At 43.2% G+C, this 72089-nt stretch overlaps 2 protein-coding genes across 2 annotated transcripts in view; both read left to right on the forward strand.

The window, feature by feature from the left end:
• Positions 1-4818: 4818 nt before the first annotated feature.
• Positions 4819-42798, forward strand: pou2f2b (POU class 2 homeobox 2b). The gene is made up of 15 exons (XM_062421779.1): positions 4819-4921; positions 34454-34519; positions 34678-34712; positions 35439-35489; positions 36208-36324; positions 36542-36886; positions 37268-37373; positions 37494-37585; positions 37730-37879; positions 37968-38109; positions 38265-38413; positions 38569-38766; positions 38916-39112; positions 40544-40617; positions 42322-42798. The coding sequence occupies exons 1-15, from the start codon at positions 4819-4821 to the stop codon at positions 42648-42650; spliced, it is 2154 nt and encodes a 717-aa protein (XP_062277763.1). The 3' UTR covers positions 42651-42798.
• A 22344-nt stretch (positions 42799-65142) lies between these two features.
• Positions 65143-72089, forward strand: part of erfl3 (Ets2 repressor factor like 3) — a 50077-nt gene continuing 43130 nt past the window's right edge. Inside the window, exon 1 of the mRNA XM_062421776.1 lies at positions 65143-65767. Coding sequence (XP_062277760.1) covers positions 65746-65767 — 22 coding nt within the window. The 5' untranslated portion in view covers positions 65143-65745. The remainder of the gene's footprint in view (positions 65768-72089) is intronic.

Below are 72089 nucleotides of genomic sequence, written 5' to 3' on the forward strand. Positions count from 1 at the left end.
ACAAAGAGTACAATAAACTATAAGTCTAATGCATGGCCCACATTATGACTAATGTATAGCCTAAGGATGCTTCTGGCTCTTTCTGATTGGATAAATATTTCATGCCACATAACCTACAGCACATGACATGGAAAACGTACTGAGAAATTGAGCAAATTGCTTTCTATGAATATATTTGTTTGTTATGGCGTATGAGAGGAATAGCACGTAACTAAACCACCATTCACAATTGGTACTTTTTAACAACAGGGCAACAAACATGTAATCAGAATTATACGACCATCTTACAAATCTCACAGGAAATTTAAACCACAATAACAATACCTAATTTTTTTAATAGGGCTAATTTAAAACATTAGAATTGACATTTGATCATTACTGAATAACAACCTAAAATAAATAGTTTATAAATGTTTCCATATGAATAGAAAAGCATAGAACGATTACATCATTTTATTTACTCTATTTTGAGGAGTTACATTTATTATTATAAATTGGTAGGAATTGTAATAAATGGCCTGATTACGAATAGGATTTCTTTATATTAAGAAAAGGAAAACTGACTTTAAAAAAAGTTTTCCATGATGAACAAAATCATAAATAATATATTTTAAACTCTAACTCTAAAGTTTTAAAATTTTGCAGAAGATGCAAGATTTATGATTTGTGCCAAAGGCATCTGTACTGCAAAGAGTGCAGTGTAAATACAATGTAGAAAGAACTAGAAATACAATATGATATGACTTTATTAATTTCAATAATCCAAACAGTGTGACAGTTCTTATTTAGAGAGAAAATACAGATTTAGAAAGGGCAATCCCATAGAAATGTAATTTCTGTGATTACAAATAATATATATGGTTCACCTGATGTACAATAATCATCCTTAATCCCCAAACTTTGCAGCGAGTATCCAACATCCAATATTACATCCATTACAGTATTTCTCTATCTGAAAAAATACAGGGCAAAGAAAGAAAGAGAGAGAGAGACAATTTTGGAAGAGCATTTTTCAATACAGCAGGGGCAAGATACAGCCTAGAAAACAATGAAACCAGCTATATATTTCTGTATGGATTGGGAGGCTTGATAGGGAGGGAGGTGGACAATCAAGACCGTGTGGGCCCCCGAGGAGAACAGTCCAGCAGGGGTTATTGGCTGGAGCGGCCCCCCAGGGGAGTTCTCTCTCTCTCTCTTTCCTTCTTTCTCTGTATCTCTCTCTGTCTCTCTCTCTAGGCTGTGGGTCTCACAGGTTCCCTGGGGACTGAAACTGTAGAGACCGACTCGCTGCAGGGGCCCTATAGGCACCAAGCAAAAAGCACACTAAGGGGGGCAGTCCGCTGAATTTAGGTGGTCGCACCCAGACTGAATCAGAGACAGACAGATGGACAGAATCAAAGATAAACATGATAGATGTCATTGCCGGGAATCATAGCCTTTGTATTTTGGATGTGTGTGTGTGAGTGTGTGTGTGTGTGTGTGTTTTACTTGTCAAACAGTGGAGCATCTTTGTGGAACACAGTGGTGGAAAATCTGCTTTAATTGGGTTGCAGATCAAAATTCAGCGCATGGCTTTATTTGTGTGAAATAGACAGTGAGAGAAAGAACAAGAGAGTTTGTTTCTACCTTAGAACTTTTTAAAAATGTCTGTTACAGGATAATGTCATCCATGCATCACCTGCCTGGTTCTGAATTCATCAGAATGTCATGCACAATTGTGTGTTTTTGGCGGTAGTGTGTTTTTACACGTGTGAATACCTAGCTGATGGTTTTCTGTTATGTTGTCTTTTGCGGTCCTGTAAGATAGAGGAAAAAAAGAAGAGTTTGGTGAGAAGAGTGCGTGGAGGACGAAGGGGTGGATGCTGTAGGTGTTAGCATCCCTCCTCCTCATCCCCCCCCCCCCACATACACACACACACACACACCATCCTCCTCTTCCCCTCCAACACCATCTTATTTTCCCCTCCTTCAATCTCACACACCCTCCCTCCATCCCTCTCTTCCACACACACGCACAACCACACTACATTCTACAAGAAATAATTGCTTTTGTCTGGAAGGAGTGTAGGGAGGAGGGAAAGGGGGCGCGCATGGCTCCCTCTATGGAGAGAAGGGGGTCTTTGAAGGACAACTAGTCACTTCTCGCTTCCCTCCTTCTTTCTCCTCTCTCCTCTTTTTGCCTCTCCTTCCTTCCTCCCCATCTTTCTCAGTGCTTTCCCACCTTACTCCTCTCCTTACTCTTCCTCCTTCTGCTTTCCTTCTTTCCTCTTCTTCCTCCCTTCCCTTCATCTCTGTCTCTCTTCCTTCCTTCTCCTCTTCCTCACTTCTCTCTCCTCCTCTTGCTCCATTCCCCTCCTCTTCCTCATTGGACCTGCGGATGTCATCTGTCATACGTGAAGCGGAGGGAGAAGGACAATAAAACCTGGTTGTCTACTACAGGGGAAGACACATTTTTCATAATTAAGAATATGCCAGTTTAGTGTGCAGCACACATTGTCTGACAATATGGCTGTCTGTTGATGACTGAGAAAATGACAAATCTGGTGATGATAGGAAAATCGTTTATTTTATTTTCAGTTTCCATTAAAACGAGCCTAATCACCCGCAGCATTAAGTGAGCAGGTATAAACAGTCCTGCGGGATGGGGCTCTCAGGCCCTATAGTTGCAAGAGCTCGCTCATTCCTATTGATTTGCCCGTATTGACTGCGATGTTTAAGGTATAGATTTTTCTATTTAAAAATCTATATCGACAATAATCTGGTGTGTAAGCGCCCGGCGTTGACTGATGCTGGCCTGTAATTGACAGCGTGTAACATGTTGGTGCCGAGGAGGGAGAGGGCAGGAGACGAGGGGAGGCATGCTGGGGGAGGCCGGCATGCGTTGCCGGGACGGAGGGAATAAGATCCGGGAGCAGGGGGGAGGAGAGGAGAGTGGTGATCACCTCCATCATGAAGGAGCTCATCCCTTGACACCTTTACTCTCTCGCATATTTTCTATTTTTGCACGTTTTGTGCATTTTAATCAGTTATTTAAATGTCCAATCTAAAAAATCTTCATGCACAAGGCACATGTGTCCTGGAGATACATGAGCCAAGAGTTTAAATATACAACTAAATGTATTTCTCATGCTTAGAACAGCAGTGGTCGCTCTCGTCTTCCTAGATGTGAATAACCTAATGATACAGCCTCGTCCGCTCAGTAGGCTTATTAAAAGCAGTAACTTAATTGTGTGCATGCCCGGTATCCTGGTAAGTATTAGCGTTAAGCACCTATAGGTATCCATGGATTCTCTTATCAGGTCTTCATCCCTTCCCAAGCAGGCCGGCAGTAATGCACTGATCACCATTGGCATCATTATAGCCGGTATTATTAAGAGGAGGGAAAAAATCCAGAAATCAATACAGGATACCTTTTGCAGCGGTAGTGAAAATGAGGGAGATGGGGGTGGGTGGGAGGAAGGAGGGAGAGAGGGAGGCGAGGGAGAGAGGGATGGAGGGAGGGGAGGTGCGGGGGTGGGGTGGTGATGTGTGAGTAGTAGCGGGTCCTCTCTCGCCTCAATGTTGCGGCCAGCCTAGTGGCAGATCGCTACAATCCTGGAGGGAGCCGGGTCGAATGAGCTATTGGGGTTCCCAAATAATAACGGGGACAAACAGACAGACAAAAAAGACACACAGGCGGATGGACGGAGATAGGCAAGTGTTCCGATAAAACGCGAGACCATAACCGGAGTGTATACGCTTTCTTATTTCCGTTGTTGTGTTTTTTTAAAATTATTTATTTATTCCCTTATTTATTTATTTATTTATTTATCTATCGATTGATTGCGTTTTAATTACTGCCTTGTGACAGAGAGCGAGGGAGGAGGAGCGTCAGGGCCAATAAGCGCGCGCGTTGTTTGTGTGTGTGTCCGTGAAGCCTTTTCCACCACTTGTTTATTTATTTGTTGACGATCGCCTTTAATGAGGCTCTTTTAAATGTGCTCGAGACGCGATCCGCTGCTTCGCGCGAGCGTGTGAATGTCTTATATATAGCCTTCATGCAAAGGAGAGGGGATGAGGGACGCGTGCAGCTAGAGACCAAATACAATAGATCAAACCAAATAGTACCAGAGAAATCCAAATAAGACTTTCTAACTCCGCTGGCCTTTTACGCTGTCTTGTCTGTTTCTATGTATCATCATTTATCGTGGTGTTAAAAGCGAATACCAAAGCTAACCCCGGCCGGTGATGCTACAGGAGTATAGGCTAGCGACTGTTCTCATGCCTTTTCACACCTATAGGAAACATTACTGGTGAAGAGTGAGAGGATAAAAGAAGCTCCGGGGGCCTCTATGTTTACTCAAGGAGAACGCTTTAGCAGTGCAAAGGTAACAGATAGACGCAGGTGCATCCACGAAAAGCAGGTGACACACAGCCTTTGATAATAAAGCTACTACAATAGGCCCGTAATTGTAACACAACTTTTCCTGTTGCCTATATAAGTGAGGTCTGATCTCCTCCATCCGCCTGTGTGTTAGTCTGGACTGTAAGATAACTGCTGCACTCAAGGGACCACCCTACATATATGTTCTATGCACATTTACACCAAATCTAATGCCGGCCACCAGTCGACATCCACAAATGTAAATACAAGTGCGCAGCTGGGATACATGTGTACACACCTAACGGCGAATGTTGTGAGCTCTCCATACCAAATATTTCCCCAAAGCTGTCTACCAAGAAGACGGACGAAGATACCGAAGACTCACAAGAGGACAGAGCTCATTACAGTACTTCTGTTAGATTATTTGCATCAAAACAAGAAGCCGGAGGAAGATCATGTTTGTTCCCTTGCCGGTGCCGTTCGTGTTTCAGAGAACTGCCCCTGACCTCAACAACGCCTGGCGTCTCAAGTCCCCTCTGGCTCTCCGCTCCAGCTCCGGTAAGATATTTTTCTCTTCTCCCTGCTACACCTCCTCCATGTCGGCCAGACACAGCCATGCAGACCCGCCCCGCCTTGCTCGGTCTCGATGCACTTGCAGCGGGGAGAGCGGTCGGAGCACACACCCACCTACACACACTCACACACTCCTCCGGCTCCTTTTGACGGCTTAAACAGAGTCCTTTACACTCGTGGGACGGTTGTTAAAAACGAAAGAAGCTTTTCCGAGCGCGCTGGAATTTCCGGATTGGTTGAAAATTAATTGCGTAAAATGTCCTTTTTTTTGCTGTCCAGTCTGTGGAGCGATGCGCCACTGTTCCACCCGTGTGTTGGTTAATTTCCACGCCGCCTGTACGTTCCCTTCTGCGAGTATTTTTCTCTCCTGCCTCCGTCCTTCCCCTCTCCTCCACTGCCTGCGCCTGAGCCTCAGCCTCCGTCTCTCCCCAACTAGACTCTCGGCAGGCAGGGAATATTCATGCCAACTTATCGATCCTGCGGAGATCGATTCTTGGGCCGGTGGAAGCAGGGAGAGGGGGAGATAGAAGGAGAGAGTAGGTGCTCGGAGTAGTACGAACGAACGAGAAGAGAGAGAGAGAAAACACCACTATTTCCTCTTTACATTTCATACTGTTATGGGGTTGTGTTTTATTCATCTAAATATTTGTCAGTGACTCGCCTAAGAGCTTTTTCCGAGCCTCTGTAATTTGTCTCGGTGGCTGCTTTTGCTCTGACTTGCGTGCCTGTTAGGGGACACGACTAGCATCTTTGTAAACACCACTGGAAATAGACTTTCAGTTACTACATCTCTCTGTCCCGTTGCTGCTTGCATGCTGCACGGTTGAGAGCGGAGGAGCAGAGGGAGTGGGAGGGGGGAGGGTGCCGGCTGGGGCGCCGTCTGCGTTTCATCTGTACTGAAGCGGAATAAAAGGACGCATGGTGGGGAGCAGCCAGGCCGGCTTCAGCGTGTCACTGACTGTCGTTGTGAGAGCGCTCAGTCCAGCTTCGACTGTTTCTCAGACATGCAACAGCTGCTCAGCCCCTTGAAGAGGGAAGATCAGCTGGCTCTAACAGTTGTTCTGCCCTACATGCCCGTATGCTCACTGAAAGAGTGCGGCGTATGAGGAGGTGATGGAAAATGCCACTTGAGGTCAACAGGCAGTTATTTATGGCGTATTTCAGTATTAAAGTTATTCAGTAATGTACATACAGGAACTTGCGTATCAGTGCGTAATGGTGCATATATGTGGCCAGTGTGCACCTTAGCCAGTGGATGGGCTCTTAAAGGGCCAGGAACCCCCCCCCCCCCCCCCAAGTGCACTGCTCCCCTCTCATTTCCAAATCAGTTCAAGTCCATTTGATTTCAGAGATGCCAGGCTTCACCTTCACTCCACATACTCAGTCAGCAGTGCACAGCGTGTGACAGTGAAGGGATAGGTGAAAGAGGGGGAGGGGGGGAAAAAAAGAGTGTAAAGGGACGAGGGGGACTTGTTACCCACTATATCTCTAGAGATATACACACAGAAGAGAGGGGAGAGGGATGGAGAGCGGAGAGGACGAGGCGAAGGAGCGGGGACTGGGGAGGAGGAGTTTTCGCTCTGTACGCTGAAAAATGGCGAATGTCAAAATGAGATTAAAAAAATGTGGAAAGAGAAAAAGGGAGAGAGAGAGAAGCGGGTGAGAGTAAGAGTAGATGACAGAGTGAAAAACGAGGAGGGAAAGGAAAACCCAGTTTGAGCTTGAGAGGTGAGAGTAAACCACGGATGAGCCATTATGTTGCAGCGTCCTGGGCCAGGGCCAGCATCTGAATAAGCAGGCAAACTGATGGGATGTGTACACAGGCTGCTGGATTCCCTAGATGGTGGGATAACAGTGGTTCACAATGCTATGCTGATTTTATTCCATTTGATAACAGGGTACAAGTTGCTGTCCTTTTCAAACTCAGAGGGTTTGTCACTAAAAGGGGGCAGGGTTGGTTCAGCATCTCAGGACTGAAACAAGACTGCTGTTGGTTCTACAAGAGTTGTGCATCAGCAAACAGCAAGGGACAGCATCACATGGACGTTTTTACTCAGAAATATTGAGATAGAGTCAACATACCACAGAGGGGTTTTCAGTAACTTGTTGTCTAGTTTAGGCACTGTGCCCATGAGCTCTTATCTAATCTGTCCGTCCCGTGTCCCCCCCCCCCCCCCCCCCCCCCCCGTCCCCCGTCCCCCGTCCCCCCCGTCCCCACACACACACACACACTCACGCAGGTTTGCTGGGTTGTTGTAGGGCTCTTGACTCAAGCTCTCAGTTAACTTGTCTCTTTGACTGGTAGCAACTCCTTGACTCTTTTGAGTTGGAGCTCTATGCGGGGTCAGAAGTCGCAGCAGGAGTGTTTGACTCAGCCACACCTGACCCTTCTCTGCGCCCTGTGTTTTCATTCTCTTTCATGTTACAACAGGCCTCAAGCACTCATGCACAACCCCTGTGGGGGCTCACACACACTCATACTAGCACACACACACACATTGTCATGAAAGAGACGGACCATCATATAGCATAAAACAAGCATGTTAGACAGTTTTCCACCCGGATAGCAAACTGCTCTAACTGATCCAGGTTTTGTTCTATTTTTAATGGCATTGTGTCTGTGAAGGTACAGGTCAGGGCCACTGTTATGTGAACTATTTGTGTGTGTATGTGGTGTGTGGTTTGAGAAGCCATCAGCATTAACTGGTGTATGAAAGTTTAATGGGACATAGAGGAGAAACCACAGGTTTCCCACACAGCACAGGGATAGATATGATATGATATGATTTGATGGGACATCAAGGAGACTGGATACTACTTTTTTCTCTCTCGCTCTCTCCTTCTGTCTCTCTCTCACACACTTACACACACACCTACATTCAGTTCATCTCTGCTATGCACCTTCTGTCACACACCATTAACCACCATCTCCGACCATATAGCGGCTAAATCTCTCTCACATACACACATTCACTTATACTCAAACACACCTCAGATTGTAGAGTCTCATAATGTGCTTTATTTTGTCTCTGCCATTCAGAAAGAGAAACATTTAACCATACAGATATTGATATACTTTGTCTTCCTAACCACATTTCCTGATCACAAAGGGCCAATCTGATGTGTTTATTTCACATAGTGTATCATAGTAAAATGTTCAGTCTTTATCTATTAATCACCAGCTCTACAGTTCTGTGGCTGTGCTTCCTGGCTACCTTCAAGACATTTCTACATGTGTACAGGGCACTGCTACATGTCTTCGATTTCTACATGATGTGAGACCATGCATGTGCTTACCCATTTGTTCTGTCTGTGTGTGTATGTGTGCACCAGCATGAGCACACGTGCAAACTGTGTGTGTAGGTATAGATCGGTTTGTGGAGGGGAGCGTGCAAGTCGCAGTGTTAACATGATTGCAAATGACAAAATGTCAACCTGGGTTTGTTAGCAACATAATGGGGAATCAATAGACACGAGAAAGATGTCAATACTACATTCTTTATTGCATTAAGCTACCTCTCTCCTTCTCTGTAGCTCTCTCTCTCCTCTTCTTCTCCCTTTCCCTCCCACTCCCACCCGCTCTCTGTCACAATACAATTCTCTCTCTCCTCTCCTCTCCCTGTGGTAGTAGAATTAGATTGCAGTATATGAGCCAGCCACAGGGTCCTGAATACAGCAGTCTGATGGCAGTATGCTTCAGGAGCTAATGGGCTATCGGTCCGGCTATTTACGTATATTAGGATCACGTAGATGCCCCCCGACACAGTTTGACAATGTGACGAGGCCCAAAGGAGCCCTAGCAGTGACGTCTTGTGTTTAACTGATGTGTTTATGTAATAAGACTAACAGCATTTGAAAATCTGCTCCAGAGACCTGCTGCAAGAAAATGATTGAAAGTCATCATCTGGCAACAGAAAAGGCTTGTTTATGACGATTCTAGCATAATTTCTCCTAATTATGCACTTAACGTGACAACATTTTCTTTGAAATTGATATGTAGCATTTTGAAATTAAATCTGTTATGTGGTTCTGGATTAATCCAAACAAATCCAGACTGTAAGTGTGTAATAATAACATTAGTACTGCTGTGCTATTTGTGTTACAGCTGGGTTTGAAAATTCCTTTTAATCCTATTAACTGTTTACCTTTTTATGGATTTGCACAGGTGGGCATATGCGTCAGTAGCTTGTATTTATATATAGTATATGGTTATGGTGTGTGTGTGTGTGTGTGTGTGTGTGTGTGTGTGTGTGTGTGTGTGTGTGTGTGTGTGTGTGTGTGTGTGTGCAGGGATATGTGTGTTGGTTGAGACTAATGTAGTATTAATGCTGATGAGGTCCCACAGCTCATTAGCAGCAGTGAGTGGTATTGAGTTTCTCCCGGGGAACAGGACAGACCATGACACAAACACATACACACACACACATACACACACATACACTACATCCTCATCAACCATTAGCGTATTAATAACCATTACCACACACACACACACATACATATATATACAATCTCACACAGGCCCCCAAACAATGACCTTTACACAAATGTTTTTTAATATGAATGTGCCAACAAAGACACTTACAGCACACACAGCAAAAAAAAATCAAATTGTGCAAACATATTCATCTAAAGAGCAGAATGAGTAGCATTTACAGGCTGTCCAATTTTTCCTGCACACTATGTCATTGGATTAACACACACACGTACTCCCACTCAGGAATAATTTTTTTCAGTTGGTCGCTGTGTCCAATGAAATACAGCCCAGCATTAGTCCTAATCAGAGGCCGGGTGAGCGGGCCACTTAATCAGACCTATCACCTGGAGAACACACACAGAGAGGGATAAATGGCAGTGTGTGCATATGTGGATGTGTGTGAGTGTGTGTGTGGATGTGTGTGTGTGTGTCTGCGGGCAGTTAATCAACACATCAGCAGGAATAAACACATATAGACCACCTGACTCCACTCTGGGTATCGATTTATACCTTTCTTTCTGTGTTTCTTGTCGCCTCTCCCTTTTTCTCCTTCAGTAACATATAGATGATGTACATACAAGGAACTGAAGCATACTTGACCTCCACATGGGGGACATCCTGTTGTACTCTTGAGTGTATGTGGACACTCAGTCACTGGTGGCCTGGCTGTGATCAGGATTGGAGTGGGCTTCGCCACATGCCACCAATCACCCACATCAAACAACGCAGTCAAAACAAGACTTTGAACTCCTGCTGACCATATTGAACACTTGATTAGCTGATTTAGTGCCATTTTTCTCCCAAGATTGCCTGATTTATTCTTACATCAGTGCAAAAGCTCATGAGCATTCCCCTGGTCAGAGGACCCAAAGCTTTGTGCATTTCTTCATAGCAAAAGTATGCAAGGTCTGGTGAGTCTATTTGCCAAGATGACTGTGGTCTCGTAAACAGGCCAACAATGTGTTTTCACCAGCAGCTGTCTTTTTTTGTTGTTGATTGCTGCAGGCTGTCACCTCTGCCACCCCGCTCATGTACCAGTACATTTAGATAATAAAAAAGAGCAATAAAATCCAGGGGTTTGATTGGGTGTCTCCCCTTAGCCCGGCAGAGCGGACAACTAAATCAGGGGTCCTTCTCTCCATTTCATTTAGCTGATAAGATTTATGGTAATGAAGGGGTCCTATTAACCTTTGGGGTTCCACTGCTGTCCTTCAGAGGGAGGGTGGATGAGAGTGCTTACCGATCGGGTTTTGAGGCGGAGGCAGCCAACATGTCTGGTGTAAGCAATGTCACATCAACGCAAATGCACCCTCTGGACTGCACACGCATACACACATACAGCTCACACACACACACACAAAGAGCGGAGACTCTCCAAAACCAGCTCAGCCCTTTGAGAGAGTTGAATGCATGTTTAATCTCCCTCCTCTCTTTCTCTTCTCGGCATTTTCCCTTTTCTTTATCCCCTCTATCCTTCCTGCTCTCCATCCTTCTCTCGGCAGGAGCGCTCTGTTCTTTGTACTCCACCACCTCTTCTCCCTCTCATTCCCTTGTGCAATCTCTCTTACTCTGCCGTTCTTTTATAAGTGCATACTCCCAGTCTTTTTCTCGTTGCTTATAAAAGCAAGTGGCAGGATATTAAAAATACTTCAGTTAACAAAGAATTACTCGTGTGATACTGACGTCCTGCCGCAGTTATTGATTTTAGATTTGTAAAACATTCCATTTGATTTTTTTCCCTGTCAAATTCCTGGTGTGTTCCTGTCAAATTAGCATTGTTTTGTCTTTGTCTTTTAGCTGATACACCTCCAGTAACACACTGGAGTTGTATCAGCTAAAAGACTTTGATGAAAAATGCAAATTTTCTTCAAACTTTCTTCTACCTGCATGTATCCATACAACCATATTCCCTGATTGTCTGTGGGGGCCGAGGAAACGGGGGAATGACAGAGGGCGTAAACCCCTCCCTCATCTGTACAAGGGCTGTACCCCTCTGTCCCTTTGTCTGCTTGTAAAGGGGACAAGGGAGGAGGTGCAGAGTAGGGGGTGCCGAAGGAGTGACTAAGTGACCTCTCTCTCCCCTTTCTTTTGACGCTCCCATGTTCTGTCCATTTTGTTGTGTACATCCCTCTCCCTCCCTCCTCTTTCATCCTCTTTCGTTCCCCCTTTTTTCAGCCTGGTTAAGTCGCCATGGCTGTTGGCCTCATATGTCCTGTTCTCTCTCTCTCCCTCACCCTCCCTCCCTCCCTCCCTCCCTTCCTTCTTTCCTCTGTCTCTCTCCTTGCATCTTTGGCAGCAGCAGCCTGGTTGCCAAAGTGTCTGTAGGACACATTAAGTCCCATAAAAGCTTCGTCTGCGGTCGCACTCTTAACCACCAGTCAGAGGTAGTGTACAAAAGTGACTCTAAATGAGTCTGTGATTACCCTGGAACATGGAGAGACACTGAAGTGGCCAAGAGAGTGTAAGACAAGGCCATAGCATCGGAGATAGGGGAAGAAAGAGCCGCTTCTTGATGTTTCTCCAGTCTTTTAAGGAAAATTGAACAAAAACGAATATTTGTTTCTATCACAGCTAAGAGATAAAAAGGCTACCTGAGTGGAACAAGCGACTCAAAGTTGTAACCCAAATTTCCTGCCGCCTACCCCCCTCCTCATCGCAACCTGCTCGCCCCTCCCCTCACCATCACCCCTTCTCCTAATTGGCCACATGCTGCCTTGAGTGACAAGTGTAATCATCAGTCAAATTATGATGGGGGAAGGAGGGGGAGGCCAGGAGAGGTGGAGGAGGAAGAGAGGAACAGCAGAAGGTGGTTGGGGGCGGGTGGGGTTTTTTGAAAGGAAGTGCTTTGATCAGTGATAGAGAGGGGGTGAGCGGGCAAACAGACAGAACTACACGGAAACCTGCTGTCCACACACCTGCTGCTTCATAGATGGGCAACATTAGCACCCTCAGACCTCAGTGTGCTACTATAGAACATCACAGATGAGCTTTCCAACACCCCTCCGTAACCCCAGTTAACGGGAAAATGTGTATTGATTGTTGTTACAATGTAAATAGTATTGAACTTGGACTGGTAGCTTTTCCCTTGCTTTTCATTTCAACCTGAATAGCTACAAACCTCCTCTGCTGTCATTACAATTGCAACACAGACCAGAACAATGAAATCACTGGGTGTGGTAGCAGCACAGTCTCTGATTCTCACTTGAACACACCAGGCTAGGTCCGTGTTATATCTGGATGTACTTTGTTAGCGAGAGCAGATGTTAGCTCTCCAGCCAGCTAACGAGGTTTACAGTAATTAGGAGTGCTGATGAAGCGCTTTGATTCTCCGGCTGTGGCGGCCCTCTCATTAGCGGCTAGCTAGCTAGCGCTGCAGCAGGCGCTCCAGTCACATCCTATTAGGCGGCTCGATGTACACTCTGAATTAGGAGCGGGAGATTAAGTGGAGATGAAAACTGTCTGCGTACACACACGGATACAAGCACACGTTCACATTCATGCACATGAATACACACACACACATATGCACATACACTAAATTCAGACTGTTAAAAAAAAAAAAAGAAGTCCAACAAAGTCTATACACTCGCTGTTTTAATGAGGTTAGTAAAAAAAAATTCCTCCTTTGGCTCCAGCCAAAAAAATTAAAAGATACTAATTAGAGTCGGTGTTGCAATGAACATGAAGTATCCCTCATACTTATACATGTGCCAAGAAAAGTACTTTAACATTTTAAAAAGCAGTTTTAGTTTGTGGAAAAGTGTTTATCAGAAGAAAGGACACATGCAATAAAGAGAAATAGAGAACAGGGATAATGGGTTTTAAGTTTTAGGCTATGTTTGTTCTTGTGTGTTTATTCGTGAATAAACCGGTCCTTAATCCACGCTATGGAATATTTCCCTGTGTTTCATACAAATGAAACAGAACCAAAACACAACCTTGAAAATACTCCGACACCCTGTTTTCCCTTCTTTTCTGCTCCTCGCAATTCATCAATACATGCTCTTCTCCGCTCTTTCCCTCTCTCTCTCTTTCTCTCGTCTTCTTTTGTGTGATGGAGTGATTATTGAGGACGTGGCTCCTGTGTTTAACGCTGGTTGATGAAGTCTGCCTTTGTCTGTCTGCGCTAACCTGTCGCAACCGGGACACCGCTTATAGCAAAATCAATACACAGAGTAGAAGAGAGAAAGGCCGGGCAAGGGACATAGAGAAAAGAAAGGAGGAGGGGGGGTTGAAGGTAGATAAATGCAACAAGACAGAGGAGCAAGAGCGAGGATGGAGCAGGAAGTCATTGGAAAGAAGAAGGAAGGAAATTTAAATACTCGACTGAGCTGCTGTTGAAATGCAGTAATGTTGAATGGGGCGCGCAGGTGGTCGAGTGGTTAGAGCGCATGTCATATACGCAGCCGACCCCGGATCGAATCCCGGCCGGAGGTCCTGTGCTGCATCTCACACCCCCCTGTTTCATGTCTGTCTACTGCGAAAATAAAGGCGTCTATGCCGGAAAAAAACTTAAAAAAAAAAAAAAGGTTGAATGGTTTGGTTTCATTCATTGTGCCTTGGTATGTGTTTCTGTAAATCAGAACATCTATATGTAGATGTTTGTTTTGTTGCCTATGCGTTGCCTTGACCGAAGGGTGGTTATATCACTTTTGGTGTGTGTGCAATATGATTGTTTAAGAGCGTGCACACCAGCAGAATGGGACAGCCCCTATCTGTGTGTGACAATCAGCTCTGTGTGTGTGTGGGAGCTCCGTTTGGTACCTCTCCCCAGAGTCAAAGCCGGTTTGAAGAGGAGAGGAGAGCGACAGAGGGACGTGGAGAAGGACGGAGGAAGAGAGAAGGATAGGACAGGGGAAAAGAGAGGTGTAGGGGGTGAGGGGAGCAGTTGTGTGAGAGAGGCACAGCTGGGAAATGAGAAATGCAAACCCCCCCCCCCCCCCCCCCCCCCCCCTTCTCCTGCCTTCTTCTCCGTACTGCCACCTTACACTCACACATACAACACACATACACACACACACATACAATCCCCATCTCTTTATCCTCCCCTCAGGAAAGAAGGGGTGGAGGTAGTGGTGGTGGTGGAGGGAGGGTGAAGGGAAGAGAGAAGCAGGGGGGATAGGAAGAGATGGAGAAGGGGACAGATAGGGGCATTAAAATTCATGGCCTTTTTTTATTTTCCCTGCTGAAAATCAATAGTGTTTACTATGAATGAGTGGAACAGTGGACAACAGACAACAGTGGTGCCGGGGGGACAGAGAGAGACAGAGAGGAGGAGGTGGTGGAAGAAAAGAGGGAGGGTGAGAGAGAGAGAGAGGGAGGGAGGGAGAGGTAAAGAGGAGGAGGGGTGACTTTATTGCGATAGGCAGAAGCACCAGAGGCCAAGGTTAAAGACCAGCAGGGGCAGTGAGACAGAGAGAGGAGAAGCACTAAGTAAATTCAGTTGTCTTCTAAAACAGACATACTGCCCTGTAAATGTATATATTCCCTATCATAATAATGTAATGTAATGTAAATCATAATATCCCCTGCTGTAACATCTACTGGGCAGCTGTCTTTACTTTTCTAACTCTCTATTCCTCATTTGTTGCTTCAGCTGACTCTACCTCTCAAAAAAGCTGCACATGTGTGCGTGTGTGTGTGTGTGTGTGTGTGTGTGTGTGTGTGTGTGTGTGTGTGTGTGTGTGTGTGTGTGTGTGTGTGTGTGTGTGTGTGTGTTAATTGGCAGCCCACAGACACCGCTGACATGGTCTCTCGCAAAGAAACAGCAGACCCACACCCATGCACACGCAAGCACTCACGCATGCACACACACAAACTCCAGACCAGTTCACACTGAGTTGTTCAGCAACCCTGACCCTTTTTCCTGCTGCTGAAAGCCTAGAAGTTCAGGATGGCTTACCAGTGTTTTGATTAAGCACTGCCTGTGTGTCTCACACTGCTCGATCAAAGAAGACAAACTGTGTTTTTATCTGGTTTTTTTCTTCCTTTTTGGGTTTTTTTTACTGGATGTAGCTCCCTACATGTTTCATAGCAATCAAAGCTTTTAAAGGAGTTATGTCGTTTTCTGCCTGCGAAATTCTGACAGTAAATAGAAAATAGATCATTGAAGGTTGCCAAATGTTACTTCTAAATTACAGCAAAGTTTTGTTTTTCTTATAGCTTTCTTTCTTTTTTCCTGAGACAAAATAGGCATTTTTTTTCTTGCTGTATTTCTTTATTTTCTACATGTAAGGTATCAGATTCTCACCATGGAATCTGTGTCTTTAGGTTGTTTTGTGTTCAGCTATGTTGGACTATGTGCCAGCATGTAGGTGTGCGTAACTGTCTTGTGTGTATGCGCACTCTATCCTTGTGCACACACCGGTGTGATCATTCATTGTTGTGCATGTGGATGTGTGTGTGTGAGTGAGCCATTGCAGGGGGTGATATACAGTATATTCAGGCAGCTCATGCATTATGGAGAGTGCAGGTGAGAGCATCTAAATGTGAACTGCTGGTATGTGGAGGGTTCAGGGCCAATCTCACCGAAGCCTTTTGTATTAGCATAGCATCTCCATTTCAAATCGGCCTGTCAAAAGCCAGCAGCATGTTTTATTCAGTAATAGATATTGATCACGTATTATGCATCCATACCAAATCCATACTGCATGCCAAAACTAAGCCTTTGATATGTATATGATGCTGCTTCGCAAATATGCTGCATGCAAAATATAGGTGTTTGTTATGTGCATAAACTCTGCAATGCTTTGTTGATGCAAAACATATATTTTTGGTTTTGTTGCAGCTTCAGTTATTTGATGTGTTGATAGTATGCAGTAATGTCGATCAGGCTTTGAAGTTGGGAGCTGGGAATGACTGGTTTCCTGGTCAGAGGAGAAGACAGAGGCAGGCAAAGTGCAGCCATTCAGCCACTGTGTGTGCGCGTGTGTGTGTGTGTGTGTGTGTGTGTGTGTGTGTGTGTGTGTGTGTGTGTGTGTGTGTGTGTGTGTGGACGAGTGTGGACATTGCATCGTCTACAGGGATGAGGAGAGTTTGCCGAGGTCAGAATGGCACAGAAGATCTTTCCTGTGGGTGCAGGCATGTGTGTTTGTTACTCTGATGCCTCAGAAGACCAAAGTGGATGTTGTGTATTAACTTCAGTTTCTCATTCCACTTACTGAGCTTCTAGCTTCTTGTTCTAAAATGACCCCCAAGAACCCATATACATTAACAGCCAACATTTCACTAGACCAGCTTCTCTTTGTCCATCAACATGTTTTTCCATCAACATTCTCTATGTGTTAAACTGGAGACTTGAGGCCACCTCTACCTCTCTATCATGTGCTGGTTTTTACCATCATGCTGCATCGGTGCTGCACTAAATCTCTCCTCTCTAAATGACTGGAGTGGATGAGAGGTCACAGTATATGGGGGAGGAGGACAATGCAGGCTTTAGCCATGATGGAGCTTGCTTTTTTACCCTTTATGAGCAGAGGTGGCCCATTTCTGAACGGGACATGAGGAAGGAAAACGCTGGTTTGTTGGGGGATGAACATTTTTTTCTGATCACATGACTTTGCTTTGTTTTCTTCCTTTTTCTTACTGTTCACTGTTTCTTTAGCTGTCTGTCTTATAGCTCTTGAATTTTTTTCAACCATCTTGTCCACCCCTCTCTCTCTCTCTCTCTCTCTCTCTCTCTCTCTCTCTCTCTCTCTCTCTCTCTCTCTCTCTCTCTCTCTCCCTCTCTCTCAGTACTCTGTTCCCTTAGCGACCGTTTCCAAGGTGCCCAGTCCCAAGGGCTGGAGGAGGGGTCCAGTGATGTCATGCATGCATAACTCTACACCTGTAATTCATGTCCTGCTCTCCCTCCCGCTCAGTCTTTGTCACATATTTCTTTCCTTCCTGCTTACTCCTAGTTTGTTCTTTTTTCAGTTTTTATATGTTTCTCCTTTTTTTCTATTTCAACCCCATCTCAAACCATTTTTTACACCCTCTGTGGCTTTATTACAAAGCTGAAACTGCTTTTCCACTGTTTTCCCGCAAGTATAAAATTCACTTCCTATCTAGGAATCACTTTGGTTTGTTTCAGATTTTGATTTAAACTTGTAGTAATGTGAGTGTTTTTATTTTAACAATATGGAACAGTGACGCTTATCTTTTCACTAGCTGTTAAGAGACAGACAGTTGAGCTGCCCTCTGTCCACAGTGTACATGACTCTCTACATCTGCTCCATGTTTAAAAGGTCATTTGTCAAACCTGACATTTTCTGCCCTTACCAAAGGTTTCCTCAATATCCAGCCCGGCTCCCCCATTCAGAGTTTATGTTTTTTTCATTTATTTGTTTGCTTTTGTATAAACCTTTTCTGACAATACGTTCCTCTTTGGTGTCAAAAGACATCGGGAGAGTAGGAGGCTGAATTCTATCATCGTGTAATGTTCAATAAACTAAGGAATGACAGATGCGGTCCCCTGTGTGTGTGTGTGTGTGTGTGTGTGTGTGTGTGTGTGTGTGTGTGTGTGTGTGTGTGTGTGTGTGTGTGTGTGTGTGTGTGTGTGTGTGTGTGTGTGTGTGTGTGTGTGTGTGTGGTGAGTGGTGTGAGTTCAGGTTGCCTGGGTAATGGGGCCAAGGAGTCCAAGAAATGTAAGTTTCAACCGGAAGTGTAGTGAGTGGGTACTCGCACACACACTCAGTGGGGCCTGATTAGGGATTAATGCGTGTGCGTGTCGGAGTGTGTATCCGCACGCGCATGTGTGTGCCAGCAGGATGTTTTTACTCAGCACAGGTTGTCACTCTCCTGTTTCCCCCCGTGTGCCTTTTGTTCCACCCTTATTCCACCATTTTGGTTTTTATCCCGGACAAAAAGAGGCCCCACAGCAAGACCCCCTACCTGAGCACCGCCTCCCTCCTGATATTTTCAAAGCTCCCCCTGCCACACACACACACACACACACACACACACACACACACACACACACACACACACACACACACACACACACACACACACAGATATCTCAAATCCTTTTTGCCTCTAAATTTCAAATTCAAATTTGCTTTACTGGAATATTAAAGTACAGTAATGCCAAAAGCATGTTTTACAAGATTTACAATATAAGTTTAATATAAGAAAAAAGATAACAAATATTTTGCACATTACCGCACAATATATAATACGCTATACAACATACACTACGTATACTACACAACTACACACAGTTACATTGCTGTAGCACACAGTATACTGTAATGAAAGAAAACAAGTAATTGAAAGAATAAAGACTAATAAAATGTATAGTATAATAAGATAAGATGTAGATTAACTGAAAGTAATGTTGAGAACTATATGGATGCAACTAGCAATTGTTTAGATAATTGATTAATTTACTAGTTTTGTTTCTAAGTAATCTGTAAAATGTCAGTTCTTTAAACAACTGGTTTGTCGAACCAACAATCCAAAACCCACACATATTCAATTGACAACAATATAAAACAGGAAAAAGTATCACATCCTCATATTTGAGAAGTTAGAGTGTTTTGCTTGATAAATGACTGAACTGGATTTTTCAAAATTGTTGCCAATTTATTTTTTTCTGTCGATCAACTAATCAATAAGTCAACTTGTTATTATTTTAGCTTCGGTAAGAATATGCAGGACATTTTGTGAGCGTAAAGTGCAGTTTTATGTGTTGTTTTCTCTTAGTCTGTGACATATTTTTCTGTGTCTGTGGGCATATTCTCCCAAGTAAATACTGGATCTGTCTTGGTAAAACTCCCAGAGTTTAAGTTTAATTTCAGTAAAAAACTCGTTTCTTCTTTGTTCAGGCTGCAGTGGTGCTCTGTCTGCCTCTGACTGGCACTGTCAGTTTTCTCTGGGTTGCCAGGTTTGTCAGCATCCTCCAGTCTCAATGGGCAGATTGTGGTCACCCAGTGTGTATTTAGTTAATGTCTTTCTCAGTTTCTCTTTCTCTCTCTCTGCTTAGCTGTGTGCTGTGGTGATGGGAGGGCATTGGTGGGCTTGTTGAATGAACTCTGTGGTTGTGCTGACAAATCAATGATAAAGAGTAATGACATCAACAATGTAATGTACCTCCTTGTGCTTTCATTGACTCACCCCCCACCCCCCTTCTCCCCTCTCACAGTCTATGCCACCTTAGGTCTTTGACTTCGCTTTGCACCATAAACTATGTTTCCATCTCTTTATGTTTGTCATTATATGTATCTTTTATCTCTGTCATTTGTTTCTCTCTATTGGTCTGTCTATCCTCTAACTCCCTCCCTCTCTCTCCCACTCTCTCTCCCACTCTCTCTCTCTCACTCTCTCTCTATTGATCCAGTCATAGTTTTCTCAGTCTTCACAGTACTGGGCCGCTCTAATCAATACAGATAATTGTCTGCTCTCTCCCGATGCCAAACATAGTCTCCCCTTCTCCCCTTCTCCCTCCCTTTTTATCAATGAACCCCAGTCTTCCCTCACCCCTCCTCACCCGCCCCGCCCTCCCCACCCTCCAGACAGGGATTCCCCCTCCCCTAATGACGGGAGATAACCTGCTTTCTTTACCGATTTTCTCCCACCCGACCTCCCCCACACACACACATCCCTTCCTCGCCCGCTACCTCCCTTTCCTCCCTCGTTCATCGATTACCGTGAGAGCCAGGGCCCGGCCCGCCCGCCCTACAGATGTAAACACACACAGCGCTCGTGTTGTGGTTTAGTTGCTGTTCGACCGCTCCTCGTGTGCGGGCCTTTTGGTTAATCAGTGGGATCCAGTGATTTTTGCTTGGTTACCGTGGCTTCCATGATGACTCGGACTTAGGATCATCAGGAAGATGATGTTATACGTTCGCCATCTGGCCTGTGACCTGTCATAATCAGATTATCATCACTCCTTGCTGTCATTTGTGACATCAAGACAAACTTACTTGACCGATAGGAGGCTCCAATCCATATTCTGGTTGATCCATTTTTCCCATCCAGATTTTATCTGCTGTTAATGGAAATGTAACACCAATGATGCTCACATAACAGTCTGTCGTATGACCATGTACAGCTGTTTAGATATTGCCTTTAACAGAGCAGAACAAGTCAAGTTAATTTTATTGCTATAGGCCAAAATCCCAAATGTGTCAGAGAGGCCTTAATGACCTGTTCAACTTCTATCCTCACACTCTCGATCCTGATGAGGAAAAAGTCAGGATTCAAAAGGGATAAATCGCTCTTAGACATGCAAAACATTCACACAAAGTAGACAGAAGTAGCAGTGGTAGAAATCTCAGTATGGTGAAACAGAATAATAATATCAAGTAAATAACATATCAAGTAAATATTAAGTGTTCTAAAGTTAAAGGAAATGTAAAAGTGGAGAGATTGGTGTGAACAAGCGTAGGTCCACAGTTGCACCCAGTGCAGCATTCATATTCTGTCTCTACATATGAAATCCTGTGTGTTTAATAATGCATCCACTCATCCAGCCAACAAGGCAGGTTATAGGCCTGCAGGTTATTGTAGTTTGTGTGTGTGCGTGCACATGGATGTGTGTATGTCTATTCTTCTATGAATCAGACGTGGAACATCCAGCACTAGTCTCTGATGTATACTCTATCATTGAACTCAATCTGGAGCTGTGCGTAAACCACACAAGCAATATCAATGACAATATATATACAGTATATGTATCCAATGTTTACACAAATATCTCATATCCACTCACATCTGCTGTAGCTGATAGCTGAGGCAATGCCGTGTTTCTGTTTGGTCTTTTCCACAAGAGGAGTAAGTGAGATGGAGTTGGAAACGGGTAGAAACAGTTTCAATCATGATGTAGGTCGAAATAAAATGATTTGCTGTAATATGGGAAAACAGAAGATAGCGAGAGCAAATCATTTGTATTTGAATTGTAAGAGTGTATTGGAGTTTTATGAATATGTTTGTGCATCAGTGAGTGTGTTATCTGTATGATTGCATGTGAATGTGTGTGTGTTTTTTTGTGTTTGTTTATGAGCAGGCCAGCATGTGTGCACGCATGTGTACATCAGAGACTTTGTGAGAGTCTGGAGGCTAGGCTCAGGTTTACACGTGTGTGATCAGACTAAGCAGGGCTTAAAAGGGCCAGCAGCGGGATGGAAGAGAGAAAAGACAAGTGGAGGGGGATGAAGCAAAAGGGGTATATTGTCCTGGAGGAGGTTTGGGTGGGGTGGGGGATTGGGGTCGGATGGGAGACAGCAGGGATCCTCTTCTCCCCTTGGGAGTTGAACCTACAACCCCCTAACCTTCCTTTAGCCCTCTGGTCATGGACTTGAACCCTGTAACCCCTTGATGGACAATCTGTTCCTCTCCCCAGCCTCACTGCAGCGCTGTGCATGCGATTAACGGATAAATAGGCACTGTGTGTGTGTGTGTGGACACTTCCATGTATGAGTCAAGTGTTTGGTCAGTTGGCTTTGACGTTGGGTCTTGCCCCCTTTTCATTTAATGCTTGTCAAACAGAAAAGAAGCCTGAAGCTGGGTGATTTGTTATTTTAACTCCCTGATTTTCGTCCCTGCTTTGTGGAGAGTTTTTCACTGTAAACCAGTGTGAGAATTTTTATTTTTGATTTATTCCTACATTGAAATAGTTAAACGTAGCATGTAGTGAGATCCACATGGGCTCTTTCTGTCTCTCAGTGGATCCCAGGTCTCCTCATGTCCCTCTAACGAGAACAGAAGCAGAGGGGTTTATGCATGCTCGGACCCGACTCATTCTTCACCTGTCAACAAAATCATTCTCACCTCGGAAAAATATGAAGATACATTAGGGAGGAGGACAGAAGGGGGAGGTGGGAGTTAGTGAGAAAGAAAACGAGATGGAAAGATGAGGAAGAAAGAAAGAGGACGGGGCTGATATATTCCTCCTGGCTATTTTTTTTGTTGCTCTCCTTTATTTCTCTATTTCTTCCCTTGTTTGTGTTTGTGGGCTCTGCTTATCAGATCCCAGCTCCATTCAGGGCGTCAGTCAAGGGAAGAAGCCAGACGCTTCCATCTCTCTTTCATTCAACCTCTCTGTCTCTCTTTCTCTCTTGCTTTCTCGTGTTCTCCCTCTCCTAACCTTTGAGAATAAGAGCCTTGAATTTGAATTTCAGAGCGAGCTAGCGAGCAAGAGGAGGGTTTGGAGGGAGGAGTGGTATGGTGGGGGAGTGTGTGTGTGTGTGGAGGTTAGCAGGAGAGGGGAGGGGAGGTTGGTGGTGGTGGTGGTGGGGGTTGTTGGAGCTGCGGTCGTTGAGAAAGGGCCTGCTCAGCGCGTCCCCCGGCCTCCCCCCTCAGAGGGGCCCCGATCGATACAAACTCGGAGCAATAAAGCTTTCCCCCTGTCATCTCTGCAGAATACAAAGCAGAATAGAGAGAGGGAGAGAGAAAGAGAGGGAGAGAGAGAAAGAGAGAGAGAGAGAGAGGTGAAAAGCTGTTCCGCTAGCCAGACCAATTTCCTAACCCCCCCTCCTCCTTCTCGCTTGCTTCACCACCATCTCCCCAACACACCATCACCATCACCACCACCTCTATCACCCCCTTTCTTACCTCCTTCTTTTTATCTATCGCTCTTTCACCTCTTTCCCCAAATGCAAGATATATCCCCCTGGCTGTGTCGCTGAACAGCTATCTCTCCATAATAAATACAGCATGAATAAAGTATACAATAGATTCTCAGTTTTCCCCCCAACTATGTGAAAGAAAAAGTAGAAAGGGGGGAAATGAGGGAGGAAAAGTGGCAAAAGGGGGAAAGAAGTCGAATAGCCAGGGAGTAGAATGGATGGAAAACAGGAAGGAAAGGAAAGATAGTTGTAGAGCTGGGGATAAAGTGTGTGTGTGTGTGTGTGTGTGTGTGTGTGTGTGTGTGTGTGTGTGTGTGTGTGTGTGTGTGTGTGTGTGTGTGTGTGTGTGTGTGTGTGTGTGTGTGGAGAGGGGGGAGAATAGGGATAAGGTAGAGAGAAGGAGGGAGGGATTGCACCCAGAAAGATGGATGTAGCCATACAGGTAGGAGGCGGAGGAATATTGATGAGGGGGACGAGGAGGAGGAGGAGGAGGAGGTAGAGGAGGGGGTTAGGTAGAGGAAGAGGCAAAATTGTGGGTGAGGGAGCGAGCGAAAGAGAGAGACAGAGAAAAGAGAGAGAGGTGAGGGGGTCAAACAGCAATCCCTCGAATTGAGAGCCAATTACTGTAATTGTAATCTGGATTCAAAGCATAGACGCAGCAGTGACAGGCTCACACAGGCAGCCACGGACACACAAAAGACGACATGAGGGTGTGTGTGTGTGTTTCTCTATATCTCTACATGCTGTGTTGATTGTTCGTGCATGCATTTTGTGTGCGTGTGTGTGTGTGTGTGTGTGTGTCCGTCCCTGTGTCCATTCTTCTCCACTGAATGGCAGTGCAGGAGTCAGCCTGCCAATCAACTATTGTACTCTTGTCAATTTAATAATATTTCTGAGCGCTGACCTCCACAGCGTTACATCCATTGCTTTATGTGCGTGTGTGTCTGTGTGTGTGTGTTTTTGTGTGTGAGCTTGAGTGTGTTCCTATATATTTCTCTGTCTCTCCCTCTTTCACCTCAGTCTAACCCCCACCCCACCCCTCCTTCTCTATCTCCCTCCCTGGTCCCTGTCTCTCATTCTCTCCTTTATTAGAAGAAGATAGTGCAAATCCTTCATCTCTTCTCCACTAATTCTCTCCGTTATTGTCCCTCCGTTCGGCCCTCCATCTCTCTGCACTCCTTCACTTGTGTCCTCCTTTCTTTTCTAGTCGTGATCTATATTGCTTGCTTTTATTTTTTTCTTCTTTTTTTTTTTACCATGCCTCGGCCTCTTTCCTGTCCTTTCCTGTTATGCTTTTGCTTTTTCTCATTCTTTCGTTCACTCTATCACCTCACTAGGATGTCACATCCCGATTTTTCCTGTTCTCTTTTCTCCCTAAGACCTCATCCTTCCATCACCTTATCTCAACCACCTCACTCTCACCTTCTCTTCCCCTCTCTCAATCTCTCTCCTTCTCTATGTCTATCTGTCTCTTTCCCTTTCTTCCCCTCTGATGTCCCTTTTCCAGGCCAACTCCTCCTGTCTCACTTTCAACATTGTCCCTTTTTGCTTTTTCATCATCATAGGCTCATTTTGTCAACTCCATGTCCCCCTCTCATTCCTCACCCTCCCTCCTTCCATCCTTCCCTCCTTCCTCATCCCTCTCTCCCTCCCTCCACCCTGTTCGTTCCCTGGGGAGGTCAGTAATAATGGTAGTGATGGAGTGAGAGAGGGAGGTGCGATTATTGTCTTGTCGGGAGTCAGAGGAATCGATCGGCCCAGAAATATGAGGCGCGAGAAAGAGCTGCTGTGTCAGATACAATAACCACCCGCTCCCGGGGGCTTACACACAAACACACACACACACATATTTAGACGCACATACACGCACAACATACAGACATATACTCGTATTCAACACAAACATACACATTTATTTGGTTCGACACAAGTGCAGAGACTGACACGCGCGCATGCTCGTACCATCTTTCTTTTTCATTAACGCAATGCACACACATTCCTCTTCTTCTGTGGTGGAGGAGAGTGGCGAAGCAGCCCAATCATCTACATGCTTTGATCTGAGATAAAGCATAGAAGTAGATCTGTTCTGATCATTCTTCATGCACAGATAAAGGGCAAGGCAAGGAAAATCGCTCACACACCTTTCACTCACGTAGCTATAAACAGACATAAACACACACAAACACACGCACGTCACACACACGCTCACACTGAGACCTTTCACTGCTGTTGCCTGGCAACGTGGCCGAATGTCCAATCCGGGCAGAGAACAGTGGCCAGTGATGTCACAGCTGCTGCTGACCAGCAGGTCTGAGAGAGAAAGAGAGACAGCGGAGGAGAGGAGAAAGTTTGAATGAGAGAAAGAAAAGGGGAAGGTCGCATGAAAAAAAAAAGACTGAGGTGATGATGAGAGGGTTTGAAGGAAAACAGGCAGGCCAAGAACAGGCTGAGGTGAAAGATGTGATGGGTGGGCTGCAAAAAAGACAGCAGTTCCCGTAACTGAAGTACTCCCATTTATCTGTTTTTTAATGTGGAAAATATGAAGGCTAATCCAACACCACAGCCTGCTTTGTCAGTGTATGTGAAAAGTTTAGTCTAAAGTGGCATCGTTGCTTCTCAAGCCAGCGATGAAGGCCACTAGTCCCCCCTGGTAGACCCTCCACTCTGCTCTTCTGCCAGGAGATGAAGACGAAGAAGAGGGGGTTGAGAGGAGTGAAGAAAAAGACTTGAGCTTCAACCTTGGTAGGGCCGTGGGAGAGAGCGGTGTCTGTCTAGACAAGCTCAGCTCCCTATGGGCTGCTGAGATGATATAGAGAGGAGGGGAATGGTGTAAGAGAGGGATGGCGGGGCGGAGGGGCCAGAGGAAGAGGAACGATACAGAGGTATTTGGACAGGAGAGGAATAGGTGTTGTAAAGGTGTAGGAGGCGTGTGCCTGTGAGATGGCGCTGGTCCCATGGTAGCCAACAGTGTGAGTGTGTTTTAGCCCCTGCTGCTTCTTATACAAAACCTCAACCTCTCTAGTCCCCACACTGCTAGACCCACTGTTTATAATCCTGAAACTCCTCATGGGGCTACACCTGCACACACACACACACACACACCTATACACTACACTGGATTTTAAATCTCTCACCTTGTAGAATAGAGTCTTGTAGTCAGACTGTGTATAACACTTGGTGGGTCCATCACCGAGCCTTGCTCTGTCCCCGCTATAAGAAGAGGAATATGATGGATTATATGAATTAGAGCCAGTTTGTGCTCCAGGCCTGAGGCTGCACTAGATATAGGAGGGCCGAGCCATAGAGGGATACTGAACGGGTTTGGAGACCTCAGAATTGTCCCTGCAATGACCCATTATACACACATTCTCCATCCCTCCATCCTCCTCCCACCGTCTTCACCCAAAGTTAACATCCTATTTCTAATCCATTTATTCCTGTCTGTCTCTCACCTTCGTTCCCTTCACTCTTTCACTTCTTCTTCACTCCTTTTCTTTACCGTTTTTTTCTTTTTTACTATTCCTCTATTCCCTCTTTTTATCTGTCTTAGTAACCCCCATACCCCAACCCTCCCTTCCTCCATCCCTCCCTGCCGCTCCCTCTCACTCTGACAGTGGAGTGATTGATGGCGCTCTAGAGGCTTCAGCCTCCCCCCATCCTCCTCCCTGGGGTCCCACTATCAGATTGTGTGTGTGTGTGTGTGTGTGTGTGTGTGTGTGTGTGTGTCTGTGTGTGTGTGTGTGTGTGTGTGTCTGTGTGTGTGAGTGTGAGTGTGTGTGTGTGTGTGTGAGAGAGAGAGAGAGAGAGAGAGAGAGAGTATATCTCTATGTGTTTGTGTGTTGTTATGTGTCTCATGAACATGCATAACTTTAAGTTGTGACCAAAACGCAATCAGTATAAATGTATTTATCTCATATTTCTCCAAATAAAATAATATACATTGTACTTATTTATGTTTTTTTATGTATTCTTTTTCTTACAAATTAATCACAGCCCACATGCAGTATGTGTTAATATGTCATCTTCAATATAGACCATTTGCCCTTGGCCCAATATACTCTAAATGGCAGTGCTGGAGTGTTGCTAGGTCTGGTCTCCATGGAAACCAAGGCTCAGACCTCCTTGGGGCAGGAAGGCCCCCCATGGCCATGAACTGTACTATACACACAGTAACACATAGAGCACGCTTAGCTTTACTGGCCACCCATTGGAAACAAATATGCACACAAACACACACACACACATAGACACACTTTGATAGTTATGAGGGTAGATTGGGGTTTGAACAAAGGTCACGGCCAAAGCCAGGCTGCCCAGACGACCTCTGACCTGGAGTAACGCCTCCTCCCCACCCACAGTCTGTCACTGTCCTTAGACAGGTCCGGCCAATCGGTCTACTCGTACACACACCAACAAACACTCTTTCGCTCTCTGCTGATTACATGCAGGTAGACAAACAAATCTGCTCTTCATGCTTTGATGAAGGCCAAAAGGCTCAGACATTATAATGTAAATAATTTGTCCAAATAATTGGAATGAAATTGGAAGATTCGTCTCAGGTCTAAAATGCGTTTGGTCTGCAGCCTTCACTTTCAGTTGTTGAACCGGGATATTAATTGATTGTTTGATTAACACCACGGCAACGAAGAAACTGAGGAAATGAATTAAGCTATGACTGTAATAATTATTTTCGTTGTTGAATAATCTGCCCATTATGCCTCAATTAAATTTAAAAAATCAATGACTTTTTTAAATTGTCAGTTGTGAAAAATGCACAGTGGTACCCAATCATTAGGCAAAACACTTTCAGTTTACTGTCATATGTGACAAATAAAAGCAGTAAATCCTCATATCTGAGAAGGTGAAATCAGAGAGTGTTTGGCATTTTTGCTTGAAAAATTACTGAAATAATGATCAATTATCAAAATAGTTGTTGATTCATTTTCTACACATCTGCTTATTGAATAATCTAGTAATACGCTCAACTCAAAATCCAATAAATACCAAAAAATCCTCCAATTTTGAGCTTTGAGCAAACTCTGCACCCATCTCACCAAAGTTTCAATGCAGATCTCAACCTCATAGTATATATTTACATGTTATATATCAGAATAGCAGCCTTCTGTATGTATTTGATGTCTTACATGTAGGGCAGATGTTAAAAAGAGGCCCTCAACTGAAGTACCATATGCACTTCTTAGTGAGCGTCTATCTAGCAGTACATTGGGCTGCAGTAAATCACCACATAAAGTATTTATAAGGTTAAACTTGGGGACTCTGCTGCTGTTAGCTTTTGAATTAGTGAACTCGGACCGGGAGAAAGAAGAGGAGGGAGAGGGGGGGGTCAGCGGCCTGCCTCCTCTCCTCTTGGAAGCAGGCCGCTGTTTTTTCACCATGATTAGAGAATCAAGAGTGCCACCTTGTGGTTATCTCAGCCTACTGTCAGAGCAGCTCGTCCACAATTTCACTGTTTAAAAAATCTAGGCAGTATTTTTGCTGAAACATGCTGTTCCTCCTCCTTGAGGTCATTCCCCACTTGAGATTTTCACTTTTTCAGTAGGTTCTTAGTCTGTTAATCCATGTGGGCGGCACTGATAGTGGCTCATATCTGCAATGTTCCACTTTCATGCCACATCTACCCGTCACATGTTAAGATTCATGGTGTGGGTTTCTGTGGTGTGTCACTATGCAGCCTTCAGTGTGGGGTGGTCAGTGGTACAGTGCGTACTGACTGACTTTTTCCTTCCGCGCGGGTTAGAGTGGAGCTGTGGCTGAGGATGTCTCACATCTTCTTTTGTTCATGTCGACCTCCCTTGACAGACCACCTCACGCCCACAGATACACTTGCTATAGTAACAACCCCGTCCTCAGACATCAACACAGATATAACCTAGGAGAGAGGTTCGTGACTCATGGTTGAAAAAATAGGCAACAAGTCAGCTTTAAAATAGCTGAGAGTTGAGGAAAAAGTCCAAGCAGCTGAGTTTTGAAGAGGTTTTGAAGGCACACTGGGTCATATGCCATACCAATGTATCATTGCTGTTTTTCAGTTGCGTGTGTGAGTGAGCGTGTGTGTGAGTGGCTCTTTCCAGCCGCGCCATCACTTTCCGTCGGCACCCGTCATCCCCCTCTTTTTCACCTTGTGTATCTCTTCGATCTCCTCGCTCACTCACTCTCTCCCACTCTCTAACCTCTTGCGTGTCCCCCTTTCTTTCTCTTTTTTTGTGTGTCTTGTATTTTTCTCTCCTCGGTGCAGGGTTCCTACTCTTTTGAGGCTTACTTCCTGTTGTGTTGCAGGATGTGGGGAGGAGGTGGGGCTTAGGGGTGTGGACTGTCATGTGCATGTGTGTGAGAGAGAGAGAGACAGAGAGAGAGTGATCCTCTCAACCATATGATTTAATACACTCCTCCTTTTTGGTTAGAGAGAGACAGAGAGGGCGAGTGAGCGTTTTTCTTTACGTAGCGCTCACACATACTCTCACCCAGACACAGATATGACCAAGACAGCAGCATTTGCAGCAAAGGACTTCTCCAGTATGTGGTTGCCAGGTGAGTGACTGTCTGTGCACCCTTCTTTCTCCTGGCCTTCATTTACCAACGCCAATTAAGCTTTGCGTGAGGGAGAGAGGGCACTGTGTGTGTGTGTGTGTGTGTGTGTATGTGTGTTTGTGTGTGTGTGTGTGTGTGTGTGTGTGTGTGTGTGTGTGTGTGTGTGTGTGTGTGTGTGTGTGTGTGTGTGTGTGTGTGTGTGTGTGTGTGTGTGTGAGAAAGTACTGAGCTATACTGCTGATTAATGCCACTGGGTCTAACAAGCTCAGCTAATTAGAGAACATCAAAGAGCAAGAGGTGGTACGAAGAGAAAGATATGGATGGATGAAGGGCTGGAGGGAGGCATGGATGGACGTCAGGCAAAGGGAAAGGTCAGACACCTCGCTAGCCCATAGCATGCCTCTGTGTGTGTGTGTTTATGCTGAGTATTGAATCTGAAAAAAAGCTTAAGGAAGAAACAGTAACAAAGTTTCCTTTTTAAATGTCTTTTGAATCATTGGTTGCAGCATTGTGATTATTTTACATCTGTCATCACAAAATGCCCTTTTCTTTTCACGGCCAAGCGCTGCGGCACTGTTACATTTGTGTCATAAATACTTTTATCTTATGGGGTGTTCTTTTTCCATTCAGCTTTGAAACCGGTGTTTCAAACTTTCTGTTTGCGAGTGTGTGTGTGTGTGCACTGGTGCATGTTGGAGATGTGTGTCTGTGTGTGTGTGTGTTTGAGTGTGTCTGTGTGTGTGTCTGTGTGTGTGTGTGTGTGTGTGTGTTTGTGTGTGTTTGGGAAGGGGGGTTTCTGGCTGATTATTTTGTGTTTAATTTAAGTTTCTGTCAATTAATTAAAAGACACTTTTAACACACTTTAAGAAACATGTTAAAGACAGAAAATGTAAAAAAGGAAATGCTTAAAATAATTGTTCTGAGTGTTTAAAAAAAAAGACATTAAAATAAAGCAGAACAAAATTTGACACTTTCACCACGGCCTTGTTTTGGTAGTCAGGCTCTGGCAGTGAGAAGTGTAGCAGACACAGTCTCAGTTGACCAATGATGAGTCTCAGAGAATATAAAAGTTATTCATGGGTTAAAAATCACAGGAGTTTCTTAAGCTGACGTGGTCACTGCTGTGAAACTTCGAACCTAACGTGCATTCCTGAAAATCAAAAAATAACAACAGGCTCTTTTAGATGTGTGTGCATAAAAATTGAGATAAATACTTTATTGTCATTGCATGTTAAACACAACAAAACTTGGTTTGGCAGCATGTACAAAATAAAATACAATACGTGAGACATGTAAACACTGACACTTATGACTGTAAGTGTAATAGTTCAGACATTTAATGCAGAGAAATTCTAAGAACAATTTGAATAATTAATTTTGCTAAGTTAAAAATGAGGAGACATTTTGTACAATTAATTCCACGTGTTGCTATCTGAGTCATATTAAACTTGATTGAGCAGTTCAGCAGATTTGCAAATTTAAGTCGAATAAAAAGAGAATGAATGGTGACTGTTAAGCTTTTATTTGGCTACACAGTGGTATTTCCTCAAATGGATTTAAAGTAAAGCTTAATATTATCAACATGCCTCCATTTATCATGTTATTCATCTGCATCAATTCAATGAGTAAAGAAATGTTTCTTTACTCTGAAAAATTAACATACAGCACCGGTCAAAAGTTTGGGCATACTAACTGTTGACTGTTACTGTGTTAGCAAGTTTCTCACTGACATCGTCACATTTTTATAAAAAATTACTTTACTCACTGACTGTGATATCTGTTTATATCCAAGTAGCATAACAGTGGTACTTGTGAGTGTTTTAAGTAACTTATACTGTATCTTGCATATTGAATGATTGTTTAGTTTTTTCTTTGTTAAATGATAGTGGAGAAAAATTTTCAAAATCAAATCGACAAACAACACAGACTATAATGAAATGTCACAGCATTGATGGTCAACCTGCAGCTGTCACAGCTCAAATTTTCCATCAACTCCTTACTGTATTGTACTGTACTGAATTTCCTCTTCAAATCTGTGTGTTACTTTTAAATTCTGCATATTTATCGTAAAACTATTTTTGGTCACCTTAATTTTACTTTTTAAAATGTATTCTCAAAATTAGACTTCAACTTGTTATTCATTCTAGTACAGATGTGCTTGTTTTAAAAAAAATCCGTAGTTAGTTTGTATGATGACTCCAGTTCCCAGACACCCCCCTTGGTGCTGGGGTTGTGTCCTGAATCAGGAAGTGGGGTGAGGGGTGGGGGTGGGGGATTCGGGGTAGTTGCAGCAGAGTTTCATCTCAGCCAAAATACCCAGAGGAGAATAACAGAAACAGTCCAGACTGAGCACAGACACTGTTGTTCCTTGTTCCTCTCTATTGCATCATTTATTCATGACACAGGATTATACAGCATAAAATTTTGTCTGTTTAAGATAAACCAAGTGTGATCTCGCTGGTATGCTTGTCTCACTGGGTCAAAAAGATAAACCCCTGGCTTTGCTCTAAGATTAACATACACTGTAATGGCTTAATGATGGACAAACTTGACATAGTAATTAAACTTGAAAAAAAATGTTCTTAATACTTCTGTAAATACAATTTATATGGCGTAACCATGTACAAAGACAAGCAAAGAGTCACTATTAGGAGATGCAGCCTCTTAGTCTCATCTACACTAAAACTGTACAAATATTTCAACATGTAACTCTGCTCTGTGTCAAGTGAAATTAGCTGTCTGTCTGCGTGTGCGGCAGGAGAGGGAGGTTTTAAAAGACAGAGTGTAAGAGAGAAAGAGAGAGTAAGAGAGAGAGAGCAGCCTAATATTAATAGCACCGCTGACAGTAAGTGTTGGGTTTAGCACTCTGCGTTCAACCCGGTACAAGGGGAAGTCGGGAGGGGAAGTGAGAAAGACACAGCATCTTGATATACTGTCCCACCACTGTATTACTGACCACATTATCCACCATGCTACTGTCTGTAGGCCATCTTCAACTATGAATCAATACACACCTTTGTCAGGTGTCCAGTGAGCGTGCAGCAAACTACAAGAGGCAGCACTCCCTCCATACAGGCAGAGCTTCATTACAGCAGTTGTATGACCTGGACAATTTTCTTATTTGATGGATTTGGCTTTAGTTTTGCACACTGCACACACCAATGATTTGACCACAAAATAGTCCAGTGTTATAGAAATGACTGTAGTGCATTACTGTATGTTACCTATCAGTGAGGTTTAAATGTGTCTGCCCTGACTGGAAGACTTTACATTTTGTTGCAGATTTAGCAGTTTCTCACCAGAAATTGAGCAACACTGGGCAGTTATTGGTTCCATTTGCACTCACGTTATATAATAATTTTGGAATAACCACAAATTGAGCTAGAATAGATTAACTAGATTTGCATCCACATGGTCGGGTGACTGATTTAACTTTTTGCAGAAGTCCGTTTATTTAAGGGAAATCCTGTGGTCAGTCTGTGTGTGTACACGTGCCTTGACCCTAAGTTATAACCGGTGTGGTAGAACAGTGGATCTTTGCGAGATGATTGCCACTTCCCCCTTCCCCTAAATATACAGCATGTGCCAAAGTCCACTGATCTCACATCTGTTTGACTGAAACGAATGTGTTTCTGCTGCTTGAACGTGCCTCTGATCAGGGAGTGGCTCGTCATCTGTAAGTTCTTGTCTTCATAATGATTGCAGAGAACTGAAGGTTTTGAGTATTTAAAACTGGCATCAGGTCAGTGATGGTCAGTAGAGTAGGTTTCTTATCTTCTCCGTGTGTCACTGCTGCCCCCCAATGGTGAAAACTACACTTGACCATTTGCTTATTGGTGCTGCTCAACTGTGGAAAGACAGTCATATCAGGGTTTTTTCTGTAATAATATGTCACGTAGGCCGTAACCTGATGGCAAAATTACCATTCGCCTTACTGTCAGTGCTGTCTCATCTGCAACATGAGAAACAACAGGATGAAAAGAGGAGACAGAAAGGGGGAGAGGAGAGGGTGAAAGGAGAGAGAGAAAAAGGAGGAGGGAGACTGAGAGTTTATTATGCAGGTGGCAGATATAATTAGTTGGTCGTTGGGCAGATTTGCATTTTTCACAAAAGGGAAGTAGCTCTGAGTGTGTGTGTGTGTGTGTGTGTGTGTGTGTGTGTGTGTGTGTGTGTGTGTGTGTGTGTGTGTGTGTGTGTGTGTGCGCCTGTCAGGGAGAGAGAGAGCAAGAGAGAGAAAAAAAGGTTTCAAATGGACATAACAAAAAGTTCTACAGTTGGTGGTTTTAAAAAAAAAAGAAGCTTATAGTGAAATAATACTTTTGGGTGTTTAACAAAGACAAACTATTGTGCACTCAAAAAAAAAAAGTAACATGCACACAACCACACGCATAACTCACCTCTAATCATCATTTACATCTTCCCTTCACTTTCTGACGCCAAAATGCCTAATTCCTTTTTTGATAAATAAGAGAGACTTAAATTTCTTGCGCCTCTCTATTAGATGCTGTTGCCATAGGGACTGTCCCAATACAGTATCAACCAGGAAGTGATGTGGTCTTATAATGAGTGACACACAACATGAGACATTTTCAGGCTCCCACGTAAACACCTTGTAAGTTAAATTTAGAACAAGCAAACACCTTAGGTCAACCTACTCTATGTTAAACCACTAATTGGAAAGAATGAATGAATGTGGGTTGTGAATGATTGTTTGGTGTACAGTGTGTAGGCTCACTCTGTGACCTGAAAACACTCAACACTACCCTATCTAAGATCAACGCCCTGGCTATTCTCTTTCCCCTTTCGTCATAGAGATTCTGATCATCTGCTTCGCAAATCTCAATTATTCTGCTTCAGTCTGCTTTTTTTTTTTTTTAGTGTGACACAGATTTAAGAGTGAGACTGGTTGACGGTGCAGTGAATCTGTTTGTCTTCCTGTTACAGATATCAGGATGTCAAAGCCAGTAGAGATTGAGAAATTAGGGGCTGACTCACCGTTGGACAGCACAGGTAGATTACATTTCTGCTGCCAGTAAATGAACACACATTCATATACTGCACATATAAAGTTTTACATACATAATAACAGCATATCGCAGTCATCTGCTTGTGGGTTTGTGCTCTATCACATGACCAATTTCTCACTTTTTCCTTTCCCTCCCACACAGATTCAGAGCGGAATGGACCTGAATCAAATCACCAGGTACATCTCACTCATGTGATTATTACATTAATTTCCCACCGCTTTCACCTACATAATCCAATAAAAAAGATAAGCCTGTCAGATGTTTACAGGGCTGCAACTAACCATTACTTTTTCATTATCAATTAGTCTATCTATCTTTTTTTGATTAATCTTGTGGTCAATGAGATGTCACAAAGGAAGGAAAACAACAATTTTCCAGTAACCAAAGTTACATGTTTGTTTTGTATTGCATAATCAAATACTTTAAGATATTCAATTTACAAATTACACAAAACAGAGGAGTGCAGTAAGTTCTCACTTTTTGGATATTTGTCACTTGGTGAATATTTGAGTTGTAAATAAATTTGGGATAGTTTATATATTATGAGTTAGTTAGTAGTTAGTTATGATTTAATTAATTATTATGAGTTAATGGAGGAGCAGTGAGAAAGGGGTAGGAATTTACAATTATATACTTTTTCCTACTCCTTTTCAACCAGTGTTGTTCTTGTTTTGTTTGTTCTCTCTCTCTCTTTTTATTCTCATGTTCGAAATAAATAAATTAAAATTTAAAATTTGAGAAGCTGTAACTGGTGAATTCTTGGAATTTTTGCTTTATAAATTAATCTAAAAATTCATCAATTTTAAAGATTAATGGTCAATCAGCTAGTTGATTCATCAAAAAAAATAAGAGAAAATAAAATGTGTTATTTAAATTAATTTTGTCTGTTTCTCCTCCACAAGGCTCAGTCAATGAAAGTCAATCCCTTTCCCCTTTCACCAACCCTGAGCAAGGTGAGTTTGATTGATAACATTGCCTGTGCATGTCCGTGCTCATATCCGTGCGTACGTCTGGGCCCATGTTTGTGCATCTTTTGTGTTTTAACGGCACACAATACGTTTATTGACAGTATTAGCTTTGTGTTCATTTCTATGCATTGAATTACTCTTTTGTTGTGTTCAGAGCTGAGGTTCATAATGTGTCGACTCTTCACCCAGTCTTCAGTGTAAACAGATTCACCAAGAGTAGCAAGTGTGGTGGCACTTTGCCCTTCACATAATGCATTTAGAACTAAAATGAATCTATAAGCCTACAAACTCACCAAAAGGTGAAATCTTCCTAATTTGCATGTGAGAGGAGATATGCAAATCAGTGAGCCTCCTGCTAGTCCAAACATGCCTGATTGTGGGAGAAAGTATCAGACCTCTGTGCAAAGAAAAGAGAGACCAGTGGTTACATTCCCTGAGAAACACTAGAGTCATGTTTCTGATGAGCTGATGACTGAAATTACACATAAAATTTGAATAATCAGCATTGTATAGTGTGATCTCATATAACCAGGTAAGCTTATAGTAGTTGTTTCTAATTGGCCTTTTTAACCATTTTTAAGATTTCTGTTTTTATCTCTGTCTTTGTTAACATGATGATATAAGTTATGTTGTGGAGACATGTATGTTTTTTTTTTATTAATGTTCTTCTATATTTTCTCCTCTGTTCTCTGTGTTTTGCCAGACTAAGATGGAGGAGTGTGAGATGTCCCCGGCCCTTCCTCACTCTCACGGCCCGACCCCTTCACAGACGGCCCTGCAACATACCCAGCTCATGCTGACCGGCTCCCAACTAGCAGGGGTAAGACACATGTACAGTAAACACACACAGACACACACTTTGCTTTGCTTTTACCTTGCTTGCTTCTCTGGTTGCTGCTTTTTGAACACTTTTTTCCTTCTTTGTTTCTCCCTGTCAATTTCTCTCTCAATTTTTTCCTCATCTCTCCTTACCTTTCTTCTCTTGTCTTCTCCTCTCCTCTCTTTTCCTGTCCTCTGTCCCTCATTCTCTTTGCCAGCTGACCGCTCTGTTGCCAGCACAGCAGCAGTTGTTGTTGCAGCAGGCTCAGGCACAGCTCCTGGCTGCAGCTGTGCAGCAATCCAGTGCAGCCCACGCCGCTCACGCTGCCCACGCAGCCGCCCAAGCCAATCAGCAAGCTCAGGCAGCCGCCGCCGCAGCAAATCAGCAAGCCCAGCAGCAGCAGCAGCAGCAGCAGCAGCAGCAGCAGGCGGGACAAACAGGCCAACAGGCCCAGACGCAGTCCCAGGGACAGAGCACACAGGAACCGACTGCCCAAAGTGTCCCTATCCCACCTCCTCCACCCCAGCTCACCCTCTCCCAGCCAATCCAGCTCACCGCCCAGGTACTGAGTGCCAATCAAAGCCACTTCCTGATGAGCAGCTTGATTGAGGAACAAGTGTCAAGCCATGGAACAATTTTACTTGCATGCCTATCATATATTTCATGATTCACAGTTTCCACCTTGCACGCATTTTCCCTTTCTTTTCACTGACATTATACAACAACAGAGTTAACAACCCTAACCCTAACCCTTTTTCCTCCTACTATGTTTTTGTACATCCACAGCTGCTCCTCTCCTCAGGTGCAGATAGAAAAAAAATTGAAATTAGATTTGGTTTGTGTGTGTGTCTCAGCCCTCTGTGTGTTTTTAGAAATGTGTTTGTTTCGGTTTTAGTTTAGTTTTTATTCTCTCTGATCTCTCCGTTCTCTCCCGATTGAACAGGACATCCAGCAGCTGCTGCAGCTTCAGCAGTTGGTGTTGGTGCCCGGCCACTCGCTCCCGTCTCCTGCCCAGTTCCTCCTCCCACAGGCACAGCAGGGCCAGCAAGGTGGGCAGGCCTGTTACAGGAATAGTTTTTCATGTTTTTGACAGAAACTTCTGTTTGTTAGCATAAATTAATCTTTTTTTGTTGTAATTATAACAAATACTATCCTTCTTTTTCTACCAGGACTCCTATCGACACCAAATCTTATTTCGCTACCTCAGCAAAACCAAGGGAGCCTGCTGTCTGCTCCAACTAGAATGGGGCTCCAAGCACAGGTATGAGAACAATGTCATGCTGTTGTTAGTAAGAAGGAGAGTTCATTTTCTGTAGAAACCAGATTAACAGACATTTCAGTCCCTCACTGTGTTTCTTTCTCTTTCTCTCTCACTTTCAATCCTCCACTGTTGTGCCTCTTACAGCGAGATAAAAGTGTGGAGGTGAGCATGGGTGGAGGTGTGACTACAGTGCCGTCTGTGACCTCTCACCCCGAAGAACCCAGTGACCTGGAAGAACTAGAACAGTTTGCCCGCACTTTCAAACAGAGACGCATCAAACTGGGCTTCACACAGGTAGGGAGGATGCATTAGTATGTGTCTTAGTCATTGCTGTGTTTCCACTTTCTAAAATAATGGTTCCTTTCTTTCTTTATCCATCCAGGGAGATGTCGGCTTGGCCATGGGGAAGCTGTACGGCAATGATTTCAGCCAAACCACCATCTCCCGCTTTGAGGCCCTTAACCTGAGCTTTAAGAATATGTGCAAGCTGAAGCCACTGCTGGAGAAGTGGCTTAATGATGCAGGTGAGCTCTTATCTCATTTTTACATTTGCCTACACAAGTTTTACAATCACAAACAATAGACGTCATGAACTGTTTTCAGTTTGGCACTGACTCTGTGTGTGCGTGTGTGTTTGTGTTTGTGTGTGTGTGTGTGTGTATGTGAATTTCTCCTTCAGAGACCATGTCTATAGACAGTACCCTCCCCAGCCCCAGCTCGCTGTCCTCTCCCTCTATGGGCTTTGACGGGATTCCTGGTCGCCGCAGAAAGAAGAGAACCAGCATTGAGACGAATGTACGCGTGGCCCTGGAACGCGCTTTCTTGTCGGTAAGATAATTGGCAATATGGTAAATAAAAAAATAAAAGATTCAATTAGAAGTCTGATAAGGCTGATTAAATTGTAAATGGTAGCCTTTCAGGAGAATTATTGTTATTCACTTAAAATTAATGACCCTCCCTGCAAAAAAATTCCCTCCCTGCAGAACCAGAAGCCTACCTCAGAAGAGATCCTGATGATCGCCGAGCAGCTCAACATGGAGAAAGAGGTGATCCGGGTCTGGTTCTGCAACCGCCGGCAGAAAGAGAAACGCATCAATCCATCCAGTGCCACCCCTCCCCTACCCAGCCAGCCCCAGACTGCCCAACCAACGCACAAACCCCCCTGCTACAGTCCTCACATGGTACGTGTCTAACATCAACATACTTGTTAGTTTGATGGACTTGAATGCATCACAATTCTTACAGAATCTCTCCTGTTTTTATTCTGTAATGAAAGTTATTTTGCTCCAGCTGTTAAAGAAACCTGCGTCTTTCTCTTTCTTTCTGACAGATGTCCAGCCAGCTGTCGCAGGCCGTGACCAGTCTCAGCACAACAGTGACCACCATGTCCCCCGTCTGCCCCCTGACCTCCAGCCTCACCTCCACCCACCCTTCCCTCAGCTCTGCACCCTCCCCAGTGACTCCTCCTCCCCGCAGCACGGCCAGCCCAGCCACTCCCAGCCACAGCACACTCAACCTTAACACAGGGTAAGGCGTCCACAACGCACCGCCTGGGATTCACTGCAGTCATGGTTGGGGTGAATTTAGGGTTTTAAAGGGTTATTTCACTCCAATTACAGAAAATTAAATGAAAATGAACCTTCAGTGATATATAGCCATGCAATTTAAAAAAAAATTGGTCTAGTTTTTGAGATATCTGGCTCTGAGATTTGTGAAACCATCCCGATACAGGGGAGAAGGATAGGGTTTTGTTCATGGTGCTCACAGTGAAAAGTTGCATGAAAAAATATTGAAAAGCAACATCTCTCTCCAAAAATGTTTTCCTTGTACCAACTTTCCCTCAAAGCCTCTTCAGGTCTTGCAAAGAGATGTTGTTGCTGCTGTAATATGTTTTTCAACACTGTGAGCAGCACAGAAGAAATTACATTCACCTCTGTTGTATTGTGTTAGCAGCAGAAATATCAGAGATAGATATTTCAGAATCTGAACAAATTAAACCAAAACTTCCTGCGTAGCCACATGCCACTAGAGATAAGTGAGGAATAAATGCTTTTTGTATTTGGGTGAACTGACCCTTTAATTATTAGGACTGTGTTTAGTTCTTTTTTGAAGTAAATCTGAATAATATTTTAAAAATAAATCATGGTTTCAACTGAATGAATAAAGGCACAATTTGACAACCACACATTTCCATAAACACGTTAACCATGAATACATCACTGCACCATGTTCGGTTCACCTGCAGTTTGTAGTTAAATGGTTGATACACACACACGCAGCTTGTTTGATCAAACACACTGATATCCCAACATGCCATTGGGCTCCACTGCTTCGCCTGTGCAGCAGTGATTCTAACCCTGTGTGTCTTTGTCGGTGTTTGTGTGTGGTTTTTGTTTTCACAGCTTATGGCGTATGGGTAAAAAGAATGGTGACATGTCTAACTACATCACCGATTTTGCTGCAAACTTGAGGTGAATACGACAAAGACGCACGTTACACGTCACGTTTTACTCACAACTCGTGCAGAAAGTGCAAAATGCTTTTGTGTATTGAATTACTTGTCTTCCATAATTAATGCATATTCAGTGATAGTTTTGCTGATTTATACATATTAAAATGTTCTGTTTCTTTCTGCATTTCTAACTTCTTATTTACATCTGTGCAGTCTACAGTGACTTACTGCTCTTTATATGTACAGGACTGAATTCGTCCTCCGCTTGTCCTTGCTGCTAAACCTGCTTCTTTCTCACCTTTTCTCCTCTGCCTGTCTGTGCGTATATATGCTTGTGTGTGTGTGTGTGTGTGTGTGTGTGTGTGCGCGTATATATATGCTTGTGTGTGTGTGTGTGTGTGTGTGTGTGTGTGTGTGTGTGTGTGTGTGTGTGTGTGTGTGTGTGTGTGTGTGTGTGTGTGTGTGTGTGTGTGTGTGTGTCTGTCTGTGTGTGCGTGACACAACAGGAACACTGTGATGGGGGTAAACACAGGGATGAACCAAGCCCTCCTCTGTAACAATCCCCTGGCCACTATCCAAGGTGTGTGTGAAAGAAAGAGACGCTGAAAGGCAAATGAGTTTATTCCAGCAAAGAGGGGGAAAAAGGAGACATCAAGCTTAGCATCAGCACTACTGATCAACAGAATATAATTTAGAGGTCAAGGCTGAGTTGGAGGAGTATTTTATTATTTAATTTCAGAGGAAATCTTTGGGTCATACAGTTACACAAACATTTGTCTCATACACTCCTACACACACATAAATACTAAAACATGCACAAATACATACTGTAAATACACTTTCCTACACTTGAGAACAGTATATAAAAATAGCACAAGCATTTCAAAAAATGTACAGTTCCGCAGAACTGATCACCAAACAGCCTTGACCACCGTCAGCAGAGCTGATTTTTAATCATACTTTGCAGTGTGAGGATGTGAAGGGGGGAAAGAGATGTATTAAAAAGAGAAGTATGATGATGAGTAATACAGTGATGCATGGTGGGGTGAATCAAATCACACTGGCTGACTACAGAGTGGAGACACGGATGAATAGGCAGAGAGACAGGTGTGAGGACCAAGAATGACTTTATCTCTCACATGTTGTCATTAACATCCATGAGTCCATCCCATCAGGTGTCTGTGTGTGAGTGGCATCACGTTATTGTGTGGGCTGTGTGTCTGTGTGCATCTGATCATCTTTAGTCTTTCATGCCTGCATTTCATCATTAGTCAAACATGTGGGTTATTAAAGGAAAAACTAATTTTAAAAAATCTATTTTAATGATTCTGTTCAGGAGCTTCTTTTTGTCATTTTTAGGAGATTTTTGTTTTTCAATTTATATGTATATAAGTGCAGCTAGAACAAACATGAGAACATAAAACTTTTAACTGTCAACTTTGAATGTCAGGTTTCGTTGTCAGACCATCAGAGTCACAGAACAAGAGCCACCATTTTGATGCTCAGCTCTCATACACCAAGAAATCGATCATAGATGAGGCAGAGATCCACCACAAGTAGGCTCAACAGACCATAAACCAGTGACCAGCTGCACATTTTTCACTTTGAGCAGTAGGGGTGCCTGATGCTTCTTCTCCAATGAAAAAAAAAAAATCTGTTTTGCTGTTGCTATGCAATCACAATCATTATCAGGCTGCGTTCACTTGTAGCATTTTATGTGTGAAGCGCTGCATGAAACAGACAATCATGCACCTTGTTCCCATAACAACATACCACTCATGTCAGCTTACCTGTTGCAGTGCTGTGTCTGATCACACAAGATTAGCTTGCTACAGATATCAGACAATATACAGTTACTATTACAACAAGTTTTTACTTGAACGCATCCCTGAAATGTGATTAATGTCATTGTTTTGCTTGTCAAATGTTTCTCAGGTTAGAAACTCAAACATTTCCAAAGAAGAGGTGTGCAGCAGCTCTCTGAGTTCCTCATAACCGCTCCCTTTCTGTTTAAATGAGGCATTGACGGTTATACTCCCCCTACTTCTACTGAATGCAACAAGTTCAGGCACTTACTCTCGTCTGTGTACTGTAGGAAATCAATAACTTTAGTGGTGGTAGATGAGGTTGGTTGATGCAGTGTTGGTAGACCAAAAGCTTAAATGAGAACTTCATCACAAAATAGCTCAATAGCGCTAAATATCATTTATTTGTGATAAATATTGTTAAAGTGTCTCTTAGTGAAATATTCCTTTAACTTTTAAACTCTTCTTCTCTCCCTCAGCCCTAGCAGCCAGTGGTGGCCAGCTGCCTCTTTCCAGTCTTGAGGGGGGCAGTAAGGTGATGCTGGGGGCCTCTGGGGGCCAGGGAGGGGGGCTCGCCTCCTCCCTCTTCCTCAACCACCCCGCCTTCCTCCACATGGGCCAGAAACCCAGCGCTGGACTGGTCAGCGCTGCCATAGCCAAAGCCTCCCAGGCCTCCCCCTTCCCCTCTGCCAGCAGCATCAGCCCCACCCCCTGCACCCCCTCCCCTTGCTCAAGCCCCGCCTCTTCCTGCTCCTCCAGCGAAATGGCACACAGCCCAACCTCTCTGGGCGGGGCCAAGATCGAGTGACCGCGCCAAGGGCCAATCAGAGAGGAGGAGGAAGGAGGAAACGAGAACCTCGCCTTTCACACCAAAGCTATCTCTTTCTCTCTCTTGCGCTCTTCTTCCGTTATTTTTTCGCAATGGCTCTCTCCCTCTTTCTCTCCCAGTCTTTCAATGCCAAAAATACACAGAATGAAAGAGGAGAGAGGGAGGGAAAGAAGTGAAAGAGGGGAGAAGGGGGGGAAAGGGGAAGATTGAAACCAAAAATCTTTATCTATTCAAACAGATGGAGAGGAGGCAACGTGGGACCTTTTTGTCAATAACGTGTGATATCGACATGGCACCTCTCCACTCTTTCTCTCTAAAGGAAAACAAACCAATGACTCTTAAACAAAGAGGCGGAAGAGACGGCAGAGATGCATGTCAAAGTGCATAAACCAAAAATGACAAACGATAACTTGACTATGTGACAAAGGAATGGCGGCAAGGACAAAAAAAAAAAAAAAATAGAGAGGAGGACTGCTTACGTTTTCCTTTTCTTTTATAATTTCGAAAAGCTGCGGGTCTAAAGGAAGAGGAGTAGGGAGGATAAGTTTAAACCAAAAATTTACCTGAGGAGGAGGCGGAGGAGGAACACACAATGACAAAAAAGAAAAAGAAAAAAAAAACGACAACCATACCAAAATCCCAAATACCAAAAACCAAAAATACGGAGAGAAAAGCTTTATTCAAAGGACGTGTAAATACTGAAGCTATCCAGGACCAGGACTCTACTGCTACTGCTACTCACACACACACACACACACATACATCAAGAGCCAATCCATCATGCCATCGACTCATCCCATTTGTGTCATTTCATGTGTCTGTCAAAGGTTTTCATGCGGTCAGGATATTTTGTAAAAGATTGTTTCTGTTGCCTGCCAGTAACGACTGTATCGCAACAACTTCATAGGATTTAGTCTCTTTACCTACCTCTGGTTTTAAGAGCATAGAATAGCTTTCCACTGTCTTTTTTTAAAATGTTAGATTTCCTTGACAAAAGCTTTTTATTCAGTATCTATTTTTTACACTTTGAAAGTAACTGTTGGGATTTGTTTTTTTTATTTATTAGTGTTATAATACAATCCAGCTCCTATTTATTGTTGCAGTTTTCTAGTGTTAGCTTTTTGGGGTTTGAATCGTCATCAGTGTCATCATCATTGTCTTCATCTTACACATTTGTGTGGTCAGCGTGCATTGTTTGTTTTTTTGTTTTATCAATGTGACTATTCTGCAGGAACAAAGGTGACGGAGGTCCTCACCAAGTGCCACGGTTCCAAAATAGAGCCGGCGCACTGCGAGTTGATTTCAAGGTGTGAATGAATTTATTTAGACGTAAACATGTGACATTTTGTGCTCTTACTCGCACCAGTCTTTCCCCACTCTTATAAAAATAACCTATTATCAATGACTCCATGGCTAAATGAACATGCCCTGGAAACTTCACACACTGAAATGCCATTTGTTAAGAGTGGTGACCATTTTGAAAGTATGAAATAGGGCTGTGATTGGAGATTTAAAGTAATAACCATTGACACTGAAGGCTAAATAAGTCAATAAAGCCAAGTTTAGTCACAGCCGGCTCTCATTCCTGCCTCGTCAATCAGCATACACACCCCGACACCTGTCTGTCTAGACATGTTTACTGATATTTGTCTGTTTTCATCATCACTCCATCAATCACATTTCACTGTCATTTTCCACCTCAGACTGCCATTAATTCTCAAATGGAAACCAAAGCATTCTCAAGGCTGGGATCTTCTTAAAGAGTCTCATCCAAGACATTTGAACACAATAAAGACACAAGGGGGGGCATTTGGGGGATGGGGTGCTGAGAACAGGACCCGATGTTACCACTGGATGCCCCTGGTGTAATCCCCTCCACCTGACCCGTCCAAAAACTCTTGGGGGAAGCTTTATTTAGGGAACTGATCCTTACTCCGAACCCCCAGAGAAAAGGGGTGTGCTGGGACAGGCGATGGAGGGACACACTGTAGTGAGGGGAGCAGGCGTCACACTTTTTGTAAGAGGATACCAAAAATAAACCCAAACCAAAAAAAACCCAACAACCCAAGGAATGACAGAAGCAAACCAAAAAGAACCCTAACCAAATGTGGCTGGAGGGAGGAGGGGAGGAGGACAAAGTGCAGGTTTTGAAAAAAGGCCTTGCACCTTTCCGTCTGTCTGTCTGTCTGTTAGCTTTAGGGGTGCAGCATTCGTCCCACTCTGAAAACTGTGTAGCATAGGTGCAGAGATAAATAGACAGGCAGATAGACAGGCGGGCAGAAGAAAGACAGACAAATTCCTCCGATCCTCTGCCTCTCACTCTCTCCAGCTCAGCTCTCTGGTCCTGGATGGAGCTAAACGCAAATGACCTCACTGAACTGAATCTTCTAAAATCTGTTTTTATTTTTCTGTTGGTTGGTTCTGATTGTTTTATCTCTGCTGTGTCTCTTGATGCCGTTTTATGTACTGTACTTTAGTGCTTATTACTCATTTGGAATAACGTACTCGCTTACTTACTACAAGAGCTCCTTATTTTTTTCGTAGTCGTGCTAGAGATTTTTATCAGGTGGTTGGAAAAAATACTGTGAAAATTTAGCTTCCAGATTTTTATTAGATAAAGAAACAGACTGTCTTGGCAGAAAAAAGACACACAAAAAGCCAAAAACAAAGAGTTGAATAGCAAACCTTAAAATGCCAAACCAAATACTGAACCAAACCAAACACAGTAAAGAGGAACAGATGATCTGACTGTCCTCGCTGCATGAGGACACAGAAATGGGTTAGTGTCAATTTGTCTGAGGTTGAACTGTGCATTTTTCTGTATTTAAGTGTTCATGGGAGGCCAATTGCTAAAAAAAAAAAGAAAAATGAAAAGGGTCTGCGGTGATGTCTTGTCATTCATTTGACCCTAAAGACGGCAATTTAATGTAGACTTCAAGATACAGGATTATACACACGGCAGCAGCCTCAGCCAAGTTGACGGTTTGAGAGTTGGACTGAACGTATCCAAAGAATATTTGGTTTGATCCACACCAGAAAACAGTCGACACACGAGAATTGTTCTCGAACCAAACTTTAGATGTGGGGTTTGCACCTTAAAGGTGAAACCTTTTCTCCACATTGACTCTTAGACGGAATGTATCTGTTAGTGCTTCTATAGATTTTGTAGAAAAAAGATCTATGTTCTACTGCTTACTTATCGCTAATGTATTAAAAAGAAAAAACTTACAAAAAAGACTTTGAGAAAAAAAAGATCCTAAAAAACATTGATGATAATAACTTGATTTTAGACCAAAAATCTTAACTATCTCTCTTTGGGCTTTTTATTTCACCTTATTAAGATGATTTAGACTTTTGATTGTACTATTTATTCAGGGTAGGGTTGATTTATTTGCTTGTTATCTTTTTGCCTTGCTATTTATTTCTTAATTTATTTCTAGAGGTGCTTTTTTCATATTCTGAGATGTGTTTGTGATTGATTTTTTTTTTTTTTTTGCCCCTTGCTGAAGTTCCTTCTTACTTCTTAAAACCAAATAATACCAGAAATGCAACTGCAGTTCCTGTAGGGGCTTAAAAAGAGAATATGGCTGAATGGATGGTCGGCCATAAAGATAATTCTCTTCCTCACTGAGACGACTTTTCTCTTAAAGGGGAGGGGAAGCTCGCTGTAGGGAGGGGCAGCACTGTGTGGACAAACACCTCATGATTCTCAGGAAGATTAAAAAAAAAAAATCCTATTTGAAAGATGTTCATGTATGATAAATGCTCTCTGGACATACATATGCCTTTGTGTCTCCTGATAATAAGACAAAAAAAGCAAGTTGACATTATGCTTCAATGGAGAAAACATTAACTTGATCTATGTGTGGAAAAACTGCCTGAGTTAAAGCATTTGAGGCGTTTTTGAGGCACAGTGCTGCTTCTGCTCTGCATATTTTCTCCACAGGGAGAACACACTGAAAGCTTTACAGCTACACAACCAAAAAGCAAAACATAAGATCAACCGGGGCTAAAGCTTAATTTTTTTATAACACAGAGAGGAAAGATGGAGGCAAGAGAGAATAGGGCAATTTTGGATTCTGAGACATAAATTGCCCTAAAATTGTCTCCTTTTCGTTCCTCTATGTCTCTTTTTTTGTTCCACTTTTCTCTAAGTTGGTTTAAACTTATTTCGTCATCCACTGTAGGATGTAAAAAAGAGAGATAGTTCATCATATACCTCATATTCTTTGATGATAAACCAAATAGATGAATGCTTTAAAATGCGGGGTTTCAAGTGGGGATCGGGGTACCTAACTGGTACGTGTTGACGTTGTGCTAGTGTGGCCGGGAGCAGACACAGTAGGTCAAAGGTCAAAGGTTGTTGTCCCTAATGGAGGTAAAAATAGGTTTGGGATTGATCTGGGAAGTTTCAGATCATCGAGTAGATCGCAGTTTTTCTCCATGGGATTCAAAGGGTGCCATTAAAGGTCAAAGGGCCGTACTGGTTCATGCTCCGGTCTTGTCACTCACACAACCTGTCCCCCTAGAAAACAACCCCCGCTGTCTGTGTTGAGCTTTGAACACAGCCCTCTCCTCCTATCTGGCCCTCACTGCTTCCTCCCTGTCAAACATGGACTGTGGGCTTAAAGCTGCTCTTTGGCACTGATGTAGATTCAAATCTGTCCCAGTGTGCTCTGGATCCATTTCTGACTTACAAAGATTTACAGATTCATGACTTAGAGCAACTTTATCACCAAACTCTCAGAGCCCCCTCTCGCCTTTTAGGTCTTTATTGCCTGATGAGGGAGCACATTGAACGGTTGATGTCCATGTGCATCAGGGAGCACTGCAGGGCAGGTACCCGGGGAATGGCTGAGACCAAGTTTGCTAGGTGACGCAGCCAAACACTTCTCACAACTCGGTGTGTGTTGAGGAAGTGGATATCGGAGGGAGAGGTGTGCATGCGATCAAACTGTTTCTGGTTTTGCTCTCTGTGACTCTCTGGAAGTGGACGCAGAGCTGCATCACTCTGCAGTGTTTCTGATGCGTCACTTTTCTGTGAACATTAGGGTTTTTAGGGATCAGATTTTGAGTGCAGGTCTCTGTGGTGGGGATACCCCCTTAGTGAATGATACCAAAGTCAATGCCCTGCCATGAGATCCAGCACAATCTACACACTCCCTAAAATCCTGATGTTCACCTGAGTGCTCAGGAACTCCACTTCCTTTCATGAAACTTACACACCTGCAGATTCATTTTCTTTCTCCACACAATCATGTAAAGATTACCTTTATATCATACATGCAAGCTTTAAAGGATAGTCCAACTTTTCAGGAAATATTGTCTAATTGTTGTTCTTGCCCGCAGTTAGATGAGAAGATTGATACCACTCTCATGTTTTATGTAAATATGAAGCTAGAGTCAGGAGTTAATTAGCTTAGCATACCATAAAGACAGGAGCAGGGTGAAACGGCTAGCCTGGCTCACAAATTGATGTTTTTACTCTTCAGTTTTTGAAGCAATTAAACAAATGAGATATAACATGTTAGTGTTGCTGGTTGGTGGATTTTATTTACCTTTGGACAGGGTTAAACTAGCCTTTCCCCTCTTACTTCTACTATTTATGTTAAATTAAGCTAACTGCCTACGACCTCTAGCTTCATACTTAACATGGAGATATGAAAATGGTATCAAACTTCTCAGCTAACTCTCGGCAACGAAGCAAACCAGCTTTATTTTGCCCAAAATGTCTTAACTATTCCTTTAAAAGGTGAGAATCACTGTTTGAACTTGATTGAAACAGTCAAGATAATTAAAAATAAGTTGGACGGCCAACCATCTCTGGACATCAAGACACCAGAGATTTTGGACATTAAGAGACACAGTGAACAGAGCAAAGAAAACAACAAGCTGATACTTCTTCCTCCGCACGCTCTCATCTACACATATGCACCCTTCCTCTCTTTCATCCCTTTCTTCTTTCTCTCTCTTCTACAATACAGCTTTAGTCCAAAGGTTCTCCAGCAACACAGCAAAGTGAGTCAGATGTTAATAAAACCAAAGAGCTCTAACTTGACCTTCTCTTCAACACAAACCCTCCACTGCATCCTTCACCTCTCTATATCCATCCTCCCCTCCTGTGTGCTCTCTCTCTCTCTCTCTCTCTCTCTCTCTCTCTCTCTCTCTCTCTCTCTCTCTCTCTCTCTCTCTCTCAGCTCTGCCGTCACCTATCAAGCCGGTCTTTGAAGCGTTAACCTCAGCTGTCCAAAGGGAAATAATAATAATAATAATAATGATAATGATGATAATTAAGATGATGATGAAATGTATATTTTTAAGTATTTGTCATTGGAAAATAATCTTAAACTTCTCATAATTATGATGATCATGATGATGATGATGATGATGACGACGAAGACGATGAAGATGATGATGATGATAATGAAGTTTCTCTTGGTATCTTTGTAGCTGTTCTGATCCTTTTTAATTTCTCGTCCTTTCTGCTCGTGCTGCCAGAGTACTGCTTAACTCCCATCAGCCCCCACCCCCTCCACCCTTGCCCCTCCTTTTTCATTTGGTTTATCCCAATGTTTGGTCCTAACCGTCTACCTGTCTGACCTTTGCCCCCTGGCTGTTTGTCTTTGCCCGTGCGTGTATGTATGTATGAATGTGTGAAAGAGAGAGCTGTCAAACGTTGACAAGGGGTTTTCCTGGGAGTTTGAGGTTTTCTCTGGAAGTGGTTTCCTTTTGTTGTTTGCTGTTAAAGAGGGGAGGGGCTCAGTCCATTACATTTCCACCTGTGAGCGATTGTGTGTGTGTGTGTGTGTGTGTGTGTGTGTGTGTGTGTGTGTGTGTGTGTGTGTGTGTGTGTGTGTGTGTGTGTGTGTGTGTGTGTGTGTGTGTGTGTGTGTGTGTGTGTGCATGACGGGATGGGATGGGGGTTACTGGAAAATGGGATGGGTGTGGTTCGCTGCAGCAGTTTGCAAAAAAAAAGACCAAAAGATTCCTTGTTCTGTGGACAACAACAAGTCCCCACACATGACCTGTACTGTCAACTGTAACGTACTGTTTGCCAACTTCCTAGTACATGTAGCTATAATTCCCCCTATCACAACAGTCAGAGTCCTTGTTGTGTGTGTGTGCGTGTGTGTCTGTGTGTATGCAGGTATGTCATCACTCCTCCCTTTGTGTCTTCCATCCTGTGTGCAGTCCTACCCCCCTCTCTCCCAGTCTCCCTGCCCCACTCCCCCTCTTCCCTTTCTGTCCCCCCACCCCCTCCTTCTTCTCCCTTGTGGTAGCAAGTTAGCCTTTTAGTGTATTTATCTTGAAAACCAAAAAAAAAGAAGAAAAATAACTCTGCTTGTTCATTGTACAGTGTTGTTCATTTTAAGTCATTTTTGTAACTGAAAGTGTTTCATTCATCCAAATAAAACAGGAGACAAAAACTGTACAGACGACCCTGCCGCAGCCTTTTGCCTGTTTCTTGGTCTTTTCTGTCGAGATCTATATTGTATGCTACATTGCTACTGTAAGTATTTTCATCTTGAACCACAGGTTTCGCGTGGTTTCAGAAACCTCATCTCCTAAATGGGAAATGTACCTCAACCTGTCATTCTTTATTTCAACCAGAAGATGGAGCTATAAGATTTAATATCGCTGATACTTTTCCAACCAGAGGACAGCTCACCTTCGCTCTGATGTTTGGGCCTGAGATGATCTGATGCACTTTTTAAACCACTTGGTCAAAACCAACCCAGTGTGTCATCGGGTCAATGTGGCACAGGCAATGCTGGATTAACCTTACACAAAGCAGATGGTTAGAAAACCATGAGGTCACAAATCAAGCCCAAGACAGTGTTATTTCTGTTAGATTAAATATGGTTTCTTGTGAACAGTTATACTCTATTTTTAAACTTACATCTCACTATTGTTTTTTTTAAAGTTAATTCAATATTTTAAATCCTTCATCGTTTGTTATCAGTGGTGGAAAGTACATTTACTCAATTGTACTTAACCCTTAACCACCTAACCCAATTTTGAGGTAGCCTACATTTTATGCTGCTTTATACTTTATGCTTATATACTACACTACATATCAGAGGGAAATATTGCACTTCCTACTAAGGTTTGACACAATTGATAATATAAAAAGCACATTGTTAAAGATGGAACCACATTTCAGATGTCTATGAGTTGTTCAAAGCTCCACCAAATAGTGATTTTTCCCTCTAAACACCTCACATGGTTTCATTTCAATAAATGTGTAAATGATGCAATATTTCACCAAACATTAGAGAAAAAGTCCAAAAACTGCAAACAGATTTGTGTATCAGAACTTTGTTTTGTCTTCTTTCCTCTCCCATTAATCATCTCAAGACCCCTAAAATGTATCTGGTGACCTTTTGGAAAGGCCAGACCTCTAGACTAAACTAGCTAACTATATAAAGTAGTTCAAACTAGCTCCACCTCCAGCAGCTACAACAGTAACATGCTGCTTACACACTGATGCTCCAGTAGAAATCTAATGATGTATATGATAATAAATCAGTCAGAGGGATGAAATATTTTTTTTTACTTTAATACTTCAAATGCATCCTGCTGAAAATACTAGTTGGATTTTTCATGCAAGACTTTTACTTGCAATGAAATATTTTTACATTGCTTACTTTTTACTCACATAAATCATCTCAATACTTTCTCCTTGGCTGTTTATCATGCATATTTTTATTTAAAGGTACATCTTGAGCTTGTTGTGTAGGTCAAAATAACCATATTTTTAGTTGATCACCTGACAGGTATATAAAAAATAATGCTAACTCTGGGTTGAAACAACACTCAGGAGCTAAGTTCTCACCCAGAAGATATGTTGGGAGGAGGGATGAAGGCGGGGAGTTACTCTCATTCCTCCCTCCATTTATTTTCTCTCAGCTGAGTCAGGGGATATCTGCTAATTGACAAACAGCGCCGCATACGTCTGGCCTTCCTCCACCGCCCTTCCTCATCCTTAAGAAGAACATGTTTGTCTCTCTGTCTGACTGTTTTGTTGTCCTCTTCCACATTCTCCTCCTCCTCCTCCTCCTCCTCCTCCTCCTCCTCCTCCTCCTCCTCATCCTCCACCTCCTCCTCCTCTTCCTCCTTTCCCAGCTCATCGTGCTCCCTCTCTTGTTAACAGGCTCTCCTTCAGTCTGTCTCCCTCTCTCCTCCTTTCCCCTGCTGTGTGGCACAGTAGGTGGATGATTAGGTAGGATGCTGGAGTGTGTAAGTGTGACAGCTTTCAGACACCCACCTCCGAGTTGAGTCACGGATGGCGGTGGTGAGCATGTGATCCTATCACCAGGGTGACTCGGGTAGATCTGTGTTGCTGTGTTGTCACATCAACATGTAATTTTTGTCCTTTTCCAAAAGGTTTGGAGATATCTGAAGTTCATATAACAAAACCTTTTATATTGTTTTGATTGGTTTCTTTAATCATAATCCCTAAAATAAGATAATCACGAGTACTTTCCTTAGATAAAATGTTGTTGCTATGTAACAGCACTGAGTCAAAATGTAATGGTATCTCTAGATAGTTATTATAGAAGGGAGTAAATAATTTGCTGTGGCACTGATGGGCATCATAACCTTCCATGTGGGTTTGTTGTCGCACTAAATATTTGACATCATCGCCTGTAAAGTCACTCTCCATGACTGTAAAACCAGACCATGGCATGAAGCGGGTAACTGGAGAGCAACATAGTTGACGTGAGGAGTCAGTTAACACAGTAGTAATTCTATTAGATTTGGAAGAAACCCAGCAAAGGTGGAATTGGCTATGAATAAGGCCTCACTGTGTCAGTGGTACGAGAAGACAGAATGCCAGCTGTCAGTTTAACCAGGAACACTGCCAGTGTGTGTGTGTGTGTGTGTGTGTGTGTGTGTGTGTGTGTGTGTGTGTGTGTGTGTGTGTGTGTGTGTGTGTGTGTGTGTGTGTGTGTGTGTGTGTGTGTGTGTGTGTGTTATTGGTGCCAGTGAGAGACAGTGCAAACGGTGAAGTGCCACTACACAGATCTGGTTTCCCTCCCTGAGCAGCATAGTGTGTGTCAGTTTACTGTTGCCTCTCCGGTTGACCTCCTGCCCTCTCCCAAAGCCACACAAGGAAATGTTTATTATTGTATTTTGCTTAAACTGTAACACATGTGTTAAAGTAGTTACTCAGACAATCATTCAACTAGCTGCCACTCTGTGAGATATATATATATATATATATATATATATATATATATAGCATTTTTGAAAATGATTGTCTTAATAGTCACAAACCTATCCAGCTATTAACTCTCAGACTCTGACTTTCGTGTCTAATCACATCAAGAAACAACAAGTTAACAGAACTCTCAGTTATAAGAGAGATCCATAATCCATAATAATAGTACAAATGTTCTATTGGCATTTTACCTGAATCCTGAATATATAAAGCTGTAACTGACCATTATCTATCATTTAGTCTATAAAATCTCAAAACGGCTTCCCAAACCCCAAAGTGATGTGTTTTTTGACCAACAGTCCGACAAAGCAAAGAGTTTACAGCTATTCTTGCGGCTCTTTAAGCTTCGGCCCAGCAGTGCTTTGAGCTAAATGCTAATATCATCATGCTAACAGTGACAATGCTATCATACTGATGTCTCGCTGGTTTAATGTATACAGTGTTCACCGTCATCGTTTACACTTGTTGGTTAGCATTAAACAGAAAGTACAACTGAGGCACATGGGAATGATACAAGTTCTGCAGGTGTTATAAATAAAGTTCGGACAAATTGAAACATTGATGTGGTGATGGCAGTGGCACAAAATGAAAGATGATAACAGTTCATCCTGAAGGGGACATGAATGTCTCTAAACAATATTTCATGGCAATTAGTCCAATAGTTGTCAACTATAAAAACAGTTTCGACCAAAGAGGGCCAAGTGAGTGAGTGACAGGCTGACCTTACCAACCCGAGAGTCACATTGCTAGCAAGGCTAAAAATCAAAGATTATCTATTTACATTAATATTATACATACACAGCAATTTCTCACAGTTAAAATGTAGGAATTGGGGATTGTTTGACATTTATGCTCGATAAATGACTTAAATGATGAATCAATAATCAAATTTGTTGTTGAAAACCATCTAATCGATTAGATCAGCCGACTGTCACATTGTTTACAACCGTATCATTAATGCAAAGCAGGATGTCAACTTCATGGAGTAAAAATGAACTCAGATGGAGCTATAGCACATGTAAATCTGTCACTTTTAATTGTTTATTTTGGAGGTTTTACTGTATGAAGCAAAGCAGAAAGGAATATACATCTCTGCCAATTTCAAATTGGATAAGACAAGGACAATGTCATTGTTTTTAGTCCTTTGACTGAGATTTGTTTTGTTTGCTTTTGCAAGAACCATGGCAAATCATTGTTTTCTCCTTTCCTACAACAGAAAACGCAACCTCAGCTTTTAACACTTTGACAGATATCTCTTTAAAAGAATAATCAGTTCTCCTCTATTCATTTAACAGCCTTCTTTGAATAGATTAAAGATTGTTTGGCCTTGTCTTTGGTAGTGGTATTGTTGTTCCGTCTCTTTGAGTTGTATGTGGTTAAATACACAAAATAGAAAATGAAAGTATCTATGAATGAAAGTGTCTGAGGCAAATATGGCTTCCGAAAGCTTTAGGTGGAACGAATTCCCATATGATGATGTTACTGTTTTTTCTGAGGTTTCTTCTTATTCCTTTGACTTCCTGCCATCTTTTGAATATCATTGAAGTGTTTACAATTTGATCCCTTCAGGGTAAATCTTGAACAATGGCATAATAAGCATCACATGAATATGTTTCTGCTGCTCGGATCCCTTATCCTCTTCCTCTTATCTGTCATTCTGTCATTCCCTCTGCCTGCACCTTGTCAATAAAACACCAAAAGCCTAAATGAAGGCAGGATGCCGACACTCCACGGAAATTAACATCACAGCACAAGGGAGAGATAAGGATGTGACAGTCATTTAGTAAGTGCCTCCTCCATTCCCTCATCGCAACAGTTTTATAGGTTCTGAACACACACACACAGACACACATGCACGAACACACACCAAGAGCAGGCACAGCAGGGATGCCGTCCACCCCCTGAATGACGCATCAGCCAGAGCTCCCACTGCACAGAGTAGCCCGACATAACACTAACAGCTCCCATCAGTGCCGCTCTGCACAGCCTTACAGATGATCACTTCCACTTTCCTCAGATTTCACATATTGACAATAATCAGGAAGACTCAGACTACAAACCTTTTTGGATTTTAAAGTCAACAATGAAACAGTTTTTACAAAAAAAATCTGTTAGGACACAAGGTCTACTTCCAGATCTCTCAGCCAAGTTTGCTTAGTTGTCATGGAGATAGCTTAGTGCCAGTGTCACATATTTAAGTCATGTGATGACCACTGAGTTATCTCCATCCACTGACGAAGACCACAAGACGTAATTGAAAATGCTGGAAGAAGCTGCTAAGTGGACTTTGAGTTAAGATTTTTATTAATTTTTTTGTCAAACTGCAAGTCATGAAAAATAAACCACGTTTATGGTGCTGATCGAACACACACACCATATAAATCTGATCAAGAATCTCTTTATGATACTAAGAGCAACATTCAAAACAACAAAAAGTTTGTGTACTAGTGATGGCACACATATGTAAAACAGGCTTCACTTCAGACTATCAATAGGACTCTAATCCAATCAAAGTGTAAAGAAAGGCAATGAGCAAAATATAAAAGTAAACTGGAGAAACTGACTGAAAAGTCAAGAATGAACTTCACATTGAGTGTTTCTATGCAGGGGTTGTTGGAAAAGAAAAGGTGGCCACCAAGAGAGGAATGTGGAAATTTTACACCAGATGGAAGATCACATGAACAAATATGGTACAACTTTAGCTGCAGGACATTTTTGGCACGGGTTAACAATGACGTTTTTTATTCCACACTTTTAGTGTTGACAAACAGAACTGCAACCAGCTAATGATTTGTGACCCTGACAGACTACAGCCTGAGACAAGACAAGAATCTACAAACACACTTACAGCTCTGTGAGGCAGTGTTAACATGCTGATGTTTGGCAGGTATAATGTTTACCACGTTCAAAGGGTGTTAACACATCTTAAAAGTGCAGTGTGCAGAATTTAGTGCCATTTTTCAGAACAGACTAGAAATGTCAGAAATATATAATATTCATAAGTATGTTTTAATGAGTGTATAATCACCTGAAAATAAGAATCATTGTGTTTTCGTTTCCTAAGACTGAGCCCTTATATCTACATAGGGAGCATGTCCTCTTCCACAGACTGCTATGTATGGGTTATTGTCAAAGAAGTTAACACTGTGCACTCAAATAAATGTACTGTGCAGAATTAAAATGTTCTTAGCATGATACGCAATTCTCAAAATGTCAAATTTCATTTCTCGCCCAGGAATGAGGCACAAATATAACGTCATGCTTACCAAGTCATCCGTGTCTGCGGAAGAAGACTCTGAGAAGCTTTTGAAAGCTCCAGACAAAGCTAGGAACAGGGCCTTGAGTAAAGGTGTTTTTCTTATTAAACTAGTGAAATGCTCTGCAGCTTCTTCAATTATTAAAATGTGGTTTATTGTACTGTTCACACAATACAATAAATCTAAGTAGCAGACAGAACACTGATGATAAGTTGAGGACTTGAATGATGTAAAACATGAGCCGTCAAACCAACACAATACAAAATGGCACACACAGGTCAGGAAAAAATGAATCAGTACCACTGCATAACAACAGCACCCACACTGTGAATGAGCCCACTGCGCGGCACCTCCACAAGGGACCTACAGTATAGCAACGCACAAAACAATCACACACACATACAGGCACGCACGTATGCAGAGAAATCCGACAAAGCAAAGGATGATAGTGATTATGACACATAGCTATGCCACCCACAGTGGTGCCTGTGCGAGGGCAGAGCACATCAAACTGAGCAATTGTAACACATGCTCTGTGTCAGTCCTCCTCCCCTGCACTGGCATGTAATGCATGACACATAGCTGAACCACCTACAGGCCTGCTGTCTCCATGCCCAGCTGATGATGATGGGAGGGGGTACTGAGGGTACCGGCCAAGGAGACGGATTCTGCCGGATTCTGCCGGATTGTCCGCTGGTTACAAGCTGATGAGACTGCTCAGAATGTGTCAGTGAAAGGGTGTGAGGATTACTTGTTTCGGTTAAATGAAATGTTTTTTACTTTAAAAATATCCCCAAATGTCACTTGGAGTGGGTTGCATGAATGTACTGTCGAATGTCATCTGCTAATTTCATCCCACCCCCAGTTAAACATGTGAATTCATGTTTGAAACAAGCCCCTGGGTGTTATGTCCCTGCAGGGGCATCTGTCCCGGGCTCAGGGCTATTCTCTGTATGTGATGAGCGTTTGGTATTGTGGGTGGGGGGTTTCAGTGGCTGGTGGCCAAGCACCTCTAGATGATCCAGCCTGGGTCTGGATGAGGGGGTGAGTGACCCTGACTTAGCCCAGTGTGAGAATGAGTAATTGGGGATGAGAGAGAGGAGGGAGAAGCTAAGGCTGTTACTGGACCTGACCTCTTCCGCACATATAGTACATGCCTTACACACACACACACACACACACACACACACACACACACACACACACACACACACACACACACACACACACACACACACACACACACACACACACACATGCAATCTAATTCTGGACTTGCTGTGACACATATGAATGAGTGTGGGGAGGAAAGACGGAAACATTTGCATTATACGGGGGATGAAACTATTTTGTACCTATTATACATTTTTCACTCAATCATTTAAAGTGGACAATCTGGTGAAAACATTTAAAGATCAAACCTATTTATTTATGACTTTGTGACATTTTGTCAATCGTCATAATTAGACCAGACCTTCAATTTCCCAAATTGTAAACTCAAAATAGATACATACTGTATACAGGCATGTTCAAAACTCTTGGTATCCTGTTTATTTTGGTGACCCTATAACCTTTCCTCTAGCGCCACCCTCAGGTTAAACATTATATGACCAACAGATGTTGCAAACTAACAGCTGGATGAAGAGAAATTGGAAGAAAACAAGGGTTTTTCGTCCTACCACCATCAGCCTAAAATGTGACTTAGAACTGGGCTTAGGGCTGTAAATAATGTTTATTTTCATATCAATTAATATAATTAATTTTCCAATTGCCTGGTTATCCAAAAAAGAGTGAAAATGGCCATAACAATTTCCCAGAGTCATCAAATTACTTGTCTTTTTTTTATTCACAGTCCAAATATTATAGTTACAATGACACAAAAGAGAGAAAATTGGAAATCCTCCAAATTTAGAGGCTGGAAGCAGTGAATGTTGAGCTTTTTAATATAACACATAAACACATCACATTGATATTGGTTTCATATTAGCAACCAGATGTCTACCCATCCAGCAAATATGGAGAAACAGTAGCTTTCATTTGTGTGTTGTGTATTTTGCCACCTGGCAAGTGTGAGTCCAATATTCTCTCATTGTAGCTCTTATTTTTGTCTCCAAGTACTCCTGGGGGCAATATCTGGCTCCTTAGCTGCTAAATGCTTCACTATGTTCACCAGCTAGTCGCTAACTTTGTCTGCATACATTTGACATTTACATTTGATGATTTGGCAGACAGTTTTTTTCAACTACAAAGCAAGTAAGGCAAGACAATCAAACATAAGAGGATAGCGACTCTGTGCCATTGTACTAATTCTCAAGTAGCTGACCAGGTACAAAGGCAATGACAAAGCGCGCTGGACAGATTTGTTCAAATTAAAATAAGAAACAACTGCAAGTATACAAGTGCATAAAAGTGCATAAAGTTGCACCCTCCCCTTGTCACTATGAAATTAACTGTAAATATTGACTACAACTGTGAGAACAATGGTTCCTGGCAAAGGTCTGTTTTCTACTGAGTGCTCAATTGTTGCATTTGCAATAATGGCTGCCTCTCATTCATGCAAATAAACCATAACTGTATTCAACTGACAGAGAAAGAGGAAGAAGAGACAAGGGAGAGTCAGAGACAATTTTACTGAGTGAAAACAGGTGACAGTGACACAGATGTGGCTGTGAGACTGAAATCACAGATAAAGGATAAAAAAGAAAAATAGCATGGATGGATGGTGAAAGAGAGTGTGCACTTTGGTCGGAGGGGTAGAGACGAGTAAAGAGAGGAAGAGGAAGCTCTGCACTGTGCCAATAGGAAGAGTTTGTTCCTCAGTGAGATACAGGAGACAGTGTCAACACACACGCTGTGCTCAATATAGCTACTGTCACACAGCCAGGCATACCTCTCTCTCCTTTCCAGCCTGACACTTGCACCCTCCTCAACACCCCTCCCACCTTACTCACGTTCTTCTATCCCCACTCATCTAAACAGGTTCAAGTCTTCCTTTCGCTCCCCTCAGTCGTCCCCCATCGGCCCCGTCCATCAATGTCACGTCCCCGGAGCTAAATTAACTGATCTCCTTTCCTTTGCTCTTTCTCCCCTTCCCTCTCCCCTCACTTGCTGTATATATTACAGACTTGACACCCTGCCAGACATTGGTTTAATATAACACACATTCTCTGTGCCTTCCACCCGCTCTCACATTACCCTCTCTTTCCAACTCCCACCACCCTGCTTTCATATGGGCACTGGCCGCTTGCTTTTTCCATACTTTACCCACCGCAAAAGGAGCTTTTTGTTCTTGAATAGCACCCTCATTGCCATGGTAATCCAACAGAAAGAGAGTGCGTTTTTTCTGTCTAGGGCCTCGCAGATGAAAATAGTAAGTCACGACGGGTTTCTTTAAGTGGCCCTGAATCTGAAAAATCAGTCAGTGCAAATTTGGAGCTGTCAGAAATTTAGATATTTGCAAACCTGTTTGGGTTCTGTGTGATTGTCAAAGTGTGCCACCATCAAGCAATTTCCCACATTTGTCTTCTTCTTCTTCTTCTCCCAGGTGGAACTCTCGCTTCCATCACGGCCTTCCCGTTGATCCCCCTTCTTCCTCTGTCTCACTTGTCCTCCAACGTCACCCTTCCTCCCTCCTCCAACACCACACCACTCGCTGTGGTAATCCCATTACTCATGTGTGAATACCAGCTGGGGAAGAGAGGGAGGCAGGGAGGGAGGGAGGGAGGGAGAATGTGGACAGAGGGTAACTGTGTAGAGGCCTTGGGTCTCTGCTAGTCTGCTAGACGGTTGGACATTAAAGACATTTATTCAAACTGCTGAGGAGAGAAGAGGAGAACATTTTGAGTGACATTACAATTTCTCTAAAATTTAAAAAAGTACTCAACTCAGACCCCATGACTCTGTGAGGGGTAAGGAGAGAGAAAAGGGGAGACAGAAAGACAGAGAGGGTGATATCTGGCTGTGTCTCTTGACGGTTGGACTGGCAAGCCTGAAAATAAACAAGTTCTTTGATGACAAAGAACCCATTGACTCTCTTATTCCCTCTCTCTCTCCCACTCCTTATTCTCCAAAGCTTTGGTCTCTTTTCCTCTCTCCCTCTCTGTCCTTTTTTGCTCTTGCCGTTTTCGAAAGGGGTGAGGTTGGAGGGTGAGTGTTGTGTGTGTGTGTGTGGGGAGGGGAGGCATTAACCGCCACCCTGCTGCACTTGTTGTCCCCTCAGCTGCCGGCTTTTTCTTTCACAGGGTCTGCGCTCACCCCTCCATGCCTTTTAGTCTAGCGACCCATCTTCCCTTCTCCTTTCACTGTCACACAAGATGTTAAACCTTTTTTTTTTCTTCCACAGCCAAGGTTCTCCGCATGAAGAATTAAAGCCGAACAAGGGTTTAACCTTGCAGGCGTTTCATACAATACTGTCTGAAGTTGATTATGTAAGATAGTTTGCTGGAAATCAAGTCACAGATAAGTGTAGCACTAAAGAATAAGTGAATGAAAGAAGAAAGCCAAAGAAGGAGAGGGTTAGGGAGTGTGTGCATGTGTGTGTTTGTTCACGTCACCAGTGGTATGAATCATCTCATACTCTATGTACATATTACACCTCTGTTGGTTGTTTAACGCCCCGTCCAGGAATTATAATCCTGCCTGGCTTCCGCTGGTTACAGAAATCATGCATTGTGTATGTGTGAGCATTTTGTGAATGCATGTTTGTGTGTCTGCACTGCCTGTGGCGGCACTGGTTAGTGGGCTACCACACCCTTTGTCCACGGTAATTACACTGACTTGAGCCATCTGTGTTGTAAAGGCACAGACCAGTAGAAACTGGTGTATGTATTACTGCTGACTGGATGGCACGCTATACAGTTGCACCATCTTTTGAGATACATTGTAGGGTTTTTGACCTTCTTGAGTGGCTGTGAGCTAACTTTCTCATCAGTTGTCATGCCAACCAGTCTTACTTATCATTAATGACATGTACGATGAAGAGTAGAGAGGATGGGGGTGGGTGAGGGTTTGAAACTATAGGGGAAGATATCTGGAGATGATCACACCGACACCCACCCAACTGCGAGCATTCACATACACACAAACAATCCAGTGACAAAATCTCCGCAATCCTTTTCATTCTCTCTGTCTTTCTGTGCGGAGCGTCTGTCTGTCACTCTGATTAGGAACGGACAGAGTCACATAAAGCACGGAGGGGATAAAAAGGGCGGGATGGGAGATCGAGGGAGTTACTGATGATGTGGAACCAATAGGACAAGGCTCTTCTGTGATACGCCCTGCTTATCAAACACACCATCAGGTTCACTCGCAAAGTTTCAGCCGGGTCAGTTCAGTGGCCAAATGCATGTAGCAATTTAAAAAGTGAGCTCACCAGAAATACCTTAAAGCTCAAATTTAATACTGTTGGAACATTGGGAATATCAAACTTTAAATGATTAAGCATTTCTAAAACACAAACTTAAATATATTTCAATTGATGCAACTTTTGTTTAGAGTCAGCAGATGACATGAAATGAGGGGGGAGGAGGACGATGGAAAACCACATGCAACAAAGGTCCCTGATCAGACCTGTGTCGATAGCAGAAAGATGAAGATGAGAAAGGGTACCCATGATGTTGTTTTTAAGTCTGCTTTTTTCAGCTTCTTGATGCATTTTGATAGTATGACTCAAAATGTTCAAAGACACTAAACGTTTGGTGGCTTCCGTAAGGAATTCCTCTCTATTCTGAGTTGATACTTACCTCCCACAAAAAAACACATTGTTTAGTGTTTTTTAGGTTTATTGTATTTGAAGACCTATTGACAAGCTCTCAGACCACCATTAGTGTTTTAATTATTACTTTAGCAAAGTTTAACTACTGTTAGAAGTACACAAAAACAAGAACGGATAGACATTACTGGCATGAACTGGATGCCAAATAAACAGGATGTTGTCTGCTGTAGTGCATGTGCCTAAAATTCAATGTAAATCACAAAAATACCAAATTGCTTAAAATTTTGAGTTTTCAAATATTCAATTTATACAATATAAGGTGTGTAATAACATTTGACTCTCAGGGAACACTTGTTGCTACACATTATTAGTGAAATGTCAGAGGGGAAAAAATCCACTATCAGGAATGATTATGATCATACAAATCAGCTGATGTCGCGAAAAATTAAACAAAATATTTTCACATATTCATTTCATGAGTCCGTCAACCTTGAGCTGAAATAAGGACCCGAGGAAAGAACGTGAGTGATGAGTGTGAGGGAGGGAAAGAGATGCAGGCACGGAGAGGTAGCAGAGGATGGAGCAAGAGGAGGAGTATGGAAGAGGTGTGCGAGAGAAGGAGGGACATATGGATGGACGGGTGGTGAAAGACGACAGGGCAGAGTAGGAGGAAAGTAAAGAGGGAATGGGGGAGAGAAAACACGAAAGTTGGATAAACAGCCCGAACGAAGGAGGAGGAGGAGGAGGGAGTACATGGGTGGGAGAGAGGGAGGGTGTTGAGTGAAGCACTGTTTATCAGTGTTCAGAATGTACTGTGCTGTAGATTTGTCTGTAAATGTCATCTCCTGTGCTTGAGTTACAATAGAGTGCTCACACAAGTCACAGACACACACATGCACATGAAAAAAACAAAAAAAGGAGAAGCCATTTGTCCACCGCGCACTTAATCACTAAATCACTCTTATTTGACTGTCAATGCTTTTTTCCCCATCCTCCTCCTCCTCCCTTAGGAGCTTTTTTCCTCTTGTCCTCTCTTTGATTTCTTCTCTCTCTTGTCTCCCTCTGTGTGAAGAGCGCGAGGGATGCTGAAATAACCTCTTCAGCATAACCCCCCAAATAAAGACATCAGAAAATGGGAAAATGATAGATATATGGTGAATGCATTCCCAAAACAGATGACAACACATCAGAGACAACAACAAACAGACAAAGGAAAAGTGTTTTTTTCTTTTCTTCCCCCAGCTGATTGCCCATTGTCAATCTCTGCGTGAGAAAATACCACACACGTTTGTCCAGTCAAAGAAGAAGAAGACATGACAGGATAGCAGTTTCCTGAGTGTGAAGGTTCAGCATACAATTTAGAGCCTCTTTTTTCCCTCTTTCTTTTGGTCCAGTTTCTTATCAGGCAGAGCAGAGTAGGTTTCCTGAGTCTGTCAGAGAATAGCCAGTGAAGGGAAGAGAAATCCTGTTTGTAAATCACACCACGGGGACACTGCTGTTGCCAGGGGACTTTGTTTACTTTGTTTTACTACTTTGTCTTATCCTGTTGACAAGGCAGGGCATTGGTGTGTATCGCTGATGTAACAGTGCGGTCGAACAAAAAAAAATACAAAACCACAACACGTATAAAGCCTCCATCCTGTGCACCAGGTGCCACGGAGAAGAGGCAAAAGAGGAGATGCACTTCACCTCCCATGTATGATGCCTCACCCACTCGCATGCACTTATCGATAACACGTGACAGTTCCATATCAGTGGCACATGAGGAAGCAGAAGGTCAGCATGCGTTTGAGGTGACAGGATACAAGTCTGGGCACAACACCGGTTCTCACGATCCAACTGAGCCACGCCGAGCATTTGATGAAGTGAAAGAGTTTACGTATGCCATGACCGGATGGCTCTCTACTCTGAGGCACTCGATATGCACAGACAAACAGTGTTACGCTCATGCACAGCACTACTTCTTGTGCATGTGTGTATTTGATTGGTACAGTTCGTTGGCTTGCACCTCAAAAAGAGGAAAAGGGAGTTGATGCTACTGTAAGTGAGAGATTGGCAGCAGAACAGGATGCAGGTTCATATTTAAATCAACCACAAAGGTTTTTTTTTGCTTTTTTAAATATATATTGTTGTTTTTGTGTGAAGAAGGTTTTGGTCTACATTGCTTTGATCTGAGGCCCACGTATTTCAGTAGAATTTCAAATGAGGGTAAAAGTGGTTGCTGCTGTGGGGGGTAAAAAAATAAGTGAAGACAGTGATAGTGAAGAAAGTAAAGAAGTCAATTTAATCAAGTACTGACATTTTCATCTCTGGAAATAGGCTACTTAATTCTATTTACAGGCAATGCTTTAGATTATAACCTGCAAACTACAGTGTAAATATGTTCTTCCGACATACAGGGTAACAATCAACTACTTATACAGTAGATAATAAAGGAGTAAGAAAGTTGTGTTCAAGAGGAAATAGAAATAAGAAAATTCAATACGCTGTTTTCAAATTATATTAACGCACATCTACTATTCCTGCCTTATGAAAACATCAAGAGCCTATGCTTAATTTCAGACTGCCAGACACACTGTAAAGTCAATTCTCAGTTCATGTGCACTGAAGGTTTCAGGTCTCCATATGACACTTCTGTAAAACTGCATAGGTTTAAAGTGAACACAGAAACAACTTTATGCACTTATGCACTGTGCAGAAAGGTTTGGATGAAGTAAGTTTGAGAGTGAAGGGGGACTTTGTATTAATTTCATGTATTTCTTCTTTGTAAAGGATGTGAGTGTGCTTCACACCACTACAGAGACCAGTGTAGCACAGTGTGTTGTACCTGAAAGATGGCCGACTTGATAAGATATGCCGAGTTTTAATTCCCTGTTTTTCAGTATTAATCACTAACTGACGCTGTCGTGTTTAATTTGCTCATTCAATAAGTGTCATTAGCCCGGTATGAAAAGCCTTAATTAGACCCATAACTACTGATTGACGTACACGGACACTGTGAGCCGGACTCGGATGTGACGTCATCACGACAGCGCTTCGGCGGTCTCCAAGGCAACGCCGCGTGCTGCAGTGACGCCAGCCCCATTGCCCCGGCTCGTGGTAAGTGGGCGTGACTGGCCACGTTAGCCCCCCCTCCCTCCCTCCCTCACTCGCTCCCTCCTCCCCTCCTCCTCCTCTCCTCCCGTCAGTGTGGGCGGGCCCCGCTCAGAAACACGACACCCCGAGGACGGAGAGAGGCACGGGGGGAGGAGAGAGAGTACAGACTGAGTGGTGTGAGAGTGGAGTGGAGGACTAGAGAAAAAAGAAAAAGTCTGTAAAAGAAAGAGAAGCTCCTCTCTGCCGGCGTTAATTTCTGTCAAAGAAGTAACAACAAAGCTTTTTCTTGGCGAGAGAGATGTCAAACGGCGACGAGGATGCGTTTGAGACGGAGTAAACAGCCACCGGAGAGTTAGCGAAAGAACTAGTTCCCAAAGAGAGAGAGAGAGAGAGAGAGAGAGAGAGAAAGGCTTTTCGGCTGCCTCGTTTTCCGCCGCAAACTTGAGCCCATCTCAACGCTGTGAGTTACGGCGAGCACCGACACCGAGAGAGCCGGGGGGAACCGGACCGACGGAGCACGGAGAAGAGAGGAGAGAGGGAAGAGGAGAGAGAAGCCGGTGAAGCAGCAGCGGCGGCTACACAAAAAAAAGTTTGGCCGTGTATCTTCACCTAGTTTTCCAGATTGGGAACTAGAGGAGAGAGAGAGAGAGAGAGGAGGAGGAGGGTGGGGGGGAGGAAGAGGCCGAGAGACTGAGAGACTGACTTGACTTTCCACAAGCAAGCTTTGCGGAATTCATCCAGTTTTTTTTTTTAAAGCAAACTTTAGCCGCTAAAGCAGGAAGAATGAAAACACCTGGAGATAGTGGTAAGTTTGAGTCATTCTTACTATTAATTTATTTTTATGTCTTTTTTCTTCTTTATACTTATACCGTGCTTGGCTAACAATAAATACACTCAAGCAAAATAGTTATTAACTTAACACCCGCCTATTATTTGGGGGGCGATGACGACGATGATGGAAACCTGTTGATTTGTTTGCAGCTTTAAGTGCATTACTTAGTGTTTTTTTAGCTAGATTGGATTCTCAAATCTGGTGCAGGTTTTAGTACTGTACTCCGGTTGAAGAGGAAGTGGTTAAACTACTGTACAGTTGTTACAGCGACATCCTCTGTGTCACCCTGACAACATGATTTCACCATCCAGCACCTTTCAGCATACAAAGTGAAAATCCTAGAAGCACCGTCTCCCTCTCTCTTTCTCCCTATGTATGTAAGTGTGTGTGTGTGTGTGTGAGAGAGAGAAAAAGAGATGTAGACATGTTGATAAGTTACTTGAGGACTTTTTTCTCCTCCTTGGTGGTGTTGACGTGATGGGATCTAGCTCAGGTACACTGGGAGCAAGCTGAGCTGATATTAACCCAGTAACTGAGCATACATTTCGTCAGGTACTTGGCCTGTCAGCGTGGTGAAGTGAGAGTAGGGTTGGTAGTGGTGGCGCTGAGAGGGGGGGGGGGGGTTCCAGTAGTAGTCAGCTGAGGTCTCTGTGTGTGTGTTTGTCTAATTCCTGAAATGCTTGCATAAGTTTGTTCTTGCTCCCCTCTGTTGACGCCAAAGCAATTTTTTTCTCCAGAAATGAGGAAGTGGAAGCGCTGCCATTTGTGCCAGCTATGCAGTTTATTGTTTCTGAGTGTCAAGTGATAAATCTGCCTCAACATTAGCCCCTCTCTCTCTATTATGTGTGACCCCCTCCCCATATGTGTTTGATTTTTGTTTCAGGTGAACACGATCAAACAGATTATAAACACAAGAAACCCTTATAGTGGTTGACATCGGAAAGTATAAAACAATAATTCGTTTTTCAGAGTGCTGACTTTATTAGGGGCTATGTGTGTGTGAGTGACTGACAAACTGTGAGGGGACCCTTTTCCACTTGGGACGTTTCCCCTCCCTTCCCCCACCATGTGTGCCCCCCCCCCCCTTCTCTCCTGACTCCTGCTGCACCCATCCTTCGCCCCTCAACCCTCCACATTCCTGCACACACACACCCACTCCCCGCTGTAGCCCCGAGGAGGCTGCCATGACATCACACCACATCCCACCACCACAAGTAGCCCTTTTATTGCAACGGGACTCTTGTTTGTGTGGCAGCAGATCGCTTAAGCCCTTCTGGGAAGGCAGTAAAAATTGATTGTGCTTAGCTTATGGGTTTTGATGTATGCAGTTGGTGTGTGTGTGTGTTTGTGTAGTAGGTTGGTTGTGTTTGTCCTCTGTTCAGTAAATGTAAAGAACGTTAACTGGCCTTTCTCCGCTGTAGTCCTCCTGTGTGTTGATGGTGTTAAACGTGAGCTGCCAATATGTTGACTCTGTTGATAGTAGGGCAGCTTCTAATGAACATATTCACCATTGTTTTAAAGGGTTTTTCAATTAGGGCAACAAGCTATTAGGTTTATTATGAATTAATCTGCTGATTACTTTCTTGATTAAATGATGGATTCTCTGGTCTATAAAACATCAGAAAGTAGTGAAAAATGCCCGCGATAGTTTCCTTGACCCCAAGGTAACATCCCAGAAGATGAGCAAAGGCAGCCAGTCAGCTGGACCCAGTAACTGTTAAGTAGTTTGGCTTGAAAAAATACTTAAATGCTTAGGTAATCATCAACGTAGATGCTGATAAATATACAAATAAATTCAGCTCTATTAGTGATGTGAAATTTGTAAATACACCCTCATGGAGCAACAAGTTTTTATCATATTATTTATTGGTTATCAAAATTGGTAAATGGCTGCATTTATAGAGTGCGTTTATCCAAAGCACTTAACAGTTTGCCTCTCATTCACACACACACACACACACACACACACACACACACACACACACACACACACACACACACACACACACACACACACAGACACACACACACACACACACACACATAGACAGCAGTGAACTACCTTACAAGGGTCTGTCACATGCTACTTTTGGGGACAAGTTTCAGACTTAAGACCGGTTAATTGGGGACAGTTTATATAACTGGGGACAAAAGCTGTTTCCCCATTTGGTAAAATGCTGATTTTTGGGTCAGTGGTTAAAATTAAGTAATGGATAAGGTTATGGTTAGACTTAGTCTCCAGGAAATTAATGTATGTCTATGTAATGACCCCAGAAGTCACATACACCAACATATGTGGTGCTGGTCTGACCACTGGGTGCAATTTTGGGGTTTAGTGTCTTGCCCAAGGACACTTTAACACGTGCACAGGAGTAGCTGGTGATCAAACCACCAACCCTATGATGAGTGGGTGACTCCACCTCCTGAGCAACGGCCTCCTGATAATTTAATTTGATTAATTCTCCATTGATCAACTAATTGATTAATCCTTTCAGCACTAGTTGGCAAACACAGCGACTCTGTCTCTGAGGCATTATCTAACAACAAATCTGATCTTATAATAGCACCTTTAAATAGTTGAATTATTAAACTGGTTAATCCGTGGGGCTGTCCTGATCTGTCAGAGCTCCTGCTGTTGCTGCTTGTGCAATCAGAACAGAAGTTTTAACCCTTAACCTCTGTAGACCAGGTTATTTAGAGTGAACTCATTTGTTGAATGCAGGGGGGATATAGCAGTGCCTGGATATGTGTGTGTGTGTAGGATAAAAAATGTAATCATCCTTCCCTGGGATGTAAGATTAGGGCCCATAAGGTTAGCTGCTGCCTCTACGGAGCCAACTTCCCTCCACTCCATCACTGGACACTTCTCTTGCTCTTCTGTTTTCCACAATCACTTCATTAGCTTAAATAGATGATAGGATTTCTGCTGAGATAGAGAATTGATGTAATGAAGCAGGAAATGGTGGTGGCTATAGTCGTATTTGTCGTTACAGGCATGTCAATGTTGTTTTTTTGTGTTGATGGAAAGTATCAGTGTTACTTTGGGTTTGTGTCCAATCACTGGTGTTTACCTGGTTTTGTTAGTGTGTGATGTAGTTTATCAGCCAGAGGCAAAGTATGGTGCAATGTATGTGGTGTCATCTACACTTCCACAGTCATGTATCCACCTCTGTGTGTACCTCAAAGGCTGTGGTAATGATTAATTAAGCTGTGGTGATAAGGACGTAGACACACAATAAAAACGGGCCTACTGTATGTCTTACAGTTTTCTAATATGTTATCTACACCCCCTGCCACACACACTATGTACTCTTACACTTACAATTTTTCTTCTGCCTCCTCTGTCATTCTTTTTATCTCCTCTGACGGGATAAGGACTGGTGTGTGTCTTTGTGTGATGGAATTGCGTAGTGGGACCCCTGGCTCTGAGTTGCCATTGTGTGTGTGTATGTGTGTGTGGAGTGTGGGACAATGGTGGGAGGGGGCAGGCCCTGGGGCTGATTGTGTGTGGACTTGTGGGGCCAGGGACCTCTCATTGTACTCATAATGGTGCAGAGTAGCTCATAGTTTGGTGGTGCTTTTGACAAGTGAAGAGCCTGCACTTCTTCATGTGTGTGAAACACATAAATGTGTGTGTGTGTGTGTGTGTGTGTGTGTGTGTGTGTGTGTGTGTGTGTGTGTGTGTGTGTGTGTGTGTGTGTGTGTGTGTGTGTGTGTGTGTGTGTGTGTGTGTGTGTGTGTGTGTGTGTGTGTGTGTGTGTGTGTGTGTGAGTGAGTGAGTGTGAAAGAATGAGCTAGATAAATGTGGGCATCCCAGCCTAATTTTCATCAGTCATTCAACTACGTAGTTTAATGATGATTTTTCTTTCTGTCTTTGTGCTGCTGCCTCCTTCCTCATAGTGATTGACATGCTGTGGAGCTGTTTTTATTCTGGACAAACTCTCTCTCTCTCACACACACACACACACACACACACAGTCCTGCCTTGTGATGTGGCACGGCAGGAGACAAAAGGGTAGCTTGTGAGTGCAGCATTGAGAGACAACATTTCACCTTTTCCCTGTGTGGGTTTTATGTGTGTGTGTGATTGCGAGCATATGCTTTTCAATCTCAATACACAACCACTGTGATGATAAGCGCAGCGATTAGCCTTATCTTTGAAAACTCCCTTGCAATGCTGACCACAGCAAAACCACTACCTCCCATTATCCCAATAGAGTTTTACAGCATGGTTTATGGGACAGTGCCCTGCTGTGACCAAGCTCAGCCAACATGCTTAAAGCTTAGATGATGTTCCATAACAACACTAGTTATCCTTATATGAAAAAGACAGAAAATGATGTTACAACTTTTGTCGCCACTTTGAACTTATCAGCTGCTAAAGACAAAAATACCTGCAGTGTAAAATCTTACGCGGCACTTTTCCAGCAAACAGATATATTTATGTAATGTTTTAAGTAGTTGTAAAACATTAAATTCACTCATTCAGCTCACCATTATAGGGATTGATTTTTATAACAGACAGAGAAGGGTTCCCAGCGCAGGGGCAGCATGGCCCACTTTTCCTCGTCAGAACAGTTACACAAGTTTGGATGTTGCCATCCGTGATGCTAAGTTGACAGAGGACTAATGGAAAAGGGGTCTTCAGTTGTGGAAATGTCTGTATTTAGCCAGGAATGTGACCAAAGGGAACAATGTGCTCAGCCAGTCGATACTAATGGACCTCCCCACTATTAGTGCCGTCATGCCCTTGACCAGAGAGACCAGAGAGACCACAGCCAACAAGGCAGAGTTACCCCTGATGGCCTCGGCGCTCCTGACCACTGTCCAGCACTGCTGATGGCCCATTCACCCCACTCCCCAACCTCTCCTGTCCCCGAGACCATTAACCTCAGATATGACCATCGAGTCTTATGGATTATCGGCCTCTCGGACTATACTGTTTGATCAGCTTCGTGGTCGTGATGTTCGAAACTAAAGAGCACCATTTAAAACTCACTTTTTACGCTGATAACACAGCAACAGAACTAAATGTGTCCTCGGGCCGTGTGTGTGTCTGTGTGTGTTATGTGAGTTGAGCCTACTTTTATTGTGATGCCATTGGCTGCAGCAACAGCATAACCCCATATCGACTGTATTAGTTATTGGTCAGGGGATGCTAATGGGGTGGGTCTGCATGTCTGGAAGGGACGGACTGCTGACGGTTAACTGTAACACTTTTGATGAACACATGTGCGAGCGGTACACATACAGCGAACACACACACACATTCGCTCACACTGCTGCTTTTTATTGGAATTCTTGGACCTCCCACATTCCTGCTTAGAAGGTTAATAGTTGCCGGCTGTGTTGCATTACACATGAGGGGAAAACACAACAGTTACTATCTCTGCAAGCCTTTCCTGAACCCACTCACAGTGACTTGCAAAGGCACGCATGCATTCATACGCAGACATAGTCTTGATAACACCAAAGGAAAATCTGAAGAAAACTGATTTAAAGAATGTTGAAAACAATGCGTGTAATTTTTATTAAAGAGATGAGAAGTAACACTTTTCAATTAAAGCTGGCCGCACATACCCCAAGGGTCTCTTTTCAAACGGTTATCAAAATTCATGTTAAGAATGCAGCAGGGTGTGTTGGTGTGCATGGATTGACCTGCACTGTTCGGCAGCTGTTTGTGTTTGCACATGCGTGTGTATTGTAATACAATACGGGGAGTTTACAGGGCTACATTGTCATAGAGGTGACTCAGTGAGAGGTACAGAATGGCGTGCTTTTGTAAAAGACTATCAAGTGTGTGTATATGAGGAAGAATGGGCTTTCTGGGTGGGCAGCTGTTCTGACTGCAGAGAGAGAGAGAGAGTTTGTGTGAAGGTGTTACTTGTGAACAAAGTGTGTACGTCGGGGCTTGTGGGTGTATGTATAACAGCTTCTTGGTGACGGCGGCGCCACTGAAACTGATCTGAGTCTGATGACATGTGCGCGCGCGCACACACACACACACACACACGTAAAGAAGAAGAATGGGTAACTCAATTCCTCTGATCCTTCCAGATGAGAGGTTTTATTTTGGTTCCTCACAACACAAGGTCTCATCCTTTAGGTTAGAGCCTGGAGTGTCACCTCTCCGCTGGTTGGAGTATAATCGGAGTGGAACTGTCAAAACCGCAGTCATTCATGAAACTAACTCTTCCTGCACCCCTTTCCCTATTAGTGGGTTACTGGACCAGCTCTAACCACGCCACAGCTACCTGGCCTGACCTGCAGCACATACACCCACATAATCCTCTAC

The sequence above is a fragment of the Scomber scombrus genome, chromosome 7 (assembly GCF_963691925.1).
Source record: "Scomber scombrus chromosome 7, fScoSco1.1, whole genome shotgun sequence".
Taxonomy (NCBI): Eukaryota; Metazoa; Chordata; class Actinopteri; order Scombriformes; family Scombridae; genus Scomber; species Scomber scombrus.

What these genes read in the sequence shown, in the direction of transcription:
- pou2f2b (XM_062421779.1), top strand. Translation starts at nt 4,819, where the DNA reads ATGTTTGTTCCCTTGCCGGTGCCGTTCGTGTTTCAGAGAACTGCCCCT. An exon ending in CAATCCAGCTCACCGCCCAG is followed by an intron (nt 36,887 to 37,267) that starts GTACTGAGTGCC and finishes CCGATTGAACAG; the next exon opens with GACATCCAGCAGCTGCTGCA. An exon ending in ACACTCAACCTTAACACAGG is followed by an intron (nt 39,113 to 40,543) that starts GTAAGGCGTCCA and finishes GTGACACAACAG; the next exon opens with GAACACTGTGATGGGGGTAA.